This window comes from Talpa occidentalis, unplaced genomic scaffold, assembly GCF_014898055.3.
Source record: "Talpa occidentalis isolate TD23 unplaced genomic scaffold, MPIMG_talOcc4v2.1 talOcc4.6, whole genome shotgun sequence".
Classification (NCBI taxonomy): domain Eukaryota; kingdom Metazoa; phylum Chordata; class Mammalia; order Eulipotyphla; family Talpidae; genus Talpa; species Talpa occidentalis.
Window position 1 is genome coordinate 43,360,946 of NW_023604972.1, and position 60,948 is coordinate 43,421,893.

General features: G+C 38.0%; 1 protein-coding gene across 1 annotated transcript; it reads right to left on the minus strand.

Moving 5' to 3' along the window:
• Positions 1-12,853: 12,853 nt before the first annotated feature.
• BTC (betacellulin) lies at positions 12,854-60,336 on the minus strand. The gene is made up of 6 exons (XM_037529592.2): positions 59,971-60,336; positions 35,915-36,013; positions 23,554-23,671; positions 18,514-18,660; positions 15,947-16,057; positions 12,854-14,548 (listed from the first exon to the last, which is right to left on the minus strand). The coding sequence occupies exons 1-5, from the start codon at positions 60,032-60,034 to the stop codon at positions 15,949-15,951; spliced, it is 537 nt and encodes a 178-aa protein (XP_037385489.1). The 5' UTR covers positions 60,035-60,336; the 3' UTR covers positions 12,854-14,548; positions 15,947-15,948.
• Positions 60,337-60,948: the final 612 nt, after the last annotated feature.

Consider the following 60,948-nt stretch of genomic DNA (forward strand, 5'->3'; position numbering starts at 1 on the left):
TACCTTGTGAATTTTATGCAAATAGGTAGTTTCTTACCTAGAATTACAAGAGGAAAAGGATCTTGGAAAATAGTTTTCCAGGTCTTTGACCTGCAATGCAATGTAGAAAAGAATATTAGTTCAACTTTGGGCCTCCCCTGGTGGTGCAGGTGGTTTTGCGCAGAGCTGCGAAACTGTCCGCAGCCACTACAGCGCCAGTTCGATCCCGGCTGGCCAGCGAGGGTCCCACATGGCGCTGCAGACCTCTCCTGTCTCGCCCGCTGCTCCGCTCATCAGTCTGCCTGTTCTGTTCCCTGTGCTATCTCTGGTGAATCCTCTCACCCTTCTGCACATCTGGCCTGTACCCCGGTTCTTGTATAAATAAAATAAATCTTAAAAAAAAAAACAAAGAGGTTGCAGTTCAGCTAGTTATGTGGGAGACATCTAAAAGGAGCCTGTCCCCTTGACTGATCAGATGTCGTAACCTTGTCTTCTCAGCTAAACATTTGCAAAACATCTTAGAGCATCTAAAACTTAAGTCATCTTCACCATCCTGTCCCACCATGTCCACCATCACCAGTAATGACCGAATTCTGTACTCCCTCTGCCTCTCTATTGTAGGTGACCTGGTGGCATACTTTGTCATCTACTGAGCTAAATTTCACAAACTTTAGCCTGAATGGGATTATCTGCAATTGAATGGAAAATGGCAACTTGCTATGTTATCTAGAGGACAGGTCATTGCTTCTGACTTGTTGAAACGTCTGGCTTTTTCTTGGTTTCATCTTTGTGACATATGTCACCATAAGTCATCCTCTCCTGCTAGTTTCCTCCCTCTTTTCCTTTGATTTTCCTCACATGGAACTTTCCATAGTGGCTTCCCCATCCCTGTCCTTGCTTTCTATTCCATGCCTGGCACCTCTTTCCTTCCTTGAAGGAAGTTCCCTTCAAAGCTTTGCCCAAACTTCCTGCCTTATTTTTGTGGAGTTTCTTAATGCTTGTGCATAGCAGATCACTTTGAGGGGTTGACAAATCTATGGACTCTGAACTCAGGAATAATGCACATGGGTATGTATTAAAGTGATTTTGATTTAAAATTTTGGTTTTCTGCTTTTGCCTCACTGAGTAATAAACACTTTCCCTACTCTTCCCTCATCAAGATCACCAGCCAAGCAAACCAGCAAGCTTAGTTACCCCACATGTATCGGTTCCTTTGTGGTCTAGATACTGAGTTGACAACCAGACACGCTGTATTCTTGCCTGCTACAGTGAAGTGAAATGTGATGGGCCACTGGATCAGAGGCCAAATAGAGAATGAATGGATGGAAGTCAATGAGACAAAAGAAGTTAAATCAGCTAAAATGGGGTGATCACTTTTCTCTGGGATCATAGCTGAGTCAAAAGCAAGATAATCAGGCCACCTGCCTCCAAGTTTAGCATCAAAAGCAGCAGAGCACAGAGTTGTGAACCAGGCAGGGGCATGCCTAGGGATAACAGTGGAAACCAACAATCCAATGATCCACATGAGACATAAATCCCTTTCTTCATTTCTTGCACTTCACCTTAGTAAGATGGCGACTCTGAAACACTGAGCTTTGTATTCCAAGGAATCCAGGAAATTTCTAGAAAGTACTCTTCACATTATTAGTTGGGCTAAATTTAAGCTAGGTTAGATATTTAATTGGTTTGTGTTCCCATTTAGTAGCATATGAGCAATCAGGTGAGAAAAAACTAATTAGTAATGGGCCAAATTAATTTATTAGATTTATTCCTGCACAACCAGTTTGGAGTGTGAGTTGCATTTATTTTACAAAACACACACAAATTTGCATTTCTTTTCAAGGAGTTCACAATACCTCTGAGTGCTAAAACTGCTGCTTTCTATTCATGCCTTCAGACTTATTATTCTCTTGTGTTTCTGCCTCTTTGTAAATCTATATTTTTAAACCTTGATGTAATTTTTATGTTGCTTTCACTAACTAGATAACACAGATCTTCTACAGGCAATCTGAAGCTCAATGAATGTATAGTGGAAACCAGCTTCTCTTTTAAAAGAGAAGCCCTTCTCGTTTAAAGTCAGTTCCCATCTCACTTTACTCTTGTCTTGCTGTCAACAACAGAGCATTTCAATGCTTCAGTTTCCCTTGCTCACAGCATCACACATACGTCTGCCTCTTCCATTCTCATTTATTTCCTACTGCATCTGAAATCTCTCCCTGCTATTTCTTTCCTTTGAGGTGGATCTAGGCTTTAACCCTGTATGGCCCCAATTTTACATGACTTTTTTTTTTAAGATTTATTTATTTATTTATGCAAGAACCAGGGTACAGTCCAGATGCGTGGGAGGGTGAGAGGATTCACCAGAGACAGAGCAGGGAACAGAACAGGCAGACTGACGAAATACACTGCTGAGGGGAGCAGCAGGTGAGACAGGAGAGGTCTGCCGCGCCATGTGGAACCCTCCCCAGCCCGCCGGGATCGAACCGGCGGCGCTGCAGAGGCTGTGGACAGCTTCACAGTGCTGTGCTCAACCACCTGTGCCACCAGGGGAGGCCCAATTTTACATGATTTTTGCATGATAAAACTATGCACCTCCTCCCAGCTTCTCCTGATGATCTTAATACCCATACCCTTTAGTCCAGTTCTAATACTTTTGGAGAGATTCTTCTATAACTAGTACTCCAGTATGTCTTTCCCCTGGTTAAGGCTCATCTTTTTCTTGACCTGGATTTTTCTTGAAATCTAGGCCTACATTCCTCATTGTTTACTGAATCCTTTACAAAAAGTTGTCCAGAGCCCTCAAATCTAAGTTTTTAAAAGTGTCCAAAGCAAAGTCATTTTCTTTACAGCCTCACCTAGCTTCCACCATCAGCTTACTCCTCCTCCTCTTCTAATTTATATCCCAGTTAATTGCAACATGAGCTACATTTTCAAACTGTCTGGTCAGTTTGAACTATCAGTCTTCTTAAACTCTTCCATCTCTCACATACCGAAATATAACACATCACAAAACCATTTTGATTTTCACACAGTGTCCTGTGTACATTGCAGCCTTCATATTTCTTCCTCTCAATTTCAGTTCCTATCATTTCTCTTGTCCTCTATCTCTCAGATTTCCATTTCACCTTTTATAATGTCTTTGGGAGTATCTTCTGAATGATAAATTTTATTATGTCATTTGCCTGCTTAAAAGCAATTGTCTTTCCCTTCCAGCAAAATCCGAGAATTCTTAGCATGAAATATAATGTACATTGTTATTTGTTCTGCCCCTAATTGACAACCTGTTCAAGTACATTTCCTTCAACACTTCATGTTTCACTTTTCCATACCAGGGCTGTCAGATTTAGTCAATAAAAATACATCATGCCCAGTTAAACAACAATGTTTGGAACATATTTATATTGAAATGGTATTTATTATCTGAAATTGAAATTTTACTGGATGTCATTCCCTTATATTGTTTTCTCCAACAAATCCATGTGGTCTTATTGGCAGTGGTTGTTTTCTTCAAGGTGGAATTCTCTAACCTATTGATCATCCACCCACCCTATAGATCTCTACCAACAGATAAGATCCCTTTTCCATCCTGGGACATGAACCTTATCAAAAATCCTATAGTGGGTGACCTTAAGACTTCCTTACCCCTTCTTAATGTACTCTTTATTATAAAGAGAAAATGTTGTCATATATATAGCTCAAGGATATGTATTAGGTGACAGAATTGATTGTCCATTATAATAATGTCAGGGTATTAGCTTTCAAGAACTAGAGTAAAAATCACATAGAAGCAATACAGATTTCTTTTGGAGGGGATTGGAAGAAAATGAATCCTTCTAATGGCAATCAATATTTGCTTGATTAGGCATTTTAATGGGGAATAACAGAAGCGATTCCTATATCTCCATCTTGCCTAAAGGAGCAGGTTGCAAAGGAGTCAGCAGACCCAGAGATGAAGCTTATCCTCTTTTTGGAGGAAGACACCGGCATTGAATGGTTTGTGCTGCTGATCTTGTGAGATGCCAGAAGGACCTGAGGGCACTGAGATTTAATTAGGAGAAAGAATTTTTGATCCCAGGGAACAGGGAAGGGAGAGCATGCCTGGAGGGAGAATCTGGTGGAGGCTAAAAGAGGAGAGAGTGAAGAGCTGGTCTAGCATGATCCTGATTACATCCAAATTTCTCCTTACCTGTTCTTAAGAGGAACAGTTTGGGAATAATCACTGAAATCCCTTCGGAGATGAAATGGGTACACTATAGAGGTGTCCTGTGCAGACTTGCTTTAAGAAAAAGAAGGTAAAAAAGCACCTGGAACAGGAAGAGAATGAGTTTCACCTGTCTCTGGGTCATGGGCTGACCTACTCATCAGGGTGGGCTATGAGATTACTCAGAACACCTGCACAGAGTCAGTGACCTCACAAGAAACAGGTTGTCTTGATCTCGAATTTCCCTATAGGAAGCTAAAAACACACTCTGAAGTAAATACACACACACGTATATATATATGTATATATATATATATATACATATATATGTATATATATATATATATATCAAAATAAGAGCTGAGTGGAGATGGTCAAAAGGTACAAACTTACAGTTAAATTGAGTTCTGACATTAATTCAAAAGGGCACCTGCACCCCTATGTTTACAGCAGCACTGTTTATAATAGCTAAGATATGGAAACAACCCAAATGCCCAAAAATAGATGACTGGATCAGGAAGATTTGGTACATATACACAATGGAATATTACTCAGCAATCAAAAAAGATAAACTCATGCAATTTGCAGCAACATGGATGAAGCTGGAAGGGATCATGCTCAGCAAAATAAGCCAGAAAGAAGAAAAAAAAAATCAGGTGATCTCACTCATAGCAGGAATTTAGAAAACCTAAATAAGGGACTAAGAAAAGACTATAATAAAATCAAAATCAAAATCAACAAGCAACTATAAACCAGAGACAAACTACGGGGGTGGGGATGTGGAGGGAGTAGGATCAAAACAAGAGGAGTGGGAATTGTTTGGGGATATAACCAAGATGAAAATGCATACATTGTGCAAAAAATGAAAAATAACCCATAGAGAGTGAAGGTAACTGTAGCAGCTACTTGCCTTAGAACAGACAACTTTGTCATGACCCATCAGTTAGAAGGCATGATGCTCCACACCTAATGGATAGTGCTAGAGTTCTGAGGGTCTGGAACCCTTATTTTGGGATTGGCTCTATCTTCCAAGATTAGTAGAGAATTCAAAAAGAGGGAAGGAGTTCTGTCTTTTCCAAAATACAATTGCATTTATGGTCATCACTCAACCTCCTAATTGCTCTCTTTTATCTCCTTCTGTTTCATTCTGTTGTCACTGAATAGAAACAAGGACACAACTAATGCCACATTGTTGTTGTTTTTTTAAATCCTCACATCCTTATGTGCTGAACACAGGGCAAATACAGAAAGCATGTGTCCACAGATTGACTGCACTATAATCAGTTCCATTAATGCTTTCTGAGCACCCACTCTATTACAGGTACTTTCCAAAGGCGAGGATTGAATTCATAAATTACAGAGTCAAGAACCAAATGAAAATGTTGGACCCTTCAGTCAAATACTGTTAAGACTCTCAAGAATGGGGTCATGGTCAGTATAGTGCCCTATGGGCTATACAGGTAGCAACTAAGCCCAGAAAGCTGAAATTGACTGGGGATTTTCACCAGCAGTATGGCATTTACACTCACATCAATGTATGGTAGAGTAGCATTATTAAATCAGGTTTACAGATTAAGAAACTGAGCATAGGTCAATTTATGTGATTTTCCCAGTCATATCACTAGTAAGAAATGGCATTTACACTTAACCTCAATCCAAAGATGCTTATAATAAAATCTCTGTTAGTATGAATAACAAGATATAAACTTCATTAAGTTTAAGTGGAGATTTTTGTTTGTGGAAAATTACATGTAGAACCTGCCAATTTTAGCCTGCTCCCATGCCTTTTGTCAAAAACAGGGGTTTTGTCAAAGGCAGGGGTTAGAATGAAGAGAGTAAGATTTATCACTGATTCTGACTCAAAGTTTAAGGGGTTGCCAGTCAACTAAATTTAAATCAAGATAAATCACATGCAATAAGATGTTTCTAAAAAATCAAAAATCCTCCCAAAATTTCATGATGAACAAAATGTCAAAATTATAAAGAAAAGCAGTGGATATTTACTTTACAATTTTGTGTTATTATGCAATGAGAACAGTTTATTTCCAATCTATCTGCTGTTCCCCACTCATTGACCATCAGGTTCCAAGTAGGGTAAATTTATAAGGGTTCACTATGGCATGTGAAGAGTGGGCAATGCAGTTCTTTAGATACTATATTAAATTTTACATAGACACACACATATATATACCTTCACATGTCTTATTTTATAACTGACATTAACATTTTTACCTGTTTCAAAATATAAGAGGATATTTTGATAAGTATATGTGGGTACACATTTTTCCTTTGGTCCCAGGTTCCAATATGTCCTGGTAAATCACTGTTGACAACTTTTAGCTATCAATTTACATAGTGTCTATGCTTTATGGTATACTCCACATATTATTGAATTGGCATCACAAACCTGCCTTGACCATAGAATTTCTAAAGGTTACATTGACCCAGTGGGCAGAATACACTCCACTTGGAAGTAGACTTTGCATTTGACTGACATGTCATGTTCATTCATTGTCAATCTGAACATCATGTCAGGTTGTTTTCCAGATTGTCTTAGAGACCTAGTTTAAATTAGCATACTCACCATTCCTCAAGAAACCATAGACTCAGACTCTTCTGTTCTTTAATTTGAACTAACCCAGGTTCTTGAATGTCTTCTTACCTATACTTGTCTATCACACCCCGCCCATTCTTCAAGGTCTAGATAATGCTTCCTTTCTGAGAAATTTTCACTAATCCCTTCAATTCCTAGGCTATACTAGCAAGGTATTATTTGTACATGTTAAAGCCTTATCTTCTCTGCTAGAGAGCAAAATTCTTGGAAGTATGGACTACATCTAGTTCATCCTTTTATCTTGAGCTCTTGGCATTCTGCTATGCATACAGATGTTGAATTTTCACTGGATGATTGAATGAAACCATCAGATTTTTACTGAAGTTACTGTGTATATGTCTTTTCTACTAAAAAATGCATGATCTCTTATTTCCCCTCTATGTTCACTGCACTTAGAATATTATTGTTGTCATTGTCCATTTTTAGTAAGCATTGAATTAGAATCTGAAGGTAGTTATAAAGATGATGAATTTGATTTAAAACATGTAAACCAATGTTACATTTTTTTTTACTGTCCCAACCCTTCCCCCCCAAAAAATGATGCTTCTGACGTTTAATTTTCAATGTAATAGAAAGGTTTATAACTTTGCTATCTCATCTATTTTTAAAAAACAGTTTCTTAATTGTGAAGGCAACATCCACCCAGTTTGTGCCTGAATGGTGACAAATTCCAGAATGGTAGGGTCTGAATTATTGAAGTTCTATTGATAGATTTATGAGATTCTAGCAATATGGAGTTAATTTTGGTGTCAATAAAAATATGTGTTTAAAATTACATCCATTTGTGTAAATCTTTGCTCATTGCAAAAGCTTCAAGAGCAGCCAGACACTTACCAGGACATGTACTTCATCACATCCCTTTGTGGTTTGAAAATTATTTTGGTCCCACCAAATTAGATATTATCCAATAAGAGCAGGCTATGTGTGCCTGGAATTAGGTGCATGCTCTTTAGCTCAATCTGTATGTTTTATTCAATGTTCCCTTTTTCTACTTTCAGATATTTTAACAGAATTAAGGAAAGATAGTTAAACCTGCTTTACGTGACTGAAAGGTTGAATTTTATTTATTTATTTATTTAAATGCTTACTTCAAGTGTATTAGTCCCTTACTCTGTGTCATGTATTTTGGAGAGAATGACATTTATTTTATTTTTTAAAAAGATTTATTTATTTATGCATACAAGAGCTGGGGTACAGAGAGGTGTGGAGGGAGGGGGGATAGGGGGTGGTGAGAGGATTCACCACAGACAGAGTGGGGAACAGAACAGGCAGACTGACTGAAACACACTGCTGAGGGGAGCAGCGGGCGAGACAGGAGCGGTCTACTGTGCCAGGTGGGCTGCTCCCTGGCCAGCAAGGGATCGAACTCACGCTGCAGAGGCTGTGGATTGCTCCACCGTGCGGTGCTTAACCCCTTGTGCCACCAGGGAAGCCCCTGAAAGGTTGAATTTAAAAGCAAACAAAAAAACCATCAGTTGGTTATTACAGAATCCTCATTTTATTTCTGTCCAGTTTTTCACTTTTTAAAATACTCAAGGATTTGTCGAGCATATAGTCACATTAATCATTTATTTAACTAATTGGCAGGTCCAGGCCAACACAATTTTGTTTCTTTCCATTTGGAAAGACTTTTTTAATGGACTTTCAAAGTTTGAAATACCAAAGTGCAGAGGCAAAAGACAATGACTTACCAGTAGTGTCACTGGCAGAGCACTAAAGTTTTCTGAGCCTTAGGTTTGTCATGTAGTAAACAATATAATAACTCTTACTGCGCAGGCACATTGCAAATTACATCTGAGAGGTTATTTCTAGTCATTTGCCCAAGCTAATTTCAACATTTCCAGTGATATTGAGTGTACAAGTAATAAAGCCCAACTCCAGAAACAGACAACCTATCTCAGCATAATATAAAAATTATTAGAACTCTAATTATTTTTCATTAACATTGCAATTATTTTGCCTTAATTTTCTCATTGTAACTGTTTCTTAATTTCTCCAAAAAGAATTAGGAAAGATAGAAAGAATAAAGGGAGAGAAATGTGGCAACTTCATAGGGTTATTTACTGAGTTGGAATTCTTTACCTAAACATGTTTTATTCCAACAAGAATTGAGAGGCATTCCTTTCCATAAAGATCATGAATCCTTAAAAATACAGAGAACTCAGCTTCATGAAAGAATTCCTTGGTTTCTATGATGATAACCCTCATCATCATCACTTACTACAGATATTAATAATAATAACAATAATTGAATCTTCATGTAAAAAAATGTTTCAAATATTCCAAATGCTGCCCTAAGAGTTTTACAGACATCTCATCTAACCCTCTCAGCTCACCCTATGTATTATCTGCTTTCACCTCACTATGGGAACTACAAGGTTAAGAAATTAGCGCCCCCCAAAAAAAGAAAAGAAATTAAAACATATATCAAAAAAAAAAAAAAGAAAGAAATTAGCCCAGAACCTTCAGAAAGTGACAGACCTGAGACTGAAGTCCAGAGACCTCTGAATACAGACCCCACACTAATAGCCTTTGCACTGCAATGCTTCAGAAGTAAGTTTCCCCCACCCCTCTGCCTTTTGTAAAATGATCAGAAGCTCAGGTCTTGTTAAGAGTTCAGATATTTGAAAGGCAGTTGGAGTTAGGATGCAGAGAGGTGGGGGAGCAGTACCCAGACTGTCACCTTTACTCTAGGAGTTAAACAAACAAAACCAAGCAAACAAACAAAAGCACTGGCTAAATGACTATTTTAGAATTGCTACTTCTGGTTCATTGTGTAAACAAATGTTCCTGTGGTGTTAAAAATAATGTTAGAAACAGGTTTATTAAAATCAGTTTACACATCCCAGTATTCCAAAAATGGTTTTAGAGAGCATGCCAGGTAAATATTCTCTTGCACGTCCTACTACAACCCAGAAAATAGCAAATATCTAGCGTGGCTCATAGATTCTCAAAATATTTTAATATTCTGCACATGACTTACAAGAATAATTACATTTGCCATAGCAAGCAACATTAAGAGGTTCTGTGTTTTGAAAAATGTTTATTTGATTTTTTTAAAACAAATCAAAGGAGAAAGCACCTCTTCAAGTACATCTGCAGCACATTTATTTATTATTTTTGTAACTTATATAAGCAAGAATAATAAAGCAGAGAAAAAATATATTTTAAAATGTGTGCTTCATTAACATTTATTTTATAAGACAAACATTGACTATAAGTGTTGATTAAGCATACCTCAATATCTGCTATTTCAAATAGCAGAGACATCCCTAATAATTTATCTTTTACAATAAGTGTTAGAGTTTTTGGAAGTATGTAGTTTAATTGCCTAATATAGAATTTCAGACTACTCTCAACACCAAGAGCCAACAAGACCCAAGGTAGAATGAGTTCATAGCATTGCCAACTAGATGTTATTGTAAGATACACATTCCAGGATCCAGTAACATTAGCAAACAGGCAAGAATAGTCTATTTGCACGTTATGTTCTGGCATTAATGTTCAGCTGCCAAAGGCGATCATGTGGGAAGAGGTTCCTTGCAGAAAAATGCTTTGAAGCATTGAGGATTCCTTGAAGAAAAGCAGGTACCCTAATGTAGCACTCATATACATCAACCATTGCAAAAATAATGTATAAATCAAGAAATTTACAGCAAAGAAACATAGCTATACATTTTTTATTCTTGATAGTCATTATTAAAATATGTAAATAATGTCAAGGTCAAGGGAAACCTGTTAATCCTATCATGAATTGAGTTCTGTGAATGCTCATCATGACTTTCATTCTCCAGAACTGTGGTATCAGCTATAATTCTAATGGCAATGTCCTCTGGACAGTATAATTTCTTGGTTATGCTTTGCTATATATTCCAGGTCATAAAAGCTTATATCTACTAAAATATAAGCTCCATAATATAAGCTCATATATCTACTAAAATATAAGCTCCATAATATAAGCTCATAATTTTTCCTTAACCATTTTGTTCACTGATATATCTTATCACCTAAGATACTTGGCAGTTGATAGCTACTTAATATTTTTGAATGAATGAATGATAATATTCTAATATGTTTAAGATCTCAAAATACATGCAGGTTATACTAAAATGGAGGTCTCCTTAAGATGAAAGCTTACAGTTATAAGCACTTTCAGTTATAAGCACTCAAATATGCCCTGGACTTTGTCTAGAAAATTTTACACAAACAAGGGATTTATCCAAACAACAAATTATTTTACTCTGCTCTCTATGTAACTTGCCTGCAACATTAAGACATAGATTGAAAACTCTGAACGGCCCAAGTAATCAATTTCAGAAAAGAAATCAAGTACTACTCCCCATCTCAGTCCATCACTTAATAATATAACATCACTGGAATCAGAAACACCTCTCCTCACCTCACTATTCTATAGTGTTGGGACAGTCTCAACAAAACATGAATCATTGATTCCGTGCCTTCTCTTATTCCCTTGTAGCAACTCCTTCAGGGTTCTCCACTGCAGAGATTTTCAAGAAATCGTTCAGAATTTGACAAGGGCCCAAGAAATAGCTGTACTTCCTCAGAACCAGTCATCAGTGCAGATGTAATTTCCTTCAAGAATGTCTACAATTCCTTCTTAGGTAGTTAAGTTTGACTCTCAGAACACCAAGTTATGTCGAAATCAGCAGTAAATAGCTGTTTCTCCCTCTAAACTGAAAGTTCCTTGAGTGACCATGTTTTACTCCTCCTTAGGATTCATCAGAGTGGGTAGCACAGTGCTTAGAATACAGAAGGTGCCTAAACAATACCTGTTGGCTCCTCTGATTGCTCCTCTTCAATGCTGTGTAAGGAAATGTCTGTGTAATGAAAACAAAATTGTTGCTAGAAATGTTCCTCAAACACAATCGAGGACACTATTTGAAAACCATAAATTCATATTGGTTCACAGATAATGCCAATCCCCCTTTGAGAAATTGTCCACAATCTCATGATGCACCAGACTTGGTTAGGATCTTAGGTCTAGGTTTCAGAGACCCAAAATACAAGTAGTTTAAGGCAAATGATAAATTAATTATAAAGATACTAACATGTCTCTGGGAGCCAGAGGACAAGAATGACATGAGGCTAGACTTTGGGAATGTACCTAATGGGAACTTAGACTGCCAAGAATCTCACAATTTATCTGTGTTCTTTTCTGAGAAGCTTCCATTTTTTTTTCTGGTTCACATGGAGCAAAACTTGATTTCTAATTGTTTCAAAATGCACATTTTATATCCTAAGAGGTCAAAGAGATTAACTTCACTTTATGTTCCCCATTCCCCTGGGATTTGTCCAATTTTATTAAGTGCTCACCCAAGTGCAGCTGGAGGTAGGGTTTAAAAGTATAACCAGATTTTAGCCAGATAATCCCATAGGTGTATCACACTGCCAAATTTTTCAGTTTGTAAGGAAAAAATAACATCTGAATGAATGATTTCATAATTACTAATAGTAGACTCTATAAAATATAAGGTTTTTAAAGCAATAATAATCAAATATATTTCTATTAATAACTCACGGTACCAATAGAAAATTCCCAAGTAAACACATTTTTATTTTGTTTTAAAAATAAATTTATTTTATTACATGGTAATATTGACAGTTTATATAAACAAGGTTATTTAGTATGTGTAAAACAATTATAAAATACATTTTAAAAAGTTTTAACCTCAGGTTTTTTTTTTTTATAGAGGCATGTTTATTTATTTATTTATTTATTATTTGTTTGTTTATACATGCACTGGGTACAGTCAGAAGCGCGGGAGGGTGAGAGAATTCACAAGGCCAGAGTAGGGAGCAGAGCAGGCAGAAGGACTGAAGTACACTGCTGAGGGGAGCAGCGGGCAGCAGGAGAGGTCTGCGCGCCATGTGGGACCCTCCTCCGGTGGCCTGGGAGCAGCTGGGGATCGAACTGGCGCCGCAGAGGCCGCGGGCAGCTTCGCAGCCCAGCGCTCAACCGCTGTGCCACCGGGGAGGCCCAACCTCAGTTTTTTTTTCTTTAAACCAGATCTATTAAATTTCAAGAGATACCATTAGCATTTTAGTATTAGAACAAAATCTTCAAGCATGAATTGACTTGAGAGAGTCCATTGGTTGGCCAAATTTGGTTCAGGAATATTTACAGTATTGAGGATTTATTTGTTTTTAAATGCTCTAACAAGCATTTGTAAAGCCATCATAGAAGCAAGGAAGACTGAGAAAAAGAAAGGGCATATGTGAACCCAGAAACTTAAAAATAGAGCATCTACAACATAAATCTGTTGGAATGATCCTGTTTCAAGGATGGTCATTAACAGGAGACGATATCGATTTAGAAAATGATCAGTTGTTTGAGTTAGCTCTTGACATGGGAGCTCTTTCTGTGTTATATGTAAGCATAGACACTGTCTCATTCTCAACATCCTGTGTGATAGAAGGTACAATCTACCTTTCTTTTGAATTCCCTGCTACACATTGTGTATGGTGTCTACACTGTACATAAAATTTACAGATCCCAGAAAAGAAACTGCTTGATTGATCAGCAATAAAACCAACATACAACAACACAGAGACACCTTCCATTGGTGTTTGTAAATGATCTACCCAGTCAACGAAAAAAGACTATAGTCTGTGGAATATTGGCCATATGTAGATTTTGCTTTTTCAGATTTTAAAGTGTTTATTAAATATATATGGAGATGAAAGAGCATTTGGCAAGATGGCTGCAAGCAATAAATGACTATAGTCATGATTTCATTACACTAAATTTACCTGAGAGCTATTACAGATAGTTTTCTTAGAACAAATTGAAGAAATATGACCACAATCTGGCTCTGCCTGCACTCTAGTATCCTCTCACTAGTCATTACCTTGGAATAAACAGCTTCTTCTGGTGCTATAATTTATGTGTTCATGAGCATTAACACTTACCTGGACTTGAAGATTGACAGGCATTTACTTTCCATTTTTATCCATTACCCTAGCTATGGGATAAATTTGTTTGCTTTGAAAATGTAAGAATTTATTCATGTCACTGAGAATTTATACAGGAGCAAAAAACAAAACAAAACAAAACAAAACATGATAAAAGCCAATGCTATGGAAAGCATGAAGGCAAAGGAAGACAGGCCAAGACTGCATCCTGAGTTTCTGCAGAAAATGACCAGAAAATCTCATTCATGGTAAAATGTAGCTCAGTATGAAATTCTGGGTTATAAAATTAACAGAGATGATGGCCAAAAGGATAGACTCTGAACTTGGGTAAATCTTGGTTCCAACTCTACCTTTCCTAATTATAAATCTGGGGTAGATTATTTAAATTCTTTGGGCCTGTTTTCATACATGGAAAATGAAAATCATAATATGTATTTCACAGGCTCTTGCAAGGATTAAATGAAATAATATATTTCAAACTCTTAGCACATGTTATGTGTTCAATAAATGTTTATTATTAATTCAGTTCCCAAACTCTAAACTCCTTCCTCTTTTTCTTTTTTTTGTTTGACTAGTAATCCTGGTCACAAAACTTAATTTGGGAATTTACTATAATTCCCCTTCTTAATTGGGTGATTTTTCCCAATTACTCAAAAATAATAAAATTATGTATTATTATTATAAAAACAATAGTAAACAACACAAACTTTACAAGCAAAAAGTAAATACATTATTTGAAATTCATTTCAGCTAGCAGTTTTCCTGAGACACAGTCCATCCATTTTCAAATGAGCAAGCCAGCCTGGAGGTACCTTCATAGCCTATAGGAATTAAAATGAAAAAGAGAGAGAGAAAAAAAGAACATACCATTGAAAAGGAATGTAACATACAACTAAGAAAAAATCTGGAGAGCCTGTATTCTGCTTTCAATTCCTTAGAGTAATCCTTGTATTGTTAAGAGAATACTGTAATTCCTTGATACCCCATTAATCTGCTGGGAGTTTCTGAGAAAGAAGATTCTTTGTTACTGCTGAAAGAGCTAGGAAAGCCACAGCTCTCTCTTGCTGGACGTAAACAAGGAAGCAAGCGGCTCCAATTGCTGCTGGCATCTGTTATGACTTAAGATGTCCTAGCCAACGATGAAGTCAACTCTTCAAACAGTGAGCAGCAAAAGAAAAAAAAAAAAAAAAAAAGCTTGAAAAAGTGTTTCCCTGAGTTGGTGCCCCTGGTTCAACTACATATGAAGATGACCTTTCTTTCTAACTGCCAGCTCATGTGAGCCAACACATTTTCATCATCTTAAACAAGCTTGATGGGTTAGATGCTGTGATAGGCCAAAGTTCCTGGGCTGATTATGCTAGTTATACTCCGGAGGCTGTCCTCTACCCTGTTCTGTGCGTGCTGCTGGGGACTGATGCTACAGATTGCATCACATAGGCTCTCTGACCCCCAGGTTCAGGTTCTGGTTTGAACTTGGCTGAAGGTCTGGAGGCAGGAGGAAAGCCAGGGCTATTTATCTCCAGTCCTCACCTCCTTCCTTGCTTAGATTCCAGGCAGCTATATCTGTCTGCAATTATAGCCCCTGAGGGGGGGGTAGATGAGTGTCTCAGACACGGTAACACTTCCTCCAGGCTTTGGAAGCAAATGCCTCTTGCCACAGCTAGACTCCAAAAGCCTCACGTTTCTGAGGATTCCCTCAACCCTGTTCTCCCAGCCTCTTCATCAAAATCTTGTCATTTCATCTTCTGAGAAGATCTGTGAGTCTTGCTATGATCCTAACTAATACAACATTTAAAGAGCACAGAACAGTGCTTGGCGTATGGTAAATGCTCAATAAATGTGGTCATTATTAAAACATTGCTATTGTTTTTACCTTTCAATATAAGGTGTCTAAACAAAAATAGTTCTCTCTTATGCCCCCAAATGAGGCAGGAAATGTAAAATAAACACCACCACCATGTGGAATTAGAAAGCAGACTGATCCCAGTATATTAGAAAAAGTATACAAAGTCCTCTCTCCTAAATGCCTTTCTCTGTGGTCAACATGCAAAGATAGAATTTATTATATTTGGTTTCAGATTCTATGGGAAAATGTCAATTTTTAGACTTTTAAAACATAATCAAGTCCAATCAATGGTTTACTAGATTCAGTTAAGCCCCATTTCACCAAATAAATGTCACCAGAATAGTTTTTCATCCACCAAGTTTATCACACTTACCATTAAACAATACTAGTCTCTTGAATATCTTCATTTATAGGAGTTATATCTTTACCCAGAGTTTCCATTTCTTCTTCTTTCTTCCTCCTTTTACGACGTTTCCTAAGAGGACTTAGAAAATAAAGTATCAAAATGAGCCTGTTAGTTCACGTGAATACAAAATGAATCATTAAGAGGGCCTATGACTTCATCTCTACACCAAAATACACAGGTTCCCTTTTTCCTTAAATATTTTAGAGTCTCACTTACCCCATCTCTCTCTAGTCTCAAATGATAGCTCTATAGGCAGTAGTGTGGACAGGGTATAATTTCTAAATAGTAATAAACGATATCTGTTGTTGATGGAGCTTGGCTAGCACAAACGAATTTTCTCAGGCCAAGTTATTTTACGAAATAGCCTGATACACATTATGTAATATGAAATGAGAGAAAGTTTACATGGAAAATAGACATTAGAAAATCAAGAGAGTGAAGGGAGTCTTTAGATATGTCAATTAAGCTTTTAGATGCATCAGTGAATACATGTGTTAGGTATTCTGGACTGCAATCCAGTTTTCTTAAACTATTGTTCAAAAATAATGTAATAAAATTGGTGTGAAGAAATTAACATTTTTCAGCTGTGCCCCAATCTTGGCATTGTAAAATCTCCTTTTTCATAAACAAAGGGAAACAATAAATCAATGTTATCACAGAAGTTTTACATGACTATAGATTACATGGTTTATTTCAGAGAAAATCAAATTAAAGTTTAATGATGTTAAGAAATTTTTCCAAGATCTCAAAGAAATTTAATGATACAAAAGTCAAAGACTCTAGATCCCAGGTGACTCTGCAGATGCTGTTCTCGCAGCAACACTGAGAAGAAGGAATCACAGCCCCTCCCTCCAGTGTGTACAATGGGCAAAGTAAATGTAATAGGTAAAACTTGTTTCAAAACAAGATGCTGCCTTTTAAGAAAATACAGTTTTAGTACTCTCTGTGGGAGTCCTTGTCTGATAAAAAACATAGTGGGTTTCCAAAAGAAACTAACCTAAGAGTTGTAGCAAGCTACTCTATTTCAGAATAAAAGCAAAGGTCTTCTTAATTACCAAAGTCATTGTTGGTTATATAATGAAAAGTAAAGACAGAAAAAATAGTGTAATCATCTTTTGTAGATAAAATTTATTATTTTAATGTGGCCAAGAAAAAAAATGTTTTCGTTTGTTTCTATCTTTAAAAGTTATTGTGACAGTTTAAGAAAGTCAAAGCCTTGTCTATTTGCTAGCTCACATAAGACTTTAAGACTAAAGAATTGGCCTCATCTTACTGAGGTATAATTGACATCACATTGTATTAGTCTTAGATATACAACATTGTGATTTGATATATGTATATACTGTGGAATGGTTACTACAATACACTTAGTTTATATACATCATCACACCCAGTTACATAATATTTTTCTTGTAATGAAAAATTTTTAAATGACTGTCTTAGAAGAATACAAACAAATGTAAATATATTAAACTAAAAAGCTTCTGCATAGTGAAAGAAATCATTAAAATGAAAAGGCAACATACCTAATGGGAGAATATATTTGTGAATAATATATTAGACAAATGGTTAAAATCCAAAATATACAAACAACTCATACAATTCAACAATAGAAAAACATATAACTCAGTTAAAAAATGGATATTTCACCCAAGGATAGACAGTTCACCAGAGAAGATGTGCAGATAGCCAAAAGACACATGAAAAGATGATCTACCTTGCTGATCATTAGGAAAATAAAAATCAAAACCACAATTAGAGTTCACCTCACACCAGTTAGAATGACTGTGACCATAAAATCAAGAAATAACAACTGTTGGCAAGGATGTGGAGAAAAAGGGACCCTCGTGCACTGTTGGTAGGAATGTATATTGGTGTAACCACTATGGAAAACAGTAAGGAGGTTACAAAAAAAGAATAGAATTACCATATGATCCAGTAATCCCTCTTCTAGGTAGTTATCTAAAGGATATGAAAAAACTAATTTGAAAAAACATGTGTTCTCTTATGTTCAATGTAGCACTATTCACAATCCCCCAAATCTGGAATCAAACCAAGTGCCCAACAATGGATAAGTGGCTACAGATGTTATATGTATATATAGCAGATATAACTGAATAGATTAATATTCAGCCATAAAAAATATAGTAATCTATTCAGCCATAAAAATAAAGATGAAATCTTCAATTTGCAATTAACATTGATGGAACTTGAGGGAATTATGCTAAGTGAATGAAGTCATAAGGAAAAAGACAAATGCCACATGCTTTCACCCATTTGTGGAATATATAAGAAAAAAACCAACCCTTAGACTTTGACCACAGAATGGTGGTTCTCAAAAAGGAATGGAGGGGGATGAGGAGAGTTTTATTACAAATAAAAACTTCATATAAATGATGACAAACCTTGATCATGTGGTTTATTCTCTAAGCAAAAAGGAAAGAGAAAAGGTAGGGAGAAGGGAAAGAAGGGGGGGGGGAATGAGCCAAATACGATTACTCAGATTTACTTAAAATTAATTTCAAAATACTTACTGACAGCATATGCAGGCACCGACCACCAAGATGATAAAAATTACCATAACTGCTATCAAACAAATCACCAAAACCTGCCCTCTATCTTCTCTTAGATAAAACAAGTCAACTCTCTCACATCTTGCCCCAGCATAGCCTTCATCACAGCTAGAAAAATAAAACAAGAAGAAAAATAAAACAATGTAAAATAAACAATAATTTTAGGAATCTAATATTTTTTAAGAAATTGAGACTTCATTTCTTGGAATTAATAAAGGACACAATTTCTTCAAAGAAAAATAAAAACTGTATGCTACTGTGCATGAATAACTTCACTATCTTTGCTGAAAATCTGTCATCACTTGAACATTATTAAAAATATGTCTCATATAAATAAGCAGAGATGATAGCAATTTACTAAAATTTATTTTGAAATTTTAGATTCTGGGTGTGAAAAGGAGGGGATAATAAGTTATCTTTCACAGCACTCCCAAATGTTTAAATACTTCCACGAGAAGAACTTTAAAACTCCCCAGGATTTCTCACTTCATCATAGGGCAATATAAACAGTCTCAAAGTGCCTATGCTCTGTTATTATAAATCTAAAAAGTTTTATAAATATATATACTGTTTTATATGATCAAAACAGTAATGTATGTGAAAGCTCGTAGACTTGTGTCCAAATGTAAAAAACTCCATAAAGGCCTTTATTCTATGTGATTAATTCATATTTTTTCCTCTCTCTCACCCCCTTCTCTTTGTTTCTTTGTAACTAACACCCATAAGTTCTAAGAGCCATACTGCTGACAGAGGTCACAGACTAGGTAATGCTCTTTCTTCCATTGCTCTGATTGTCACCCTAACCACATCTTCTTAAATTAAAATAGTACATTGTATCCGCTGTTTCCTTCACCTGATCCTCCAAGTCCACATTTTCATTCCATTCCCGCCACTCTCCTCAAAATGACCTTCTTAAAGTACAGTGACCAGAAATCAACAGGTCATCACTTCCTTCATTCTCTCAACTGTCCATCAATACAAACTTAGGATTCACCTCCACTGAGCAGATGCCCCAGGTTTGAGGTTACAGTTATAGAAACATTTGATCAAGTCAAGACTTGCCTGATTGACACTCAAGGACCTGAAGGCTCAGTGATTTGGAGACCATAGGTAATATTTCCTGAATTATATCAGATGCTTAAATGGTAAATATAGCAGGTCTCAGGACATTTTAAAACCAAAATTATATGGTGTAATATCAGTACCTTTGCATTAGCAAACATGCTAATGCATGTTTTTTCTTCTTAGACTCACTCAAAACACAGAGAGGTGCTGGTCATATACATTTTTATTGAAATCTCAAAAAGATGAAATTATGCTTCTGGAAAAGATTTCTGTGCAATCTCATATTTGTTATTGTTGGTGTTTTCTTTTTTATTACCAGGCCATTTATGTTTGGTAAGAGCCAAGTCAGTTAACTGCCACCAAGTCTGTATTTCTCAAGAAAGGAGATCTTGTAATACCATAAATGTAGCTATTATAACACTTCAAAAGATAAGAAAAACTCAGCCACAACCATCAATTAAAAGGTGAGGCTCAATGAAAGCAAAGATGCCTAATAACATCTAGCAAAAGAACCCAGATGAAGAGGGAACATTATTTACTGCCAGGTACCCAGGGATCTTCACAATAAAATGAATAAATATCTCAAAGTATCAGGAATATGTTGCACATAGAACAGGAACTGGGAGGGAAATATCACTTTTAAAATTGCATGTGTGGAGATTTTTTTTTTTTTTATAAATTTTATTGTTATATTCCCCATACAATTGCCGCCCCCCATTCTGACCCCAATAGGGTCATAATACCTTACAAATACAGCTTCTTCCAATTAGCTTAAATGTTTCTCTAACAAATTTATTAAATATGACATTTTTAAACAATAGCTTTTTTCCCATAAAATAGACAGCAATTACTTGCTGCTCTTTTAGAATGCTTTTCTAATTTTAAACTCTGGTTGCATTCCTTAGCCCTGCTTTAACTGAAATTTTCATTAAATTTTTTCTTTTTTTAATTTATTTTTATTTATTTATGCATACAAGAGCTGGCATGTAGGCCAGAGGTGTCTCTGGTGTCTCACCAGAGACAGAGTGGGGAGCAGAACAGGCAGATCTACTGAAACACACTGTGGAGGGGAGCAGCAGGTGAGACAGGAGAGGTCTGCCGTGCCATGTGGATAGCTCCCTGGCCAGGATTGAACTCATGCTGTAGTGAATGGTGATATATAATAGTGCTGAGACTTTAACCCCTGCACCACTAGGAAGACCCTACTAAATAGTACTTCTTGCCAGTTATAACGCAGTGGAGCCATACTAGAAGATGAAGCCTTCACACAGTTACTTGTAATACTCCCGTGATATTTTACTTCTCATCAAACAAATAACATGCCATCTGGTCATCATTTTTAATCTGTATGTGTATCTGTTATGGGAGAGCATGAGGCAAGGCTGAAAGATCCTCATACATATTTATTAAAAGCTGAATGAGTGAGCTTTTATCTATCAAACAAATTTAAAACATCTTTTATTTTAAAGAATTTTTAAGAATTTCTTGTCCCTGAGGACTCTGCAAAGTCAGGAACTGAGATCACCAACTGAAATAATTACCAGACACTCTTATAAGAGATTTATAAGTATTAACCCAACTGATCCTTATAACAACTTTAGAGGTAAGCACGATTATAGATCCCATTTTATAGATGGAGAACTGAGGTATAGAAAAGTTAAGTGAATTGGACTGCAATTTAAAAACAGGAGAATGACTAATTAAGTTCATGCCCTGGATCAGAATAACACTGCTTAACAAATTGTGTTGTATAAATAAATAAAAATGATATATCTGGATACAGTCTCCATTCCAAGAAAATATTAACAAGACTACCAGAAAATTTGAGTTATTTGCAATATACTTTTTGTTTTCTTTACATAAAAAACAGGAATCCACAATCTTCTGTGATCGCCAGCAAAAAGATTTACTTCTGGTTTCCTAAGATGAGTAGTCACCAATGACATGACAGTTTTGTCTGAATTTCTGCTACATTAAGTACTTACAACGCCAGGCATTGGTTAAACATCTCCCACTCATCTCAATGGTACATCATATGGAAAATTTGCTCTGTGTTGAATATCATGAGATATTAGTTTCCAACACGTCAGAGAAAGACAGTACTTTCCCTCTTTATAGATGATAAAATTAAGACTCAGGAGAGGTAAATGAGCCATTGCTAGCACTGCTTATAATGGGTGGAAATAAAATTTTAACAAATGTCTGTTGGACTCCCAAATCTCTGTCCTGTCTCCCATGCTTTTCTACGTCCCATTCATTCTGTGTCACTCCCAGTTAGATGTTCCTATTTCATATTAAGGCCTGGGTTCTGGCATTAACATAGCCTTGGATGGACCACGACAGGAGGACTTATTCAGTTATTTCTCCAGCATTTCTTGAGCACTTAATAAATTCCAGGCACATACTTGGTTCTAGAACACACAAAATAAAAAACCGTGGCCCCTGCCCTTAGTAGCTCACAGTCACACAAAGAAACAGGCAGTTCAGCTATGGAGGAAAGAGCATCCCTAGAATGTGACTGGCAGACAGAGAAGGCTATCTAACTCCTACTCCGGCATGTGTCTCAGGAGAAGTCAGTGTGGGGGTCCAGAAAGGGCTGATGTTTGAGTTGCACCTTAGAACATGACTAAGAATAAACTTTCCAGACTGTGAGAAGAGCTTGTGTAATAACCCATAGAATGGAATGCATATTTAAAAAAAATTAAAAATAAGTTAAAAAAAAGAATGGAATATCAAATTCTAGAGGAACATCGGGAACAGGGTGAGAGATATAGCCTTAGGGTTAGGCCAGGATTAGAAGAGCTGTGGAACCAAGGAAATGAATTTTAACCTCTGACTGAAAGGGACAAGCTTGTATTGATTTATATTCCACACTACCTGTGATTTAGAAGGCAGCAATATTAAAGAACAACAGTCTGCACACACAGGGATCAGTAAGGAAATGTGCCAGGTTAAAGGGCATCAATATTTTTAAAACTTAATATAGCTTCCTAAGCCAGTGAGCAATTAAATGATTTTTTTAATTAGCTGTATATTTCCCAGCACATGCTTAGGCTCGTTTGCCTTATCCCTTTACACTAGCAATTCTATTCCTCTCTGAATACTACCCATGTGTTTTATTTTTAAAACTAAACTTAATTATAATTGAATTTTGAGGAAGTCCATGACCCTTAAATGATCTACTTAAATAGAATGTGTTACCACTACTCAGACATACTTAAGGAAAAAAATATATACTGGGAGAAACACAGAGACTAACATAAACATTGTATGAACTTTAGGTCAAAATTATATTTTAAAAATCCCCTTGCTCCTCTACGGGGAAAGGGCTTGGGGACACATCTGCTTAAAAGAAAGTAAAATATGCAAAAAGGTTTGTGCCTGAGTAAAATTAAAAGTGAACTCTTAATCTTCTATGAGTTAGAAAGAGAATTTGTCACTTTCTTTGCTGTAGCAAACAGGCTTTGTGAATCTTTTCTTATAAATAGAATCAATTTCCTTGCCCTTAATTGACACCTGCAAAAAAAAGTAACTTTTAATTTGGCAGGAATTCCTTCATATTTACATTAACTTCAAACCACACAACACATGCCAAAAGAATTTGTTTCCATTGGAACCACCTGGTGGATTATTTGAGCTGAAACGCACCCTAACACTGGACAGAATCAGTTTGGCTTGCGTAAGGCAGCAGAAGACACGGCCCTGCCTGGAAGCAGATCTGGACTTTCTCACAAGCTCATATTTCAGGAGGAAAGTGTGTGTCAGTTTCTCCACAAGGAGCTGCCCAAGCGCCCCTAAACACATGCCCAGAGGCTGGACCAGGCAGAAATGTGTCCCGACAGATGGCTTGGTTAGCTCAGACTTTCCAGTGCTGGCAAACCCCAGGTGGCGCCATGCTGCGCCCCGTTACTTGCTGTCTTGGGGGGCTCCACTTACACGCAGGAGGGCGTCTGCTCAGCCACCACGAAGCGACATTTCCCTTTGATGCAGTAATGTTTGTATTGTTTGGGGCACCTAGAGAAGTGGCCTCTTCGCTTTGATTGTGTGGTAGTAGCTGAAAAAGGAGAAAAAGTTCAATGAACCAACGCACTTGAAATACACATTTCTAAGTAGGATCACTTTCCTGTGATCCTTTGTTAGTTCGCTCTGTAGAATATTCCCCGATCTCGTTTTTCCTTCTCTACATACTGGATAAAAGACTTTAGTGACCCCAAAATAGCTCTCGAGATTGAGTAATGAGGACTAAGGTGGGAATATTTCATGTTTTAATTCAGTTCTATGACCTCAGTATCTCTCAAATGTGGTATATACAGGGTCTAGTTGTGATAAGAGATAAAGCTATTCTTTCCAAGAAGATTATCAGTGCTGCAAGGTTGAAGGCATTGAAAAGAAGTTTTTTTTTTTTTTTTTCCTTTTCTTTTTGTTTCTTTTCTTTGGGTTTTTAACTTAACCACTTACATAGCATTTACTCAGTAACAGATGCCGGTCTATATACCTTTTACGTATTAACTCATTTAATGCTGGTAACAGCCATGTGAGGTCATCTTCATTCTAATCTCTATTTAAGGATGAGCAACAACACAGAGAGGTTGTCACCTTCCTTGGATGGCACAGCTAGTCAGTGGCAGAGCTGCAACTCTAGCCCAGGGTGTTTCACTCCAGAGTCTACATTCTCAGCCTTTCCGCTATGATGCTCTATTAAGCCCCGTGATTAGCAGGTAGCTGTCCTATGCTCTTAGTCTGATGTGCCCAGAAGTCACGCTTGCCTGAATGAGAGATTATCCCTCTCTCTGGATGCTGGGTGGTTTCATTTGCCCCAAAGGAGAAGGAAAATATTGGAAGCTTCATACCCAGGATTTCAATTCTGCACTGACTTCCTCATCTTTTCTTAAAATCTTAATTGCCTAATTTTCTAATGGGGGACAGCAGTATGTAGCAATTTCCTTATCATTTACAGGGAGAACCTTTCAATAAATCAGGGTTGTCAAGAAGAGTAGAGAAATACTAAATAGCTATTCTATGTGTTGACTCACGGCCCACAACCAGAGAAACAGCTAAGTAGCAGCTCAGCTCAGGGTCAGACTGTCCACATAGACAGAATCACCAAGAACCTATAGGACTCGGACGCATGTGGGGCTGGAAAGATCAGTGTTCACTTCCAAAGGGAACTTGACATTAGGTTTGGCATGGTACCTGCAATTCCAATGACATTACACAACACTTTTATTAATAGCATGACTAATTGCTAAACTTCTTAATATTATGAAATGGGTAAACACACACACACACACACACACACACCTATAATGGGTATAACTGCCCAAGAGCCAGGAGAGAAGCATTGCAAAGAGCCTATGGATACACAGCACATTCCTATGATGTCAGGTCACAGCACCAAGTTTCAAGGGGTGGCAGAATATTGCTGAGGAACTGGCTGACCTGGTTTTGGTCCCGGACTTGATAACCAGCCATGTTCACTGATGGTACATGCCAGATGTTTGTTTCCATGCACGCCAAACAGTGAAAGTCTTACTGAAACTTCTCCCAGAAATAAGTGCAAAGTATCACAAGGGCAATGACTTGTAGATTTAATAGAGGTCAGTAAAATATCATTCAGCTTCTGTCTTTAAATACTTTCTATTTCCAGAGCCCTGTAGTAGGCATTGCAAAAAGATTAAAAAAAAAAAAAGAATATCCTGTCTATCTGAATTTGTACGATAGAACAAATTCAAGAGAATAATAAGTAACCAGTGAAAACCATAGTAATTCTACAAACAGTGCAGAACATTGGAAAGGGTGGAAAGAACACTGATTGGAAAGGAAATTAGTATTTTATTTTCAGTTCCGCCTTTCTCTTGTCCTATGGGTGTGGGCAAGCCAAGAAACCTCTCTAAGCCTCAGTCTCCTCATATGTACACTGCTAAATGGAAACAGGTACCTAAGGAGTTGTTAAGAAGCTCACATAAAAAATATTTCTGAATATTTGTAGCAGAGTGCCTGGCATAGTAAAATCCCCACTAAATAAATTTATTGTAGAATTTTAGAAAAAAATCTTGACAATTCTAAGAGAAATCTTGTATCAATACAGAGTGCCTATGGAATTAAAAAAAAATTCTGGAAAATGCAAACTTTTTTAAGAAAGAATTGAGCAAGCAATGGGATAATGGAGAATGTCAAGAGTAAAAGTACAGTGGCAGGCAAGTGTAAGCCTACTTCACGGAGTGGAAAGCAGATTTAAAGACTTGGAAGGAGATGATGGAAAACAGTCAAGGATGGCTGCTAATCAAGTTAGAGACCTCAAACATCAGTAGGCTGAGGAGTTTATATTTGAAATACAAGTCAAGAGAAAGCTGAATAAGTTCTTATGGGTTGAATAACTGGTATACATAAAAACCAAACAGTAAAGCATTTTATTGATGTATTAGGTAGGGGATTGCAGACTGGATTAGTGCAGACAGATGCTGGGGTAAGGAGAAAACCAGGGCATACTGGAGCCATGCAGACATCTGCGATGTTGCACCTGCGCAGGAGAATGCAGGGCAAGGAGATGAACTTAAGAGGCAGTAAAATTTAGCAACAGAGATGCCGTGTTCCAGAAATACCTTCCAATTCTTTACAAAGTATATCTGCCTTTAAATATAACTCATATAGTACTATGTTCTGAACTTTAATAATTCCTCCTCTACTTGCTGTTTCCCCTTAAATATAGCCAATCTTTTAATAAACACCACAGAGGATGATACCAAAAATGCCTTAACCGTCAGTTGCTAGAAGAAGTGATTTGATCAGCCTCCATTCATCCAGGCAGCACAAGGAAATGGTTGCCAGGTCCTGTTTTGATTGCTCACAGAGCTCTCTCGTTTGGCAATTAAGCATGCATTTAAATATTCCTAGTATTATCTGGATTTAAATCCCCTCCATAACACCAAGCAGAAAACGTCCAGTGAGTTCTCCATAAAAATTTAAAATCTGGAGAAAAAACAAATCACACATACTACCCCCAAAAAAACTGATGGAATTCTCTCTTCATCTTTCATGGAACTAAGAAGGTTTTCCCTCTTTTGAAATACACATAAAATTTCAGATGCTTTCATCTAATACTCATCAATTTCACATTATCTGAAAATTGAACAGTAGTGAAAGCTAACATTTCATGCCTATCCTAAGACCTGATGACATGGGGCAGAGGGTGAGGCAATCCACATTTCCACTCCAGAGATGTTTATCAAGAAGAAGGAAAAGTTAATCCTATGACAGAAGCATTTAGTTCCATGTATTTTGTTTCTCTGTTGAGAAGAGAATGCAGGATCTGGAAAACGTAGTGGCCACAAAGACTACCCTGATACTTGGAGTAGTGGAATTTAATTGATCTTTTTTCCTCCTACCTTATTCTTTTCCAACCCATATTCACAAAAGTAAAATATCCCTCTGGGAGTAAATCTGTCCCACAAAGTTGCACTGAAATATTACATCCATTAGTAGACCAGGTCAAAACACAAATGAACCAGGGCCTCCCTGGTGGCACAAGGAGTTAAAAACTGCACTATGAAACTTTCCGCAGCTTCTGCAGCACAAGTTCGATCCCCGGCCAGGGAGCTACTCACATGGGCCGCTGCTCCCCTTAGCAGTGTATTTCAGTCAGTCTGCCTGTTCTTTTCCCCTCTCTGTCTCTGGTGAATCCTCTCACCCCTGCACCTCTGGCCTGTACCCCAATTCTAGTATGCCTAAATAAATAAATCTTAAAAAAAAAAAAACAACACAAAAATGAACCAGGTTAAAACACAAGCTCACAAGTGGATGGGCATGGGTAATACATCTCAATGGGTAATATAGCTCAGAATCTTATTCTAAGAGATAGTCAAAGGGATCAGAGGTAAAGACATCTTTCTTTGATTATAGGGGCAGATAGACAAGAAGTGATCTGTGGATAGTTGGATGAGGTGTGATAGGTTCTCTGGCGAAAATGACGTGGAGGAATACATTAGTCAAATGATTTAATTTCAATATGGCATTTTCCTGAGTTTGATGGATGGATTAAACAGCAGAGTTCTCAGTTTTTCTGTACATGATTCTTACTCACAAATCAAAAGAGACTTTGTGATGCCTTTGTGATTAAAAAAAAAAAAAAGACCTTCATAATTGATACTTTAGGTTTATTTATTTTTCATAGAACCATCATTTAACATGTCCCAACAATACTCATTACAAATCTAATGATTAAATAATGACATTAATATCACCAACTTTTCTGAAATCAACTCTTAGGATAACAGTACTCTGATTATTACAGTGCTTTTCTGTAATTCTTACCATAATGTTTTTAACCTCATAGTGTCTCTAGCCCCTTACTTAGACACTTAGCTCAATCTCTATATAAAATATTTAAAGGTGGTGGTAAATTTTGAAATAGAAGTCCCACAAGTTAACAAGGAGAGAATAAAGAAAACGCTTATAATTCATTTTCTCACATAGATATTTGACCTAAAAATACACGCACACACACACACACACACACACATATGAGAACTATTACACAAAAGAGTTTAAGTGGTTACAGAAGAGTTTGGAGAAAAGTTTCTTCCTAGTCTATGAAGTCAAACCTAAGACTTTAATATTCTAGTCCTTGACTCCCAGGCACCTTCCCACTAGGGGTTTCCTTATTTTACAACTTTCTTGAGCCAAGAGGTGAGGAAAAGTTTTATATTTTTCAGTTTAATTTTCCTTTTTTATCTTGCCAACTCTCTCCTTGAAACAAAGGAATTCAAATTCACAATGCCCTTGAAGAAGTGCAGAATTTGAAATTTTATTACAGTTGAAGATTCCCATTTGTCTTATATAAATGCTATTTCCTATGGAAATGTAAAAAGGTTGGTTACTCTAGGAAAAGAAAACTAGATCTCACAGATGGAGTTGTTAACCTTCTATGCTTTTAGAATATGCTGATACAAGAGGCTAATCAGACTAAATCAGTGTGTCCTTCACCTAGGAGGGCTGGTGTCAACTATTTTTTCACTTACAGTAGTGAGCTGCTCTTTTTCATTCTATTCCTTTAAGGAAAGAGGAGTCCAGTGTTGAAGTGTGACTGTGTTTGCACGTATTTAAAATTTTTCACGGCTGGGGTGAAACAATAAGTAATGGACAGAAAGAAAACAAATTTCCTTTTTTTTTTTTTTTTTTTTAAAGATTTATTTATTTATACAAGAACTGGGGTACAGGCCAGAGGCAGGGGAAGGGGAGAGAATTCACCAGAGACAGAGCAGGGAGAAGAACAGACAGACTGACTGAAAACACTGCTGAGGGGAGTAGCAGGTGAGACAGGAGAGGTCTGCCACGCCATGTGGGTAGCTCCCTGGCTGGCTGGGAAGCAAACCAGTGCTGCAGAGGCTGTAGACAGCTTCACAGTGCTGTGCACAACCCACTGTGCCACCAGGGAGTCCCTCCTTTTGTTTTTTTCAACAATTTTTCATTTCCTTTTGTTTTTTTCAACAGTTCAAGTTATGAAATTCTTTTGTGTATCATGTCTCACTTGCTCATTCTTCCTTGCTGTTTTTTTTTTAATCTCTTCAAATCTTCAACTCTTTTCCTCTTTATACTTCATTCCTGTGTGTTTCCTGGTCTTAACACATTCATCGTAACATCCCCAAATTTATATTTCCATCTCAAATCTCTTCTCTCCGAACCAACTGTCCCACTAACTCTCCAATTGGAGAACATTTCAAGTTAGCACTTCCAAATGACCCCTAATTCCCCTCTCAGCCTTCCCTTATCTCAGCAAGTGATGTCTCCATTGTTTCTGTTATTCAGGGCAAAAATCTTGGTTTCCACTTGACTCCTTTTTTTATTCTATACCCAATTTGTGAAGTTCTACACATTGTACTGAAAATATTTGCAGAGTCACCCTACTCTCTTCACTGCCCTGATCTAAGCCCCAAGTCATCATTGACCTATCTAGCTTACATCCTGAAAAATTAAGCTGGAAAATGTTTAGCACAGTCTACCTCTTACTTTTACCTGGAATTTTAAGGCAATGCTGTTATGTCAGCCTGTGAATGTGAAGGAACAATGGCAACAGGGCAGTCATAACAGTGCTACTCTAAATACCACAAAAATTTGGAAGCCCAAATCTTGATTAGCATTTTCAAAATCAGATCAGTTGATTTTCACCATCATTGGACTTGTCCTTTTGTTTTTTCCTCTTAACAATCCGCTATGTTTGAAAATAATTGTTAGTCAAAGAAATAAGTATATTTTCTCTATGTTTCAGCTTCTCATTTAATTCCTCAGTGTTGCCCAAAATATGACTATGTTGCAAGTCTGTTTTCGCTCCATCTCCAAGCAATATTTCTCAAATAACAATATGTATGATTGTATTTTCAAGATCATTTGCAAAATCAAATTTTATATCCCATACAAGAAAATTCAAAATAATTTTTCTGACATCAAATTGTCATTGTGGCATTAAATAAACTCAGATTCTTCACCAAATCATTATTACAGTTGTTTTTAGTTATACAAATAGCTTTAGTATTAATAAGATCTAAATCTGCATACCTGTATTCCTAAATAAGAGTAAGAAATGGCAGAAATAAAAGTGCTAGTGAGAAATAAAAGTGCTAATGGGTTAACGAAATTGATGCGTTACAGAAGCACATACACACAAAATGCACAAAGAGCATTATTGAGCTATGTTTTCAGACTATGTCCAAGAAAAAAAGGACTGAGGACTGAGTCAAAGTCCTTGAACAGAAATCAAAAGGATTAGACAATATGAACAAAAATAACATTAATTCCTCAGTAAGTCTCCAGAGTAGAAGTAGAGATGAATGTAAAAACCTTAAAAATGTTAATTATGTGAAAATGAGTGTTCAGATGAAATTAAAGATATACATCATATTTTGGAATGTCTCCACTCTCTGGACAATACACTGTGACAAAATGGTTGACCAGTTCTATGGCACACTTGAGCAGGGTGAGAAGCAACACAGTACTGAGAATTACTAAGGGAGACTTGACAATGGGAAGGTCCTCACCAGTGGGTGCAGTCTTTGAAGGAGGCTCTGGTGCTGGAAACAGAAAAATGCCTGAGATAAAATAACTTTGGAATAGGGAGGTGGGAAGTATTCTGTTCAGACATCTCCCTTCTCTTTCTCTCTCTCTCCCTCTCTCTCTTTCTCTCTCTCTCTCCCCTGTCTCCTCTGGTCAAAGGAAATTGGAGAGAAATACAAAAGCAGCATCTATGTAGCATGAAAAAAAAAAAAAAAAAAGGAAACAGGAAAGTAGCATCAGCAAAATGATGAAATAGGAAGGCCTGGAATCTATTCCGCTCCCACTCCCTAAACACACTGATTCAACAACAAAACATGAAAATATTCTTTTGTGAGAAATTCGGAAACTAATTGAGAGGTTTTCATGCCTTGAGTGACATGAAACCAGCCACATTGAAGCTAGCAAGGAAATTCAAGACACCCTGTTCCCAGCATAGCACCACGTAATTAGAAGAAGCTCCCCAGTTCCCAGCTTCTCACTGGGGAGGGGAAGAGTGGGCTGCCTGCACAAAGTTCCGAATTTCCCAGGGATGCACCAAAGACTGACTTCTGTCTTGGATGCTGACAGGCCTGGCACAAACTAGCCACATTGGGACCTGCAAAATCAGTCTCTGGTTTCGGGTTTGATCCCCTACCCCTCCTTCCCAATTTCGGAAAAAAATAGAACAGGCAAACACCAGTTCCCAGTACCTCCCTAGAGAAGGAAAGGGAAGGATCACATGTTTAAGACCCCAATTTGGGAGGCTGCCCAAAGAACAAGTTTCTGTCTTACTTGTCTTAGAGTACTGCTGGGACCTGGCATCCTTCAGCATGGAAAGATACATAAAATCACTAATCATCAGGGCCTCCTGGTGGCACAAGGAGTTAAGATGCAACCTATGAAGTTATCCACAGTCACTGCAGCACGAGTTCGATCCCCAGCCAGAGAGTTACCCACGTGTTGCAATTGCTACAGAAAATACTATGGAGACTCTTCAAAAACATTAAAAATAGAACTATGATTATGATCCAACAAATCCATTTTCAGGTATTTATCCAAAAGAATTGAAAGCAAGATCTCAAGAGATAGTTACATGTTCACTGCTTCATTATCCATAATAGCCAAGAGATGGAAACAACGTAAATATCTATCAGAGAAATTAATGAATAACGAAAAGTAGTATATACAAACAATAGACTATTATTCAGTCTTTAAAAAAAGGTGATATGCAATAACATAGGCAAATGTAGAGGACATTATACTAAGCAAATTAATCTTCTACAACACAAGTTGTAGAAGGACGACTATGACACGATTCTACTTATTTGAAGTATCTAAATAGCCATATCCAGGTATCTAAATAGCAGAGTGTATAATGATGGTTGCCAGGGGGTGAGCAGAGGGGAAATGAGTTGTTTCATTTGAGCAAGATGGAGATCTGATGTACATCACACCTATACTAAACAATACTGTACTGTACACTGACAATTTCTGTTAAAAGGATAGATCTCATGTTAGATTTTTTTACTACAAAATATTAGAAAATACATTTACATAGTGATGAGATTTTTTAATACTGTAATCATTGGTTTATATAATAAACTCCCAAAGGAAATGTGAAAAGTGCCATTATTTAAGATATTTGAAAGCAGACTGAAAAAAAAAAAAAAAAAAAGAAAAACAAGAAATTGGAGTGTTCTTTCCCCAACAAGGATGACAAGATCCAGGCAAGAATGACCTAAGACACCAATGAATACCACAGCCTTCAGGGACCTTTCAGACCACCCCCTCATGTGAGGGAAGAACGAGAAAGATTGGATTGGAACCAATGATTCACTTCAAGACCATTTGCTTGGCATGTTCTTGGCTCAGTTATATCTCCGGGGTGCTAGGAAAGAAGCATTTAATACCAAGTCACACACCCCAAGTTTAAAGAAGTCTCCAGGGATTAGTGGGGAGGGGGGGAGGCAGGGAGGGCAAGAGCTTTTTGTTACTCCATTTTATTTGTGAACTGGCATGTGGTTTGTTGTTTTTTTGTTTTTGTTTTTTTTAAAGATTTATTTATTTTTATACAAGAACCAGGGTACAGGCCAGATGCGCGGGAGGGTGAGAGGATTCACCAGAGACAACAGGCAGACTGACGAAATACACTGCTGAGGGGAGCAGCGGGGCAGACAGGAGAGGTCTGCTCGCCATGTGGGATTCTCAACGGCCGGTGGAGATCGAACCCGCACTGCAGAGGCTGAGGACAGCTTCACAGTGCTGTGCTCAACCACCTGCGTTACCAGGGAGGCCCCAGGCATGTGGTTTTGTTAGGGGAAAAGGCTGCCCCAAAGCAAATTCCATACAGGCTTTGTGGACTCCACCCCCACCCCAGGCCAAAGCCAAAGACACTGGGAACTCCAAATCCCATCACCACCAAAGGGAAGGTGGCTGGGACCTGAGGGTGGGGTTAAGCAGCCAGGTGGATACAAAAGGCAGACATGTGGGCTTTGGGGCTCTCTCCATTTTGGGGCCCTCGGCCAGCTCGCGGCGTCCGTCTAGCTCTGAGAGTGACTTTGGGTTTCCAGGTCGTCGGATCGGGTAGGACGCATTAAAGACTTTATTTCCCTATTTTCTCCCTGAGTTGTACATTTTCCTTATTTCTTTTTCTCTTGTAAAGAAACCTTTTATTAACCCCTTTGCGTGTGTCTGTAGTAGAGTATTCATAAGTCCCTTTAAATCGCGCAGGTGAGGACCCACAGCCAGGAACCCGTTTAATATCGGGGTTGCTCTATAACAGTTTGTTTTAAAGTCAGAAACAATCCCCTTAGAAGAGCAGACCATACAATCTATAAAAAACAAATCAAACCTTAGGCCAGGTATCAGCAAACAATAGCCAAAGGCTTAAATTTGGCCCAGTGTTTTTCTCTAGTTTTATTTATTTTTTTTTAAAGACATATATATATATATTTTAAGATTTATTTATTTATTTATACAAGAAAGGGGTACAGTCCAGATGCAGGGCAGGGTGAGAGTGTTCACTAGAGACAGAGCGGGAACAGAACAGGATACACTGCTGAGGGGAGCAGTGGGCGAGACAGGAGAGGTCTGCTGCGCCATGTGGGATTCTCACCCGCAGCCCGGCTGGGATCGAAAGGGGCGCTGCAGAGGCTCTGGACAGCTTCACAGCACTGCACTCAACCGCCTGCACCACCAGGGGAGGACCTCTAGTTTTACTGAAACACATCTAAAGCAGGATATTGTGACTTTTAATGGAAATACATATATATATTCGGTCTTTGTCCTCATTTGTGGTAGAGAGCTCCTGAAACCCTTGCAATTTCCCAGGAGATAAGTATGGCAAAGATGTCTTCTGTTATGTTAATGAAGTGGCTTTTGGATATGCCTTAGGATGGGGGTTGGTTGCCAGGGGAACCAACCCTGTGACTGAAAGTATGGAATTTTAGTTCCACTCCCAGACCTCGTGGGAGGAGAGAGGGCCTGGAGGTTGACAGTTGCCAAGTCAATGATTTAATCAATTGTGACTTTTTCAAACCTCCATGAAAACCAAAAAGGATAGGGTTCAGAAAGTGTAACAGTGTAATATCCACAGAAAGGGGAGGGTCCAGGTTCCCTGCAATACCTAAGGAAGGGTGGAGCTGAGCAGTAAATGGAAGCTAAAAAGGACTTTGGAAGAAGACCAGGAGGAAGCACATGGAGCAGAGAGATATGTAAAGAAGCCACACTTGCTTCCCAGCCTTGGATTTATACCAGGAACTTGAGGTACATGGAAGAGACATTGACTTGGGTGAGAGACCATGGGAAGGCTGATAATGGCAGACTTTATCTTAACTTGTTCCTTAATTTTACTCTTTTCCTTCCAGACTTGCCTGGCTCCTTCCATTCCTTTCCTATGGGTTCTCACCAGAAGATGCTTTAGACTGTGGCAAGCTTTCAGGCATCAGCAGCCCCAATTTGGGCCAACCCTGTTTGGCTGGGCATTTACTCATGAAGAGATGGGTAACTTTGGGTTTTTAATTGGAAGCTATTTTAACTCTATTCTCTCTCTTCTCTTTATTGCACACTAATTGTATTAAAATTCTTTTCTATTGAAGATATTAAGCACTAAGGTTATGTTTTGTTTGTATTGCAGCGGATGGCAGAAACCATGTAGAATGTGCAGTTTTGGGGTCCTGGGGTGCTCCCCATTCTGCCCACTAACAAGAACTTCTGTGTTGGTGAACATGTGGAGAGTCAGGGAGAGTGGTGTACAGGAGCACATGGCGGCCCCTGCCCTTTTCCCATACTTTGCCCTGTGCAACTGTTCCATCTAGAACAGTAATAAACTAATAATCTAGTAAGTAAAATGTTCCTCTGAGTTCTATGAGCCACTCAAGAGAATTGAACCTGAGGAGGTGTTATGGGACCCTCTGATTTACAGCCAGTCAGAAGCTTGCAATTGGTGCCTGAATCAGTGAGTGGTCAGAGAGAGTTATGAAAATGAACACTGAACTTATTTCACGAATAGCAGAAGTGGAATCTGATGCTATCTCTGGGTTCTGTCAGCCTTCAGCTAAATTGTGGTATACCTAGCTAGTGTCTGGAGAATTGTTTGGTGGAGTGGAAGGACACCCCCCCCCATACACACATTAGAAATTTGGGCCCCAGACACCCATTTACAAGGCCATTCTTTTGCATTTGTCTATAGCTGCTTTGACAATCCAGCAACTGTGGTGAGTAGTTGCAACAAAGGTTTCAAGGGCCACTAAGTCTAAATACTTGTTATCTGACCCTTTGCTATAGCTAACCTCTGCCTGAGACTAATCAGTCTGAGGATACTAATCTAAGTATCTCCAAAATAAAATACGTTAAACATCATTACCTTCTTCCCTTTTAAATTGAATAGAATTTGCCAACTTTCTGTGAATCTAGTCTAAGATATCACATGCAAGAGTCCAACACACACATCTTGAACACCCCAAATAGTATGGTGATTAGGAATGGAAACACTAGAATCAGAAAGGTGTGAGCATGAATCCCAATTTGCTATTTGCTAGATATGTGATCTTTGGCAATTTACTTAATCTTTCTAGGCTTCACCTTGAAATAAAGTAAAAAATATTATCCAGTTCATAGTTAACAATAAGTTAGTGGTTACTTAGCACAGTGTCTGATACACCTTGCTTTGTGATTACTGCATTTTCAAAAATATTAAAACTTAGGGAGATCAACTTCCGGAGACAGAACATGAAACTGGTAAAGTACAAATGTATCACTTACTAAACATTACCTGCACAGTTTTCTCCAGAGTCTCCACAGAGCAGGCCATCACTTTCAGGACTTCTGGTAGAATTTCCATCCGCCACCACACAGTGGAGGATCACTAGACCTTCAAGTTCAAAAATAACCAAAACAAAGGAAAACTTAAAATTTTGCTCAGAGTGTAATATTCTATCAGTCATGATCCACTTATGAAAATCACAAGCCCATAACTTCCATTTCTGAGTCACTTTCCCACAACAAAGGAGGGGAACACAGGCCAGCATATCTCATTTTTAAGCTCAGTACCAAAAACAGAATTTTCGTCAGTATCACTTACATCTAACTAAACACATCGTAAGTGAGGATAAACAGGGTGGTCCCCAAAGAAAGGGGAGGTTCCAGCTTCCCTGCTGCTCTCATGGAAGGGTGTTGCTGAGCAGGGAGGAGAAGAGGAGAGAAGACTGGGACTCAGAGGGCAAGCAAGAAGGAGACCTGCAGGGTCACATGGAGCAGAGAGATGTGAAGAGGCTGCACTTGCTCAGCCTTCGACTGGCACCAGGGAACTGAGGGAAGACATGGAAGGAGACACTTGAAATAGATGAGGGTTAGAGACCCATGGGGTGGTTGACAATGGCAGCCTTTATCTTTTTTTTTTTTTAGATTTTATTTTATTTATACAAGAACCAGGGTGTAGGCCTGATGCTTGGGAAGGTGAGAAGATTCACCAGAGACAGAGTGGGGAACAGAACAGGCAGAAGGACTGAAATACACTGCTGAGGGGAGCAGTGGGAGAGACATGAGAGGACTGCCCTGCCATGTGGAGATCTCCGCAGCCAGCCAGGATCGAACCCGCACTGCAGAGGCTGTGGACAGCTTCACAGTGCTTTGCTCAACTGCCTGCGCCACCAGGGAGGCCCCAGCAGCCTTTACATTGATTTTGATTTTGCTCTTTTCCTTCCAGACTTGTCTGGACATTTCTGTCCCTTTGTTATGTGTCCCCACCAGGACATAGAAGGTGATAGAGAGTTCTCAGCTACAGGATGAGTACACTAATGGATTTCCAAGGAGAATGGATAACAAGCCACATGACAAAATACTTTCTTCCTTCCATACAGACCCAATGTTTCTCAAGTGTTAATTATTGAATGTGTTTCCTTCTGGGGAAAGGTCAACCCAGATATTAAATAAATGTCAATTGTTTTTAAACAATCTCAGGTTGCTCCAGCTATGTATCTCTGTTTCTGAGAAGAATGGACTTTATGGAGAGGTATGGGGGAGAGAGGAACATGTTTTGTGGTTGGAACACTTTAGAATGCATAGTGTCTGCATGAATCCTGATTCAAACAAATCAACTCTGAGATGATCAGAGAAATTTGACACTGACAGGGCATTAGATAGTATTAATGAACTTTTACAGAGATTTTAAAGTGTGAGGATGATATTGTAATCTAGATTTAAAAAAAATACAGAGTTCATTACTCTTAGAGATATATTTAAATATTTAGTAATGAATTACTATATCTGAGATTTGCTTTAAGATAATCCATCAAGGGAAGAGAGACGCAAGGTAGTGAGGAAAAGGTAAGGATGAAACAGGATTGGCCACACCTTGGTGACTGTTGAAGCTGGATGGTAGGTGTTCCAAGGTTCATTATTCTGTTCTCTCTACTTTTATTTATATTTGTCAATGTGTATAATAAAAAGTTTGAGAGGAGAGGGGAAGACACACAGGGCATGGTAAGAAGACTTGGAAAGGAGCCGGTCTTGTGTTCATCAGTGTTTTTGCCACCTAACCTTGGGCAAGTTGCCAACTTACCTTGGGCAAGTTTCCTAACCTCTTTGTTTCCTCATTGGCAAAGTGGAAATACCTATAATCACTTCTTCAAAGCATTGTTGTAAGAATTCAATCAGGTAAGTATGCAAAGCACTTAACACAATGCTGGCATATAATTAACACTCAATGACAATTACTTATTATTATGTAACTAGCAGAATAAAATAACTTGTCCACTGGTTGTGTTGACACTTCTACATTTAACAATATTTCTAAACTAGGTATGTGCTCCACTTCCATGGAGTTCAACACACATTCATGAGCATCCAGAAATACCTAAGTGGGTAAGACATGCTTGACCCTCAATTGCTCTAAAGCTACTAAGACAGGTAATCAGAAAATCAGCTGACATAAAGTAATAGTAATGTGCCGTGAAACAATAATATCCAGCAGATTCAAAGGTCAAAAGAGTTTTCAGGAAGTCTTTCTTCTATCAAATTGGAAATGATTTTGTTTTTTTTTAAAGAGGTGGTAACTGCCTTAGAAGCAGTGAAGAGAAATAGAAACACAGATTCACTGGAGATGGGTAAATTAGTCCTTGCTTTTTTGGAGAACAATTGAGCACTGTATGGTATAAGCAAAAAACTAAAAAATGTATAAATGCTTAAACCCAGAATTAATTATATTTCTAGTGATTTTTCCAAAGGAAATAATAGTGGATCCATAAACATTAGCTACAAAAAAAAATCTCTACATGACATGGGCTATAAAACAAATAGAAATGACCTAATTATCTAATAACAGAGAATTGATTATCTATATGGAACTCTTTTCATGTGATAAAATGTTATTAAAGTGATTTTCAAGCATTAATAGAACATTTCAAAATATTCCCAAGTGAAGCAGGCCACAGAACAGTAATGCAGTATGATTAGTATGTAGTTGTCTGCATATACATGTGGTAAGTGCAAAAAACATCCATATAGATGGTAATCAAAAAGGTGGGTAAGTACATAGTAGTTGCTGATGCTTATTAGAAGATTTTTTTCCTTAATTACCCTTGTTTCCACTTTCTAGCTTTTTCTATTTCTGTTTTTTTTTGTTGGAGTAAGAAAAAAGTTACAATTAAAAAATTGATTTGGCAACTGAAGTTCTTTTCTTCCAATCCCTGTCCCCTCTCCTTCCACAATTAGAACAAGCCTGAAGTGAACAATCATTTAGGAATTCTAAAGCATAGAAGCTGTATAGTACTCATTTTTATAATCTCATTTTTACAGTACCTAACACAGACATAATGGTATTCAACAAATGTAAAAAGAATGAATAAATAAAGCTATAAACAAACAAACAAAACAACCATGAAAAGCAAAAATTCTAATATCAATTTCTGGAAAATTTCAATTTTTCTAATTTCATAAAACCAGTTTAACTAATTTTTAAGATCCTCATACATGGGCTTTCTTCACAGGCAGAATCAAAAGGTCTTAATTCTAGAATTAATCAGTTGCAATGTGGGAATTTTTAAAAATCTGAATCTCATAGAGATTCCACATCTGCAATTGAGAATGATGACATGTCCTTAGGGTTATTGAAAAAAAATAAATTAAGTAATAAAAGAAAAGGTACATGGCTGATGCATAGTATCCAGTTTTTAGTCTACTCACATTTGATTCTTACTATCACTTATATTTAACACATCTTTCTTTTATTTCTACCTAACAGAGGGAGTCCTGATTTCATTAAAACCCTGCCAAAACATTCTGGCAGGTTGGTGCTAAATCTCCATCCACACACTGGCCTCAGCTTGCGAAGAAGGCACTGGAGGCCCTCTGGGGACAAGACATCATCGGGAAACCGTGCACAGGTGCGGAAACAGTGGTACTCCTCGGTGGTGCTCCTCCTACTCATCTAATGATCTCTAGGTCTCAGTCTGGTGGCCATGAACCATATCAAGCTTGAGGAAGCATTTTCTTAGTCTACAAATTTTTTAAAATTCCAATTGAGGGGACTCTTTAGTGGCACAAGGGGTTAAGACGCAACCCATGAAGCTATTGGCAGCCGCTGCAGCATGAGTCCAATCCCCAGCTGGCCAAGGAGCTGCCCACATGGCGCAGCAGACTTCTCCTGACTTGCCCACAGCTCCCCTCAGCAGTGTATTTCGGTCAGTCTACGTGCTCTGTTTCCCACTCTGTCTCTGGTGAATCCTTCTCTCTCCCCTCCCCCGCACCTCTGGCCTGTACCCCAGTTCTTGTATGCATCAATAAATAAGTCTTTTTAAAAAATAAAATAAAATTCCAATCGAGACAGTACTCATTAAACCTGGATTTTTCTGTATTCATTGAAAAAACAGGAGATCTGGTAACATCAGTCTGAAACATCTTCTTAACTGGAACTAAGTAGCTGGTGAGCCTGTAAGTGCCACAGACCCGATCAGTCCAGCTGCACTCATCTAACTACTGGACTTGACAGGCATTTGAATTTGTGATCTGCAGGAAGCAACTCGGAAATCAGAGAAATGCTCACAAAGCAACCTATTAAATACTAAAGGCAGTTTCCAAGAGAAAGGATGCTGTTCTATTCACAATTCAACAATTCTTTAATCAGCACCATGCATTTGACACTGGTGCAAGACATTAAGATTCAACAATATCAAAAAAAAAAAAAAGATTCAACAATATCAGATATTATCACTAACTTCAAGGAGCTCACATTTGAGAGGGAAGATAAAGACATAAGTCTTTTAAATAAAAATAATAAATAAAAATAAATAATCATCTTTCAATCCTGGGGTGTCCCCATTACAACTGTAACAGGGTGGTCCCCAGGAAAAGGAGAGGTTTCAGGTTCCCTGCCCCACCCAAAGGAGGGTGGAGCTGAGCAGGAAGGAGAAGAAGCTGGAGAGGAGACTTAGGAAGGAAGGGAGCAGGATGGAGACCTAGAGGAGGCACATGGAGCAGAGAGACGTGAAGAAACTGTGCTTACTTCTTGGTCCTGGACTGGTTGAAACAGATGTGAGTGAGAGACCCGTGGGAAGGATAACAATGGCAGCTTTTATCTTGATTTTGATTTTGCTCTTTTTCTCCCAGACTTGTCTGTTTCGGACCCTTTTCTATGGGTCCCTATTGGAAGGTGTTTCAGACTCGTGGCAGGCTTTTGGGGCTTGCTTTGGGCCAATCCTGTTTGGCTAGACTTTTACCCACAAGGGGATGGGGTAACTTTGGGTGCTTGATTTGGAAACTATATTCTTTGTCTTTTCTGTATTGTTCACTAATTGTATTAAAGTTCCTTACCATCAAATAAATAAATAAATAAATAATCATCTTTATCAGAGAAAGTACAAGTTGTATTTTAGAGAAAGTTAAAGAAAATATACTATTTACATGTGGAAACATGGTAATATTTCCATTGAAATCAGTCACAAATTATGTCAGAATTACTATGATCTTAGATGTATTAAAATCTCTGGCCAACCAACATTTGGGTCCCTTAAAAACATCTCCTGGAAAAGTTTATCAACCTCCCTTTAAATTTTCAGTAGAGTCTTCACTCTCCTTTAATGTACTCCATTTCTGTGAGCCCATCCATCCATCCTTCCATTCTTTCAATCACAGCCATTCATTCATTCCAAAAAATTATTAAGCATCTATTTCTAAAGTTTTACAAATGCTTCTTTAGGTTCAACTTTTTTCTGCCTTCCTGTAATTTTACTTTGCTCATTGCAGTCACCTAGCGAAAGTTTTCTTTCCCATGACAGATCCTCGTATACTTGAAGCTAGGTACCATGTGTTTCTGAAAGAATTTCTTTTCTTCAGAGCTAAATATTTTTCTAAGCATAGTTCCTTCAACCATATTTTACCCTTATAAAATTTGTCATCTTCCCCTAAATTCAAGATCGTGTGATTATGATTAAGTTACTCAACCATGTGTTATTTCACGTGGGCTGACAAAGACAGAAAGAGTGGGTTCTCAATGCTCAAATCATTGACACCCTATTTCTGGCAATTCAGTCTCACAGCATATCATCCTTTCTGTTTGCCCCGGTAAATACTGGAGTTTTGTTCTGCTTAATAAAATTAAGCTCCTAAATCTTTTATATTGCTAAGAAGCAGTATACAAGTAGGCTTATTTGTTCTTTTTTGTTGTTATTCTATTTTGTTTCATTTTTGTTTTTCACCTACAGAAATGATTTTATACTTTGAAATATCATTGTGTTAGATTTCACCTATCAATCAAATATTTCACAATCTTTTTTGTTTTATCTTCTTTTGATTATCCATACCTTCCTACTTGACAAAAGATCCAGAATTTCTAGTTGTATTAAAAAATGAGAAACAAAACTAAAGAATGTTAGATTAGTTGGATTTGTTAATTGACTAGAAATTGAGTTCCTGTTTCTGGGACTTGTTTTTTAAAATCAACTCCACTCATAAAATTAGACAAAAAGGAAAAGAACCCAATTCTAGTTCAGTGAGTCAGAGCTCCATTTACTTTTATGAACTTTGACATTCTCAAATTAAAAATTACAGAATGTATCAAAAGTTGTATTCCTGTCAGACAGCAAAGGGATGAAGTCATTGAGAACAATACAGGCATTCAAGGAGGCGCGGTCTGACAAGGAGCATAACCCGATGTCTCAAAGTTACTAGTAACACTGAGGTAAGTCATACACCAGCTGGGTCAACTATTTAAAAAGATCAAATGTGACCAAGCTAAATAGTCATGTGCGTTGTATTTGCCTCATCTCTGAGCCAAGTTTTCCATTTTTTTGGAGCCAAAATCATTATATATTTTAAAAATACATTATCACAATATGTCCATTCATTTATATTCTGATGATTTAGAATATATTACATATCCTAACATCTACATTTGTCTATGAATCTCAATGAATTCTTATGCTATCACTCTTATTCTAGGATTTGAACCAAACTCCATATCTCATCTGCAAATCCAATTGCAAATCAAAGGAAAACTTATCAACCTGTGAATATAAGCAGAGATTGGAAGAATATTTCATAATCAAATCCTTGAAATTTCGTTTATATCAAAGGGAAGCAATATGAATTTTTTTGAGTTTTTTAATTTATTTATTTATGCATACAAGAACTCGGGTGTAAGCCAGAGTTGCAGGGGCAGAGAGAGAGTGGGGAGTAGAACATGTAGATTTATTGAAATACACAGCTGAAGAGAGCAGCGGGTGAGATAGCAGAGGTCTGCTGTACCATGAGGGTCAGCTCCCTGGGCAGGGATCGAACTTGTGCTGCAGTGACTGGTGATAGTTTGAAAGCATTGTCTTTAATCCCTGTGCCACCAGGGAGGCCCAGGGAAGCAATATGAATTAATGAGAAAAGGGTAGGATTGATGTCTATCAAGCTGGATTTGAATCATGGACCTATCCTCACATTACTAGCTGTGTGATTATGATTAAGTTACTCAAACATCGAGCTTCAGAGTTCCCATTGATAAACTGAGGTCCATTTTATATAACTTACATGGTAAAGATTTAACTGTTTGCTGAAATAAGGGAGAAAAAGAAATTATGAATGATTAGCCTGCCAATGCCTGGTACAGGTACTGGAAGAGTCTGGAGAAAAATTAAAAGAATTCTAATTACTCAGGTAAAAACATAGATTCTCATTCACATAAATGGATATTGACAAATTTTTACATTCATGTCGCAATTTCCCTTTATATAAATATATATTTATGAAGAGACTACAAAGGATAAATACACAAACATATACATATTACATTTCTATAGTGTACTTATACACATGTAGTTAGTGAGGCAGAATTGTATGTGGTCTTTCCATACACTGCTTCTTTCCAGTATATTTTAGAGATTTGAAATGATGCCTCGATTAATTAAAAGAAATGTGGCATCGTCTACATGTATGGTTCTTTGTATTCTTAGTCCAATGCTGCCAGTGACTCAGCATATTGTTAATGTCAGACAATATTACCGATTCAGTTGGTTGGCTAAATGATTCAGTGCTACAAATAAAGTCAGTCTTAGATGATACTATCTAACAACCTAGTGGATTATAGCTCTAATTTATGAAAACTCAAGTTAAAGCTTTTAAAGTTTAAATCAACATAAGAAGTCAAAACTATAAGGATATGGTAATTTTTCTATTGTATATTCACTGTCAAGAAGAAAAGCAGAATATTGAATAAACAAGCATTCTACACACAGCATTTTCCAAGTCCAAAACAAGGACACATCTAGTATGGAGCTGAAAAAAAATATTAGGGGGTAAAAATGATTTTTAACATTAAGCTTATGGTTGAATGAGATAAAAATTATGAATAGGTGATTTGACTTTGGTATTCTCATCTGTTTTGTTAACGCGTTTTCTATCTTGTTGTCCTTTTGCTGTTCTACAAACTAGAATCCTCCTAGAGCATATTTGTTTAATATACTTTCCTTTCTAAATGTACTTGCTTTCAAAGCAGACCTGCAAAGAGAGAGCTGCTTAACTCAAAAGAAATGATCTGGAATCATGGGATTCCACTTAAGTCTTCCAGAAAGCAGTTCCTATAATGCAGATTAAAAGGTTTTCACTTTATTGGGGGGGGGGGTATAAACTCTGGACCATGCCAATGGTAAAAAGGGAGCTGAAGCAAAGAAGGAAAGCAATGCAATGTGGGTGCGCCTCCTGATGAATACTGTTCCAAAGTGAGCCTCAAAGAAACACAGAAAGGTGCTCACTTAGACATGCACTATATAAAGGGGACAAGAAGGAATGACACTTTGAACTTGGATGACAGTGTATTTCTCTGCTCCAATTAATTTCATCACCTATTTCACATGGACAAAATCTCCCCCACTGGGTACTAACTCTTTCAACTTCTGGCCCCCTGCTGAATGGGAGGCAAAACCAATGCCCTGGGGCATGGTTATGTATCAAGTCCAAAAATAAGGGCAACCTGCTATGGGTGGAGAGCTGAGCAAGAGACAAAGGAAGTCACTGCTAGTCAATTAAGAGGAACACAAAGGTTTGTGTCCCAACAGTGAGGAGCTGGGGTATTAAGGCAGATCATTGAGAACCCCATTCCAGGACTGGGAGGAATTTTTCTAAAGTCCCTTAAATCACATCACCTAGAGAACCGCCTACTTTATAAAACTGAAAGATGGGCTTCTTAATTATCAGAGACAGGGGGAGAAGCAGAGAAAAAATAAGAGTCTTCAAAATAGTTTATGTCCATTCAAAATCAGGAAATTATAAACTCTTTTTTCCGCCAACATAATATCATATTCCAAATGGTAGAAACAGTATCTCAGTGTTTAAGAAAGGTCTAGAATGATGGATAACACTTTTTTTAACTCATAAAAGTATTCCATGATCTTATATTTTTAAAGCCCAGAGAGGGAAGTAATTTAACAACCTGTCATACATAAACTAACTCATATATCTGAAAACTGTCAACACCACAATAATGCCTTTGCCAGCAAATTAACCTCGTTTTTTTCTGTGACAAGGATGACTAAATTGAATGGGAGCCCCACAATAACCTAGAGCAAGTTTCTTAGAAATCATCAGTTGTCAAAACTTGACTTTTGGATTCCCATTCTTTTATGAGAAGAACACTCCAGACAGTCAGACATTGTAATACTTTAAATGAAAACTCCTGGACACACTGAATTTCCATACCAGTTCAAAGAAAGGTGCCAAAAGAAAGCAAAGGAAAAGAACAGTTTGTTATCAGCAAAGATTATTTGGTTGCAAAGTGAGGAGAAATAGCAGAGTTGGTCACTGGATCCAGTTATAGCAGAGCTTCTGACCCATGAGAAGACAGCCATCAAACATTAATAAGAAAAGAACACAGGGTTTCAGAGTTGATGCTTACCCAACCTGAAAAAAATCCTAGAAAATTTAAGCCCTTAGAATGAGTTAAGATAAGCCAATCCAATTTAACATTCCTCTATTATCTTATTATCAATAAAATAATTTGTAGAGACCAGAAATATAAATAAATAATATCAGATTGTATATTATAGAGAAAATAAATTTCATTAAATTCAAAAAGAGGCAATGTTAAGTTGTAGAAATCATAGGGAAAATTTCACAGAAGTTGGGAACTAAACCGGATCAAAGGCAATGACATAGAAATGAAGTTGGTGTGTTTGAGAAACAATGAATAAGGCTGTGCAGTTGGAGTAAGAAATTATAAAAATAAGTATGAAGAAACAAGGGTTTTCTTGATGTGTGTAGTGAGACTATGAAGCAATTCCACTGATTTTCTTGTGTGACCTATGAAAATAAGACTCATTAAGAAATAGTCACACCACATATTTCCAGATGAAGCTTTGCAGTATCTGTTCACCACATCCTGAAAGATTCCCAATAAAGCAGCTGACTACTGTAGCAAACTATTCAATTAGTATTTAAAAGTGGTGAATGCCATTGGGCAGAAATCATTAAAAAAGAACGGGTATATTTCTTTTGTTACACTTCAGCAAAGGCAAATGGGATATGTAGCTTGTTATTCTTGTGTGTAGTTTTTCCTCTTGCATTTAATCACATTGGCAGTCACCTTTCTTGACCTCCATTACAAGACAATTATCATTTATCTAAAACCTAGATAATCTAAAATTAGAGAAATTTCTCACAGAAATGTTCTACCATAGGATGGCAATGGTAGAAATGTGTTTCCTGAAGTAACACTTGAAATTTTTATCAATATTACTTATTAATTACATTTATGTCAGAGCTTTTTCCTTTCATAGTTGGAGTCTAGTCGATTACTCTTCTAATAGATGGTAAAATACAGAGAGTTGGGAGTCTTTAAGGAAAAATATTAGCTTGAGTCACAGGATGAGTGCTAATGATCAAGATGAGATGATGAGAATTCACATATGGTCACTAAAAACAATTGTGTGTAGAGACAGGACCAGTGAACTAAAGTAATTTTCTTTTTCCAAATTCTTCACCATTGGTTCTTGAGGTCACAAGTGTCTTCTCTCTTATTCTCTGCCCAGAGAAGTCTGGTGACATTTTCTTAGTTTAAAACTCCATCTTCCAAGCTCTAAAACATCCCCAAAGTGCAGTGACATCATTCTGGGTTCACTGAGACACAGAGAACCCATTCGTGGTGATCATTTGGCCCCTTCCTACCTAGAGATCATTTCTACACAACTCCCTGTAAGTGTTACCCACCCCGCAAACATGTTTAGACCTGGAAAGTTCACTACAAGGCAGTTATTTTCAATGTTGTAGTTGGGAGAAAATTCCTCCTAAATTAATATGAGAGTTGTCTTCCTAGAATTTTTGTTAATTAATCCAACCTATGTTCTCTGTACTATGTACTAATCTCTACTGAGATAGATTTCCAATGATTTGAAGAAGTTAGCTCTCATAAACCAAAACATCTATTTTCTACCTATCACCCCAATTTCTATATTCAGTCATGTGTGTGTGTGTGTGTGTGTGTGTATGTGTGTTGGGCTTCTTCAGTTGCCATCAATATTTTGTCTCTGATCTTTTAAGAGAATCAATGATTTCTTCACAGCTATCTTATCAGATACCTCTTCTTGAGCCTCAGCCTACTCCATCAATATTGGGAATAGTGGATCTACTCAAATCTTACATCTAAAATCCACCTTTGCTCTTGGCTTCCTGATTTATCCTTCCCTTTTCATTAAACTCTGCAAACTTTGTTTCTGACTCCCATACCATAAATATGTGTGCTACCAGCACTCTATTTCAGTCCTCTTTCTTCCATTTTTTTAGTTTATATATAACCTACAATTAACTATCTTAACCATTTTTAAATGTTCAGCTTGTTGGTATTAAATATATTTATATTTTTATGGAAACATAACCAATATCCAGCTCTAAAACTATTTCTTCTTGCAAACTTATGCTCACAAAACTTATGCCCACAAAACAGTAATTCCTTACACCCTTCTCTTCCAGCCCCTGGCTACCACCACCCTACTTTTTCTCTGTATGATTTACCTTGCTCTTCTTTTTCATAATGCCATTTGGTCTCACAAAATACCCATGGACTCAGATTTAAACAAGATTTCTTGTTCTAGGCACTATGTTAAATAGATCCTAAAATTATCATCAACTGAAGGATCCACTTATATTTTCAGCTCTATTTCCTACTCAAGCAATTGTCCAAACTGGATAGTCATTAGAATCCCCTGCTTTTTTCATAATAAACATCTAATCTTATAAAAATTTTAGATTTAGAAAAAATTGCAAAGTACAGAACACCCCCTTTCTGTTTCCTTCAAGGTTATCATCTTACATTACCATGGTACATTCATCAAAACTAAGAGCCAACAGGGCCTCCCCGGTGGCGCAGCGGTTGAGCGCTGGGTTGGGAAGCTGCCCGCAGCCTCTGCGGCCCTGGTTCGATCCCCAGCTGCTCCCCAGCCACCGGAGGAGGGTCCCACATGGCGCACAGACCTCTCCTGCCATGCCTGCTGCTCCCCTCAGCAGTGTACTTCGGTCCTTCTGCCTGCTCTGGTCCCCACTCTGGCTCTGGTGAATTCTCTCACCTTCCCACGCTTCTGACTGTACCCAGTGCTTGTATAAATAAAAAATAAATCTTTAAAAAAAAAAAAAAACTAAAAGCCAACATTCATATTTTACTATCTTCTGAACTCAAGATTTTATTCTGATTTCATCAATTTTCCACTAGTGTCTTTTTTTGTCATTGTGTCAAAATTCTTAGTTTCTTCAGGTCAATGGGAATTTTTCAGTTGTTCCTTATATAAAAGGACCATGAAACAAACTACTCAGGTCAACCCCTAATCTGGATAAATTTGGTGAGTACTGGTCAGGTGTTCTGTAAAATGTCCTTCAATGTTAGATTTTTTTGATGTTTTCATTATGACCAACAGGGATTATGAGTTTTAGGACAAACTCTACAGATAAGTACTCCCTGTGAGAGAGACACAATATCTATTGGCATCATTGTGATGTTAACCCTGAATTCAAGATGATGATAGCATCTGCCAGATTTTACACTTTGTACTGTTTGTCTTTTTTTTTTTCCTTTTTATGTTCTATTCTAGTGGAAGCAAGCCACTAAGTTCAACATACTCTCAAAGGGGATGAGCTCTACCTCCTACAAAGTTATACTTAATTATTTGCAATTATTCTGTTAGGTACATTTGTTTCTTCTCCCAAAAGATGTTTAAGAATGAGATCTGTAGGGATATACCAACCAGATTTTAGTAGCCCTGAAGAAAAACCCAATAATCAGTACATTCCTTGGGAGAATAGATATTGGTTCCACTGCTATAATCCAAAATCAACTTCCTAATTTCCATATGTTTGTAAATTCTACTCATAAAATCATTTCATGGTTCTTTTTCCTAATACCATTAATTCTACTTCTCTCTCAGGTTAGCAGTCTTGGACACAACCTCAGTACTTCTTTCTTCTTCCTTGCCTACTCACAATTTTTCATGATATCCTATAAACTCTTGCTGAGAAATATTTATTTATTTATTTTTCTTTCCATTGCCTGATCCAGACTAGTTAATAGCAACTTCCCCTTTACTTGTCTCTTATTATATTAGTTTCTTTTCTTTTGATCCATTTTGCACACTCAGATCAATCTTAAAATCACTGCAATCCCTGTATTATTCTCCAATTGAAAAATCCCATGACAGCTACCTGATCCATTATTATTGCACTCCCAAAGGAGGCCCTGTGACATGAGTTAGGGATGAAATGATGTTTTTAATGTTAAAAAATGGAGCTTCGATAGAATAAGTGGAGGTTTCAGAGAGAAGAATAAGTTCATTCCCTTATGGTTTCCCCTCCATAAGGGCTATGTGACATTGAGTCAGTGTTCTTGAATTTTTCCTTTTGAATTAGTTTCTTCCTCCATGAGTTATTACTACACAGATAGGCCAGGGGCTACATCCTGATTATGAACCATCCCCAGCCCTAGAAAGTTTAGCAGTACCTGGTTAGAGACCAGGGAAAAGAATCATGAAACAAACTATGTAAGTCAGCCCCTAATCTGGACTTAAGAAAGGCTGAGACAGTTCTTGATTCAGTCTATAAGATATGCAAGAAAATGGGCTTAATATTTTTGTACTCTTTAAGCACAATTTTCTTAGGTAGGAGGCCATATAAATTTTCAAAGTGGAATCTTAAAATGTAAAAAAGCAGGAATTTATCTAAATTGTAAGACTTCTGATCCCAGTTCCTAGGAAATCCTGCAAAGGTGGCACTGCATTAAGAACTCAGAATCCTGCTAAGGTCCTCATTCAGGTAATGAGTCCTTAACCAGGAAATATTTCTCCCAGTACCATGCATAATTAACACTGTTTTAGGAATTTGAATATTTTTATTCTCTATGCACAAAGCAGTGATAATTATTAATCAGCCCATCTTCTATAAAATGGAGGGGAAATGGGCCTACCACCATCATGGAAACACTAACTCAAGTGTATATTTCTTGGTGAATTTTTTCCAATCACTCCATCCCAAAATAAGTTTTCCTTCTTTGATTTCCTATCTAGTCTGCACTGTGTAATTTAAACTTTGTTAAATATAGAACTATTTAGTAAAATGTTTCATTAGTAATTAATATTTTTATGTATTATAGTATAAATGCTTTTTAGAAAGACAATGACTATACTTTAAACAAGTCTTTCTAATGGTAAACACAATATTAGACAACTTTATAATAGTACTGGTCACACTGTAAAATAGCAAAAAAAACTTATTAGCAGTTTTCTCATTATTACATATTTTAAAAATAAAGATAGAACTTTTCAACAAGCTACCAAGTTTGTGCCATGGGTAAAAGACCATGCTTTTGGATAAGTTCATGTTTTGCTGATGGTGGCAATCATACCTAAATTTCATAAGCAAACCGTCAGCCTACTCAGCAAAACCAGCCATAGCTGTATTTTCATCAAGAAGCTATAAAACAAGTCATTGTTAGCAAATCCAAAAATGGAATACAAAGAGGTGTTGGGGAAGGTGAAGTGTGCTTATGTTTGAAAGAAGCTACAGAGGGGTGGGCAGGCACACACAAATCTGATGAAACTGACAAATTTACATCAAGACCTTTGTGATGCAGTAGGAGAAGTGCCTGGTATAGGAGGCTTTCCTGAGCTATGATTCATTCATTGAATAAATATTTATTGAGCATCTACTATGTACAAGCACTGAAAATATAACTGAATAAAACACTCAAAAATCCCTGCCATAATAGAACTCACCTTCCAATAGAACTGTTTAGAGTGTTTAGAGTACTGCTAAAAGCATGGTTATGATGGAGTAGATTCTTGCTTTTTTTCCTTTGCTTGCTTCCAATGGTGAATATTACAACAATTTCTTTTGACCAAAGTGCAAACACTAACTCTCCAGTTGGCTTAATGAACACAATTATTCTATTTCTCTTTTTTAGATCCTACCTATGAAATATTTAAAAAGATATCATGAAGTTGAGAATGTAAATAATATATGGAACACTTATTAACTATAATCTTTTCTGCATTATCTCAATTTATCCTCAAAAGAATTCTGTATACTTAGATGATAGGTACTGTTATTATTATCATTCTATAAATAATAGAATGAGGTAGAGGGAGATAAAGTAACTTTCTCAATGTTACAAGGCAATTATTATGAAACAATACTAATAGAGGCCTGTCTAGTTTTTAAAATCTGGAAAAAAATCTGTCCTAAAAAAATCTGTCCAAAAAGTAATTTTTGTCCATTTTTTGCTATTTAGAAATGACATTTAACATTGTGTCATCACTCATTCTTCCAAAGTGACAGTTTTACTTCTTTTTTTTTTTTGAAGATTTATTTATGCATACAAGAGCTAGGGTACAGGCCAGAGGTGTGGAGAGGTGGTGAGAGGATTCACCAGAGACAGAGTGGGGAACAGAACAGGCAGACTGACTGAAATACACTGCTGCAGGGAGCAGCGGGTGAGACAGGAGAGGTCTGCCGTGCCATGTGGGTTGCTTCCTGGCCGGCTGGGGATCGAACTCGTGCTGCAGAGGCTGAGGATTGCTTCATAATGCGGTGCCACCACATTAACCCCTTGTGCCATGAGGGAGGCCCAGTTTTACTTCTTTTTAATTAAGATTTGTTAAGCCAAATATGTGAAATAACCCCATTTTGATGAATTACATAAATATTAAAATTACCTTCTAAATATTTCATTTTTCTCTGCTAATGCAGGCTGACATTTTTGTCTGATTCACCTTATGTTACTGGGTTTTGATATCTATCCCAGACAAGTGCTGTAAAACTTTTTATTACATAAAAATAGGATAAAAATTGTCAAGTGAAGAAGAATCTAGAGAGACATTTTGTTTTAGAAAGAAAATATTCAGTTTACATTTGCAGGATTTTTTTATATATGTTCCTTTTGACAAAGTCAGTAAAAATAAGCATTTTTGATAATTTTTAACTATTGTTTCTTTTACTTTATAGATAGTGGAAATAGGAATATGTGAAATAAAATCAAAAGAAAGTTTTCCCATCAATTGGTGGAACCTGATTACACTCAGGCAGTACTGAGAGTCAAATTAAAAAGGTACCTGTCATAATTAATGATTTCCTCTATATTTTCCAATTACCTATTATAATATCATGATACTTAATATTGCATGATGCTTATAAGATGTCAGAACTTAATATGCCCCAGGTATTTTAAGTGCTTTATGCAATAACTCTCTTAATCCACATAGTAGCCTTGGTTCTATTGCTATCAGTTTTTTTTATAGATAAGGAAGCTGAGGCCAAGTGGGTTTAAAAGATTTGCCCATGAGTAGGGATTTGAAGCATCACTACCCCAGAGATGTATGCCTTGATGCTCCAACTCAGGTCTGCAAGACTGACCACATCAGACCTTTTCAGGATATGCCCTTTTGACTGACCACAGCAGTAACAGACCTCTGGGTCCAATCAGGGGGAAATATAAAGCAATGTCACCCCCCACCCCATCAAGCCTAAGGAGCATCCTTTAATGCCATAGAGCAAGCAGTCTAGAGAAGTGCAGGATCACCCACACATTCAGAATTACTAAAGGATAAGGTCAGATGTAGACAACCAAAGTAACACTAGGCACCAACCAAAGTAAACTCTGGGCTTACTAATACTGATTGTTCACCACTAGCTGGGCTGGCCTGGGCCTGGGATATGAGTAGGCAGGGGCTCCTGGCTAGGATGAAGGGGTCCAAGAATCTGAGACATAACCGGGGCCAGAGATGCTGCACATGTATGCATAGGCAGCAGGGAGAGCAAGATGATAGGGGATAGCTAAAATGAACTTAAATACTTTTTAAGTAAGTCAGAAAAAAAAGGGTTCTAGTGCTGTTTTTTCCTCTTAATGCAAAGATACATCATCACACTACACTTTCATGTCCTACTTTCCACTGTCTACCTCATCCTACAACAAATTCTTATCTATGATGTGGGCACTGTCACCTCACCCTCATAGTTCATGCTCATAAAGCCAGAGCTTAGACAAGTTACTTAATGATTTGGCATTTCATTTCATAATATCTCACACTACTGTCTAGCTTATATGTTCAGTGAGTAGAGTTATGTGTATGAAATGAGTTATTACATACTTTGGATAGTGCTTGGCATGCATAATACAAACTTTCCTGCTGTTAATTTTAGTGTAAAGATCAAATGAGATAATGATATGAAATTGCTTTTGCAGTTGTAAAAGACGCTAAAATGTAAAGTGGCATTATGTTGGGGTTTCATGGTAAAGATCAAGCAGGTAGCTGAGTACATAGCAACATCTTGTGCCAGTCATCCTAGAAGATTGGACCAGTTGATGTCAGCAGCTCAGAATGGCATATCGATGTAAGGGTGGTCCTAAACAAGTCACATCTGGATCTCATGAAGGTGCCTCATTCAGCTCTGATGATGATTTCTCAGTCTTGCTACTTGGGTACTGATATTCTGGAAAGGTGTGGACTAACCATAAAGAAATCCAGACAATTTCTAGCTATGAAATATGTATATATAATATAGATTAGTTTGGGAAATCATCAATGCTAACGAAGACTACAGTAAGTATCCATAACAGATCTGTTTCAGCTTCTACAGGAGCAGCCAAAGTATCAGTTCTACTAATCAGAAATCCCTGAATACAACATGGTTACTTGCAGCTAATGAAAGGCATGTGTGATGGAAAAGTTATAGTCAAATAAAAAAGCAAATCACCTCACATCTGCAAGAATTCAAAGGTTTTCCTTAATTGAAGCCTTAGAGAGTCTGATGCCCTTCCCCTCCCCTTAAACCTTTATTTTTAAATGCCTATATTTCGACTGATGAGATCTGCCCTAGAACCAAACAGATGGAGAGAAGAAGCAGTTCTAAATCCCCAACAGAGAAGATAAAAGGAAAATGTAGACTTACTACTTGCAAACCAAAATTTCTTTTATGAAAGGTAGTCTAAAACTTCTGGAAGCAAGTACCATGTACAAAGATATGAAGACACATGTCCTATAATATCTTTGAACTGTGGGTATGTTTTGCAAAAAAAGAAATAAAATGTTTACTGAATCTGCTGTGTTGGTTTTTTTTTTTTAAATAACTGGACATTGTCACTAATAGTCACTTGCATTCATTCATTCATTCATTTAACTAATATATTTTGGACTCCTGCCATGTACCATGCAACTCCTAAAATTAAATAAGCCTAAATGGAGGAATAAATCCATGATTTTGCAAAGAGGGAAATAATGTATTAGTAATGCATCCTGTTATACAACCAATTGGCACTTGAAATAAAAAGACTGGGTACAAATATTGTTATACTTTTGGTCACTGTTTTGTAAGCAATGCCTTTGGTTTACCAATCAGATAAATAATACATTACATATAAAAAATGTCAAGTCTGAACAAAAGTACTTTATGGCTATTTGACTTGAATTTGTAGCAAAGCTATTGCCTAATTTGTATGAATTAAACTTAAATATCCCATCCCTCTTCAATCTTCTAAAAAATTCTCTTCTATTTCTTTCAGTCTAGCAATTAGCAATTCATTTGAACTACCAAGATTCCTTTTTTAAGATACAGATATGCCTGGGAAACCTAAAATGAGCACACTCATTTTAATCAGATTGCTTTCCTCTTAAATTTTATATTAGATAATTTCTGTTCATCTAGTCTACAAATTCTGTATGGATCCTGGGGTCTATCTTAGCAATTCTGAAAGAGAATATAGATCACGGTTTAATCCTAAACTGCATGCAGCCTGGATACTAGCTTGTCTGAAGACTCCTGGGAAGACACTTATCCCAATAAAGAAGCTCACAAACATGGTTCCTGCATCAGAGGGTAACTCCAGGTACAGCTTAATGCCTGTCCTGTTGACTGTCTCCTTTCCCAGCCTACCAGTGACAATCATGTCTATGTCCTGACATGAGCTATCTACAATAAAAGGGTGAGAAAAAAAAAAAAAGAATGTTCCCACCTGGCTCTATAGACATAGGGTAAATAGTGTCAGCAGAGATGGGGCAGAGACAGAGGACTGAGCCCCTGGGAGAGACACAGGTACTCTCTACCTTTCCATCCTGAGGGTCTTCAACTTGGGCACAGACATTGACAGGCCAGGCATTAGTAGAGGCACCTTCAGTGAAGACACAGAAAAGCCTACCTACAATATTGGAGTCTTCCAGATCTGGGAATTTCCACACAACTGAGAATGGAGTAATAGCAAAAATTGACTAGTGACACTTGTTAATATGCAAGTGTGGCCTGTAAAATCTAGAACTTTTAAAGAAGAAAAAAACTCTTAATGCCCTTATAAGCTAAAAATACTACTGAAGAGGTAGCCTCCCAAATTTTTAGCATTTTAGGCTTTAGTTACTTAATTTATTCCATGGAATTTTACTTGCTATTTACCTGCTTTATAACTTGAAAGCCAAATATGACCTCATGGCACATTCATATTCTCAAGCAGAACTTTTAGTCAACTTACAAATACTAATTTCCTATACTTCCAAAATACCAGCCATAATGTAAGTCGATATTACCTCCATTTAATTAACTAATTAATTAATAAATAAACATTAATGCTTTAGATTTTAATAGGAAGCAATCTATTTTTAACCTTTATACTCATTTTTTAAAAGAAATATTTTTAAATTTTTTCAACAGTTATGTTTGGGCCTTAGTTTTATTTAGCAATTGGATGAGAGGGAGGAATGAAAAACCAGAACAAAAAGAGAAGAATCTAATTTCTTCAAGATAAAAATACTTCAAACACAATTATTGCCTTTTCACCACTTTCTCATAGAAACAACTATCCATGATTGTCTCTGATATGATAAACTTTCCATGAAAGATCTCATTACAAAGTCAGTGGAAGTTAAATTTTAAATGCATCATATTCTTAGGGTGTGAATAGAAAAGAAGCTGGTAGGAATGTAAATTGGTATAGCCATTATGGAAAACAGTGTGGAAATTCCTCAAAAAATTAAAAGTAAAAATTCCATGCAATCCAGATATCCTACTTCTGATTATTTATCCAAAGAATTCCATCAGACATATGCACCCTCACGGTCACTGAAGCATTATTCACAGTAGTCAAAATTGAAACAATCTAAATGCCCATCACCAACAATTGGATAAAGAAAATATCACACACACACACACACACACATACAATGGAATACTAGTCAGCTATAAAGAAGGATGAAATCTTGCTATTTGCAACAGATAGATGGAGCTGAAGGGGATAATGTTCAGTGAAATAAGCCAGATGGAGAAAAAAAAACATTGTACACAATAGATTTTAAAAATGAATGAATGAAAAAAATGCAAATAAACTTTTAGACTACAGGAACAAAATAATGATTAACAGATGGGAATGGGGAAGTGTAATAGGTAAATAAAGTAAAAGGAGTCAATTATACAGTAAGCAAAGGAATTAGACTTTTAGTGATGAATATAATGTAGTGCATACAGATGTTCATTTATAAAAGTATGCACCTGAAACCTATATAGTGTTGTAAACCACTGTCACTTCATTAAAAACTTAAAACAAAGTTTGACAAAAATATATTTATCCTTTAAATTTCCCAATAGAAATGTTGGATAATGATCAGTGGAATATCACGTTGGTAAGAATCTTGGTTTCATTTAAAGCAGATCTATCTGAAGCCACTGAACCATGAGTTCGGTCCCTGGCCAGGGAAATACTGACATGGCGCAGCAAACCTCTCCTGACTTGCCTGCTGCTCCCCTCAGCAATGTATTTCAGTCAGTTTGCCTGTTCTGTTCCCCACTCTATCTCTGGTGAATCCTCTCACCCCCCCACACCTCTGGCCTATACCCCAGTTCTTGTATGCATAAATAAATCTTAAAAAAAAAAAATAAAAAGCTTTAAAAAATAAAAATAAAGCAGATCCTTAATTTTAGGAGTAAGAAAAAGAGTGCCCAGAAAGTTGTAGATTACAGACATCTCAGAGTCATGGAGTTGGCAGAACTGGGTCATGCCTCACGTCTGCTTAGTGTCAATTTCCAAGACACTTTCCATTGTCACACACACACATGCACACACAAACACACATATACATGCTAGTGCATCCCATGGCTCCTTGCTCAAATTCTTTCAAAAAAGTTAATAAAAGACATGTGACTTCAATTAAGAATGAAACATAAACGTAAAGTTGATATGAGAGAAAGGACCACTTTATGGAAACAACACTGGGACTAACAAATCACATCCTTGGCAATTTACAAGGAGTGGAATTTTTTCAATTTCCTAAATCAAACATTCAACCTGCAGTTGTACATTTATGTTACTTTGACTGTACAACAGCACCGGTTTAGTGTTTGGTAGGTTTTTTATTTCTCCCTCTTAAAAGATTTTGATAGTAACAGGAAGAATATCCAACAACCTGGAAAAATCACCTCAACTGTAACATTCCTGCTGACACGTCATCCTAATCTAGGCCTGAATTAGACCAATGAGACAAACAGATCTTCGGGCACACAGCCACCTCCTTTCCTGCACTGTACCCCGCTGCCACATTTATCTCTTTACATCATTGTTCACATTACGTCACTTTGGTATTCAAGCTCTGTGATGGTGTGTGTTCAACTGTTTAGTGATTTGTGTCCAGGTATTTTAATCTGGTTTTATTCTGGCTCTTCAGAATGTTTACCCCTCATAAATTCTACTTTCTGGCAGGCTGCTTGCCTCTCTCTCCAGTCAAGCTTCCTCATTCTCATCACCAAATCTTTACTAACTGTTTTGTCCTTGTCTATCATTCCTCTCTCTTCCCTATCTCGAATCTCATCCAAGCTTCTAGGCATCACTCATGTCCTCCAAGTAGCTTTTCCACACTGGCTATCTGTCCCTCACTGTTGAGCTCTCCCTTTTCATGACCAGAGCTCTCTGGCTTCATGTATGTTTCTCTCTTTTTTTTTTTTTTTTAATAGAGGCATTTTATTTATTTATTTATTTGTTTGTTTGTTTTGTTTATACATGCACTGGGTACAGTCAGAAGCGCGGGAGGGTGAGAGAATTCACCAGAGCCAGAGTGGGGAGCAGAGCAGGCAGAAGGACCGAAGTACACTGCTGAGGGGAGCAGCGGGCGGCAGGAGAGGTCTGCGCGCCATGCGGGACCCTCCTCCGGTGGCCGGGGAGCAGCTGGGAATTGAACCGGCGCTGCAGAGGCTGCGGGCAGCTTCGCAACCCAGTGCTCAACCGCTGCGCCACCGGGGAGGCCCTCATGTATGTTTCTCTTACTGTTTCATAGCCCTTAGTCTGGCAGCCCCCCAATTCAACATAACATCTTTTAAGGCAAACACCATGGCTTAGGAATCATGTCTTACGAATCTCTCGAGTCCTCTTCCGACCCCCATCCCCACACCCTCCAGCATGCGGCCCACTGTTGCAGATTCTCGGTAAATAATCTGTGGGACCAATCGACAAGGTCAAGCAAGAGAACATCAGTTTCATCCAAATGATGCTGATAAAAGCATTATTACTCTTTCTAGGCCCAAATCACAGATCCATTGCTCCTCTTTAGTCTCCACCTCACCCACTCTACCCTAAATTGTTACTGACTTCTTTCTGCTGATTTGTTAAATTACTCTTTTTTTTACTCCAAGGACAAATATAAATTTCCATTTATATTCCATCTCTTGTCCCTCCATAAGAGAAATCCCACCCTCTACCAGGTTTGAAGGTAGGAGGCCAGCACATAGACACTTCAGCTTAGGAGACACTTTTCTTCTACATTAACAGTCCCAGTACATGTGCCCGTAACCTTTATCCCAGTTACTACTACAAAATATAACTGATTTCCCTTCCTTCACTGCCCTCAAAATGACTGGAGCCTTGCATCCAGCTGCATAAACTTTCCCCAGCACCTGGGGTTTCAGTCTCCTCTGCCAGTACTGACTCCCAAGGAGGTGAGATGAGTCTCTACCCCCTCAAGCCCTATCTGGGATTCCAGCACTTCCCCCACGGAACACTCTTCCCTCAAACCAGGTGTGTATATCTAGCCAGTGGTCCTTAACTAAGGCTGCACTTAACCTTCAAGGTGAAGGAAAGTTTTCCTCTCCAGCATTTCCCCTTAAAATAGGAAATAATACATTCAAGTAAAACATCTGAGTATGCCATGGACAGTGCCCTCAGTAAAACATGTCATTTCTCTTTCCTTGTTTTCCCTATCAGCAATAGGAGATTAGGGTCTCAAAATTGAATCGTGTTTTATCCTCACGCTCCTCCCAACTGCCCCAGAAATTAACAGAACAATTAATTCCCAGGCGATGGGCAGTGCTCATTTCTGCAGGGGTCCCCCATCCACCTCTCTCACACACCCACCTCACACACACCCAGCACCCACACACCAGGCAAATAGCTCTCCGCGTTGCTCCGCACTCCAGGCCCGAATTTTAAACCAAAGAGTTCCTTTTCCTCTGCCTCCTGCGGAAAAGCCTAGGGAAATGCTCCAAGTCCAGTCTGCCCAGCTCCTTCTTTGGTGAATTTCCCTCCTGCTACTCCTCCCTGGAGCACACAGCGCCCCCCGCCGCCCAGAGCGCACCTGCGTCGGGCGCCTCCACGTTCCGCGCCCGCGGCGTCTGCACCAGCGCTGGGCCCGAGGATCCCTTCCGCCCTCGCACCGCCCCACACTCCGACAGGTGCAGCCCCAGGTGCCCTCCTGCCGGCCTCTCAACCTCGCGCTTTCCCGTCGCCAAGTTCCCCAACCTCCCCTGCCAGCCCCAGTGCGCCCTCGGGTATAATTGCCAGGGCAGATCAGGGGGCGCCCACCCTGAGACTCCACCCCAGACTTTCGTCCTGGGTCTCCAGTGCCCGGCGCGGCCACTTACCCAGGGCGAGGGCCAGGAGCAGCGACAGGGAGTTGGAGCCGCTGCCCGGGGCGGCCGTGTCCATCAACCTCGCTGTGCGGGGCTCTGCAGCCCCTAGACAAGAATCCCGCCACCCCTTGCACCCCTTTCCCGGGCCACCGACCCCTGACGAGGTGCCTGGAAACTAATCCCCGAGCCAGAAGGAAGCGAAACTACTCCTCGGGCTGGCACTCTGGCTACAGGGCAGGCAAACATCCAGGGCGGGTGGCCTGCCTGTTCGGTGAGTGTAGCTGGGAGGGGGACGCCTCCTATTTATCCCTGGTCTTTCTGCACACACCCCACCAACTAGGCGCAGGAGGCTTCGTGGTAGCCGCCACGCAGTTCCCACCCAAATTACCCCACACCCACACCAAGGACATATTCGGGCTGCCCTGGGGCCAGCTCACCCACTCCCCCTGCTGGGTCGCACCTGACGATTCATTTCCCTCCCCCTTGGGGAGTAAACAAGGCAGGAATGCAGCGGTTAGATACTGCACGTGGACGGGTGTCAGAGGTGCCTGACTGGGCAGCAGAGGGGAGCCCGCTCTAAGTGCCTGGAACCCACTGAGGGGAGTCAGCTGCTGGTGCCTTGGAGAGACTGGAGCCAACATTCAGTATGGTTAACCTCAGGCATTTGACAATTTAAAGTTTTGTTTACATGTACTTGGAATTTCAAGAGTAGTTGTTTTTAAACATCTTAAAGCTAGAATCCGAGTTTTCAGTGTGCGCTGTTGTGTCCTCGTTTGTGGGCAATATGGGAGTCCACTCACCAAGTGCTCCTTTAGAAATCTCGCTTACATTTTTATTTATTCATTTACTCATTTATTCATTGTATTTTTTGTTTAATTCATTTGCTCTATTCTGTTTGTTTTAATTGCATTCATGAAAATAAAGAGAATGCTTTTTGCATGTCTTGCTAAGTGCTATCTCTACTTCCTCAGATCTTCTTTATGGGGAGGT

Coding starts and splice junctions, on each gene's coding strand:
- BTC (XM_037529592.2), bottom strand. CDS start 60,034: ATGGACACGGCCGCCCCGGGCAGCGGCTCCAACTCCCTGTCGCTGCTC. Junction 36,014..59,970: donor GCTCCTGGCCCTCGCCCTGG/GTAAGTGGCCGC, acceptor TTGAACTTGAAG/GTCTAGTGATCCTCCACTGT. Junction 18,661..23,553: donor GAGCAGACGCCCTCCTGCGT/GTAAGTGGAGCC, acceptor TTATTTTTCTAG/CTGTGATGAAGGCTATGCTG.